Here is a 72,089-nt window from a genome sequence, read left to right on the forward strand (position 1 = left end):
AACATCAGCGAATATATTCTAGTTCTTTTGTTCTAGTTTCGATGAAACTGAGTGAGGATCTGCAAAATGATCAATAGTTTACAGACACCACTTTCGCGACTGTGCAACGCCTCTGAATACTGTATCACTATCAAAGCACTTTATTAAAATCTGAACTTATTAAAACTTAAAAACTTATTTCGAGAGAATGATTGAGGCGTTTCATCTCCAGCGTCCAGAACCGATATTGTTCCCTGTAGTCTGGTTGACGAGTCTCATAGTGAGAATGAAAGTTCTATGTTGCCCAAAAAGTTTAGTATTTACGCACCAACCATTCCACAACTGCTTGCCGGAAGCCGACGGCGGTACCTGAGGTCAAAACTTCCTCTTTGAGGCTCTCTTTAGCGTTATTGTATATCAAGAAACTGAAAAAAAAGAAACTGCAGTACAGGTTTAGACAATAAGTTGTGACCACACGTGTTTATTTGTATGGATAAAACGGACGCACGATGTAGATTTCAGTGACGAAGCTATGTCTGTGCAAAGAGGACGAAAGGAATACAAGACTCAGTCAAAAACATGATACTACAAATTGCTGGAGTCAGAGAAATACAAGTATATAGTCTTCGCTAGCAAGCCAGCATCAAATAAACATGCTCTCGACGTATCACTTACAGGTGTTTTGACACAGACAGACGCGAGCGGCTCTTCTCCTTCCGCACTGTTAGATACATCATAAATACGATGACTGCTTCTGTGTAGTTTGTCTCTATTCTCTTCGTTCGTGCCCCAGAAAGGTAACGTAAGGAAACGCCCACGTAAGGAAAGTGGAAAATGCATTCAAAAGTACCACTAGGTGAAAAAAGCGACCTTCTGGGGAAATGGACGTTCGCGGTTCCTAAGGCAAAGGAAGGAAAGTTACTAAAGGAAAGTGACATTTAAGAATTCGGAGGTGTGGAACCATAATTTTACTGAGGAGTCCGTTTCCCAGTGCAGTAGTATAGAAGTTATGTTAAACTACGACAAGGCGAAACTACGACATGGCCACCAGGGCAGCGCCACCATCGAGCCGACTTTTTTTCTCGATTTTTTCCCGTGCGCGGCAGGCGGCGCTCAGGTGGAGGGCTGCTGCGGTGGGCGGAGCGTGGCCAGAGGGTTGCGTGCGGGCTTACCCGCTCACATTTTTCAGCCTGGGCCGACTTCTTTCATAATTTTTCAATTTGTGTCGACTTCAATCGCAATGTTTTTCCCGCTACAACAGGTGTGCAGTAGGCAGTATACATGCAAAGGATAGCCATACACAAAAGTACAAGTGAAAATACAATTACTAAAGTCATTAGTGTCAGGAATTATGTTATGACTCTGCGTGAAGGGGAAAAACCCAGCCAAAAGCATGAAGCAGAAGAAACACAATACACGTAATAAAGAATATACTTATTACAGGTATGATGCAATAGCATTGAAGGGGTATCACACATCATACACAATCTTTTTTTTATTAATGGAAGTTTTCAATTAAGCAGAAGGGTAGCACATTTAATCGAACAAGATATTTTTAATCAATATGATTACAATTAAACTTAAAAGTTTTATTATAAAAAGTCTCACGTTATTATACGTGAGCACCATAGTGGAGTTTTAATTACAAAGTTCTGATAGGATGTATGTAACTTCAAGAACAATAGCTGGGCCGACTTCTCTAGCGATTTTCTTTTATTATTTTTTTTCAGCGGGCGGTGGGTGGCGCTCGGGTGCAGGGCTGCTGTGGTGGGCGGAGCGTGGCCTGAGGGCTGCGTGCGCGCTTACTCGCTCACATTTTTCACACTGGCCCGACTTCATGCACATTTTTTTTTCAGGTGACGCGTGAGTGGTTTACATGCAAGTAGGTGCGTGAGGGGGTGTCCAAGTGCCTACCAGCGAGCCGGAGAGCAGCGCGCGCCCTTATCGCTCTGCATTTTTCAATCTGGGCAGACTTCAATCGCTAATTTTTTTCCCGCTACAACAGGTGTGGAGCAGGTGGTTTACACACAAAGGATAGTAAAGCCAAATAGTGGCAGGAATTATGTTTTAACTCTGCGTGAAGGCGGAAAACCCAGCCAAAAAAGAAAAAGCCGAAGGAATGCAATACGCATAATAAAGAATGTGGGAAGCTAAGTTGAATATTCCAACACGACACAATTAATCAATTTCTTATGATGTGAATAGCACACACGCAAAGAACTAATCAGAAACACGATCAACACCTAATAGAGAACCACAGCAATGCACAATCCAAACAATAGGTATACAAAGGATAAATAACTGAAAAACAATCTATCAAAACGAGAGGCATGCATGGATGAATAGCAGACAAACACTCTAAACGGCGCATCTGCCAACGTGTAAACAACAGACACATGCACGAAAATAATATCGAAACAAACGAGTTTGCGTTTTGTTTCATTATGAGCTCAAATCTTCTAAAATTAAAGTATGCCCTTCCCAATTGTAGTGCCTAATATGCCGTGACATAATGAAGAGACTCATAGTTTTTCAGTATGGTTAATAAAAAACCTCGGGTACATTCTGTGAATTGGAGCTACGTTAATGTGTGCTTGGTTGGTTAAGTTTGCAAAAGGAATATTTACTTATAATAATTACATATCTTCCATTGTGTTTATGCATAGTGCTCATCTTCATTGTATAGTGGTTAAACATTTCTGGTGACAGTTGTGTGATTCGATTCTCCCAAAATCTTATTCGAACTGTGTGCCACATGTTATGATGATTAGAATTGTAGACTCCGCCTGCGCGTCATGCTTGTCCATCACTTGCATCGGGTCATTTGATAATAGATTCCTTTCAATATAGTATTGTCAACTGACCAATCGTCTGAGAAAATATATACACTGTGCAATTTAGTTCATAAAATAAGCTTTCGCAAATTAGTGATCCTCTTTGTAAACAAAGATTGATGTAACATAACTCTAAATTTCAATTAGCGATTCTTCTACAATTCTTCCCTTCGGGTGTCGGTGTTGTATAGAGTGTGGTCGTGTAAAATCACTTTGATTGCCAGCGCTGATTCCATGCCAAGATCCTTGTACATGGTGTGGAATAAACGTCTCCTTAGCAATCTTCAATTTAATCATAAGCTGTTTTCGTTGTGATGTGTAGAATACATTGGAATGATGACAAAGAATACATCTATTATATCAATTATACACTTGTTTATTTCCATAAATTATAATTCTATTCTAAACACTGAAGTTTTCGTATGTTGTCTTCATTGATGAATTCCGAAGACATCAAATAGTTTATTCTGATTATTTTGCGCTTGAATCCAGTGTTGATTAATGCAGGCGATATGTTGTCGCCGTGTTTGTATTGCTTCAATAACTTGCACTTCGTCGCGATGAACTTGCACAGTCTCTTATTGATGTTTCCTTTCTATGTACGAAGATTCTTGAATGGCGTACAAATGAGTATTAGATGAAAATCGTCCGATGGTCCATCGCAACTGATATGTTTGTTGAGTCTCAATAAGTGATGATACATCAGACCTTGCACGGCAATATTGAACTTCTGTTCATTCGACGTCATTGCAAGAACTGATCGAAGAAAATAAATTTGTAGAGGCTCTAGTGGAATATATCACGTGATAAGATTTTTATGTACTTGCCATTTCAACCGTTAGGTATAATTTCAACAAATCCTTAATGAATCGCGCGATATAGACTGCTTGTATATGATAATTTGATGTGATTGCTATATTGATTAATGAAACGCCCATTGCGATGATTACAATGACATTTGGTCTAGTGTATTTCAACCCTTCGTTAGCAAACCTCAAAAGCTCCACCATCAATCCCAGTGGTCCTTCCGATGTTGACGTGCAAATATTTTTATAACTATAGTAGATTCGGCATACAAGTTCTTGCACCTTGAATTCCAAAATTTGCACCATATCTCCGAATACGACCATGTCTAGGACGTATTGAAATGCTGTGATAAGAGAATTTTGGAAATCTTTTTCGAAGCAGCTTTTTATCACATCCTCCCACGACCTATGGTAACGAGTACAAAATCCGTCCATCTCTTCGGTGTATAGCAAATGTCTGTTCTGTTTTGCAGTGTGCCTCGACACTCAATTAAATCATATCGGTGCTCATTTAATTTATTAAAAATTTATTATGTTATCGTGTTTAGAATGTTATTAATATCCACCTGTCGCGAGAATTCTGAAAGTCAATTTACAAAATGATGTGATGAGTAAGAAAAAGGCGTGCTTTAAACGCGCTAGAACTCTCAATTCCCAGCTTGAGTTGTTGAAGTCAGTTTATGACTTTCACCACGACCATTGTAAGATCCCCCTTACTCCCTGCGGGCGTAACCTTGACGAAAGTGCATGGGAGCTCAGCTTCCCTTTCTCACTCGTTTTTTTTTGTTAGTGGGTTCTGAATGAAAATGATGTGTTCCTGTGATGTATCGCCCTGCTTGATCTGAAAGTGTTTGCCTAAATTAATTACTGCTTTGAGTTTGCTTCAGATGCTTGCTCGATTGATGTTAATAAAAATATTCTACTAGTTGGGAAAGTATTTTTAATTTGTGTGCGTTAATTTTCACTGTAGCAAACTTTTACATTAAATTGCGTTGTTTGAGTATTGTTTGCACCGATAATACTTCTCGTTTGCTTAGATAATGTTTCTCTAAAATGAGTTTGCACTGACATAAAAGTCTATTCTTAGGTTTTTTGTCTTTTTTGCGTGCTATTGTTTGTTGATAGAATTCTTATTGTGTTCTTGAGAATCGAATAATTCCAATGTATACTTGCGATAGTTGATCAAGAAAAAATTTCGCCTCTGTACACCGGTCCTAAGAATATTTCCTTTTGGAGGAAAGAATGTGAAAAAATGATAAGGCTTCCCCACCCCATAGATTGACAAAGGGATGTGCGGTTTCTTTGCTTTTAGGGTGTATAGAGGGAGAGAGTGACCCCACGGGGCTCAAGTAGCGTAGATAGATTGCTTGCTTGGCTGTATGGATACCTCTGTCAAGGTAATGTTTATAGTGCCTGAGTAGGACGAAAATTGTATATTGTTAGGTCGCAAGGATGATTTTATGATAGTTCAAAAGATAGATTACTTCCATTACAATTTATTGAATTTGTGATGTTTGATCGTTTGTTTTGATATTATTTTCCTGCATGTGTCTGTTGTTTACATGTTGGCAGATTCGCCGTTTAGAGTGTTTGTCTGCTAATCATCCGTGCATGTTTGTTTTGAAAGATTGTTTTTCAAATATTTATCCTTTGTATACCTTGCTTGTGCATTGTTTTGGTTCTCTATTAGCTGTTGATCGTGTTTCTCACTATTTCCTTGCGTGTGTGCTATTCACATCATTAGAGATTGATTGTGTAGTGTTGGAATATTCAACTTACTTCCCACATTCTTTATGTGTATTGCATTCCTTCTGCTTTCTTTTTTGGATGAATTTTTCTCTGAACTTAGCTTCTCATATTCTTTATTATGTGTATTGTTTCTTCCTTTTCAAGTTTTTGGCTGGGTTTTTCGCCTTCACGCAGAGATAAAACATAATTCCTGCCACTATTTGGCTTTACTATACTTGCATATAAGCCATCCACCGCATAGCTGTTGTAGTGGGAAAAAATTATGAAAGAAGTCGGCTCAGGGCGAAAATCTTGAATAAAGGCGGGCCAGGTGTGATATATCATCGGTATCATCGCCTGGCTGGGATGACGGTGTGCATATCCCTACTTACATGTAAACCACTCACGCGCCGCCTGAAGAAATTGTGAACGAAGTCGACCCGGGCGGAAAAATCGCCAAAGAAGTCGGCACAGGTGAAAAAATGCAGAACGATAAGGACACGCGCAGCTCCCCAGGTCGCTGGTAGGCATTCGGACACCCCCTCACCCGTCTACTTGCATGTAAACCAGTCACGCACCACAAAAAAAATGTGAATGAAGTCGGCACAGGGCGAAAAATCGCAAAAGAAGTCGGCCGATGTTGTCAGTGTGCATGCCCCTACTTGTATGTAAAGTGCCCACGCGGCACCTGCCGGCACTAGCCAAAGAAGTCGGCCCAGGGTGTTCAACCATAAGTGTAAGCACAGCTCTTCGGCCTGCTGGTCAGCACACGATCAGCCCCTCACCTGCGCGCCACCCACCGTGCGCTGGAAAAAATAAAAGAATCGCTAGAGAAGTCGGCACGGGCAGAAAAATCGCCAAAGAAGTCGGCCCAGGGTGCACAACGATAAGGGCGCACCGAGCCCGTCGGCCCGCTGGTAAGCATTTGGACAGTCCCTCACCTGCGCGTTGGAAAATAAGAATCGCTAGAGAAGTCGGCCCAGCTATTGCTCTTGAAGTTGCATAAACCCTATCAGAACTTCGTAATTAAAACTCCACTATGGTGCTCACGTATAATAATGTGATACTTTTTATAATAAAACTTGTAATTTTGTATTAAAAATATCTTCTTTGATTAAATGTGCTATTCCTTTTGCTTAACTGAAAACTTGCATGATTACCATTAATAAAAAATATTGTGTATGATGTGTGACACCCCTTCAATGCTATTGCATCATACCTCTAATACGTGTATTCTTTATTACGTGTATTGTGTTTCTTCTACTTCATGTTTTTGGCTGGGTTTTTCTCCACTAATGACTTTAATAAATATATTTTCACTTGTACTTTTGTGTATGGCTATCCTTTGCATGTAAATTGCATACTGCACACCTGTTGTACCGAGAAAAAATTGCGAATCAAGTCAGCCCAGGCTGAAAAATCACGAAAGAAGTCGGCCCAGGCTGAAAATAGTGAGAGGGTAAGCGCGCACACAGCACTCCCCCGCCGGTAAGCGCGCGGACAACCCCCCGCACACGCGCGGGAAAAAAATACGCGAGTGAAGTCGGCCCAGACGCTGTGGGGGTTCGAACCAGGCACCAAGGGTGCGTACTGGACACCACCGTATACTACTTAACCTTATGTTCATTACTTACGGTGTTCATTACTGTTCATTACTTTTTGGAACTCCCAACGCCTAGAGTTCCAGTGGGATGCATTATTAACGCCGACAAGTTCTCGGTATACATAGTACCCAGCATGTCAGCTTCAATCCTTTCTGTCGCTTTATCAATAGCAGCGAGATTGTGGCTTTTCCGGTTAGTCTGTATTTTACCCTATTGTCGCGACCTACACATAGTCTGAACCCCACCTCGTTGCCCCGTGTTTGGCTCCATCTTTAAAGCAAATGACATCTTTGTATGTCACCGTTCCTGGACTAAACGGGATTCTTTTACTCCCGCTGGATGACTTCTATGTTTTTCCACGGGATAATGTACCTGTGACGGTAGAGCAATACAACTTCCTATTTTTATCGTTTCTTTTTTATCCCATATAATGTATATTTTCCACTCTAGAATCGCGTACAACTCAATAGAAAGGATATTGGTCAAAACTGGCAGTGCTCTATTGAAAAATGTTGTATGGTCTGCATTTTATGAAGCGATATCCGGTGTATGAAGATCAACCTCCTCAGTATATGGGCAGTATAACCCGTGTCACAGGGCGAAAAGCTTGTTTTGTTGATTTTTCTAGTTTAACATTTTTGGGTGAGTTAATTTAGAAGAACACACTCTGGTTCGGTGGGTTATGACATGTTGGGGATGGTCAGATTTATGGCATCCATATGCTTGGTCAGACACGGAGAAGAACAGTCGCCGTTGAGAAACCCGACACTTCGACGCGACTGTGTTTGCGCACTCCGGGTTGTTCTTGGCACCCCACGGCGCAACTAGTGCTGTTGCTTTCGAGTTATTCGGACTGTGTACATTAACCAGATACCACGTGTTGTAGTCTATAAGTACTTTTTGTTGTTTTTTTTGCGTAAAAATGGCAGCTGTGTTTTGGGACAGAAGCATGATGACATTTTCTCAGAAGAGAGGGGATGCCCCGTGAAGTGATATATAAGGAGTAACTGAGGGAAAGTGGGGCAGTCGTCGCAAGGTTAGGCAAGGTTACTGGCACCTCCTGGTACAGAGTCGTTTGTGCTCCCCTGAACAGAGCGCATTTTAGCAGCCTTCCCGTTGGTTGTTCGGTGTTCATCAGGGTAGAAGGAATACTTTCGCCTATCTTATCGCCCCTCCGAATTATCCAAATATCCTTGATCTTGTGAGCCCGTGTGCCTCTTTCGGTTCCACCAGCTGAAGACAGACCAGCAATCAGCAGCTCAGCGAAACGACACCGTCACTGGCACAACCACTAGGAAAATCCCAAATTGGCTGCGTGAAATATATGGATGCTCATTGGTCTCCGAGAACAGCTGTCACTTTTACTTCGAGCTGATTGGGCGAGAGTCACTTGATTGAGGAGCGAGAAGCCGAGTCGCCGAACGGAGGAGGAACTTTGGAGACGAGAGACGTATCCAGCGCCTGCTCTTGACTACAAGTCTTCGTTCACTGCCACTTTCACCACTTACTGATATTAAATCAATGTCGGCAGTGTGTCGGCAGTGGATCGTCCATGTCTCGCGTCGATGTCAGTGTCATGCTAGCACCTCGTCCCATCCTTGAGTGATGGTCGATTTAGTCGTTTAGTGCCAGTGTTATTCCGGCGGATTCCGAAAATAGTGGACGGAATCCGGCTGGACATATCGAGGAGTCCTTTGATAGCACCGTGAAGGCCGTCGGAATGTGTACTTCCTAGCAGTACCGGAAGAGATATCTGGTCCATGTCAAGAAGGAACCAAACACTTGATATACAGGGTGTCCACGCTAAGTGTGAACAGATTTTTTAAAAATATATCAATCACTTTTTCCGAGATGAAATCAATTGCAATATAGCATATGCTGAAGGGCACTCCCTAGGGGGCATTGACAGACTTCTAAGGCAATATCTTAATTAACTTTCAATAATTAGCTTTTTAATTATAAAAGCTACGAAGTTGCTCCAATGAGAACATCTGATCTCTTCGGTCACCAGATACCAAAGCCGTTTTCAGAACAAAAATTCGTTCGATAAATCGTCCGCAGAAAATTCGTGAAGGAACGCCATTTTTTTCTTTATTTTATTCATTGCGCATCTCTGGAGACGCGTCTTTCCTTCGCCCCAAAAATGAAAGAGCACACTATCACCTCTTGCGTCCTGGAAAGAGATGAAAAGAAAACAGAAAATGCAGCCCCAGATAAGGGCAGTCGCGATAGAGTCACCCGATAGATTTGTGTTTTTGTTTTGTTTCCGCAAGTTAAAGCTAATCTTCGACGCATGAGGCGGCACTGTGCTCTTTTACTCTCTCACACTGGGGGTAAAGGAAAGCCGCTTCTTTGAAGATGCGCAATAAACCAAATAAAGAAAAAAATGGCGTTCCTTCACGATTTTTTTGCGGACGATCTACCGAACGGATTTTTGTTCTGAAAACGGTTTTGGTATCTGGTGACCGAAGAGATCAGATGTTCTCATTGGAGCAACTTCGTAGCTTTTATAATTAAAAAGTTAATTATTGAAAGTTAATTAAGATATTGCCTTAGAAATCTGTCAATGCCCCCCTAGGGTGTGCCCTTCAGCATACGCTATATTGCAATTGATTTCATCTCGGAAAAAGTGATTGATATATTTTTAAAAAATCTGTTCACACTTAGCGTGGACACCCTGTATATGAACACTGCCATATATTTGTTGATCTGCCAATATGTTTACCGACGAGTACGTTGTGTATACAAGAAGACTGTCAATGATGTGAATCACTTACTCTAGTCAGATCGCAATATTGTAAGCTGGTGTGACACATGGCATATGGAATATAACAATTGTAAGCACAGAATGACTCGAAAAAGTCAAATATTGCCAACGGTATGCTCTGGATAACCTTCCGTTAGCAGCTGCTAGCAGGCAAAGGTATTCGTTCATTTAATTGGGGTACAGAATCCGATACTGAATACGCCTAAACTGAGCCGTTGTCCAACAGAGACTGACTTACTACTTACTTTCACATAGTTATATAGTGACATAGTTACTTTCACGTGCGCCTTGTTCTCGTAAAATCGCGCATTTGGGTAATAAAACTGTGTTCCCGGCGATTTTAATCCAAGCGCCATCGAAATTAATCCACGTGCCATGCAAACTTTATGGGGCATGTATTAATTTAGCTGGATTAAAATCGCCAGGGAAACCTGTAGTTTGGATGATCATATATGCAGTGCTATAGAACGTTGGACACATATATATTGATCGGTAACTAAACATCGTATTTATTGTACTGGGTACTGAGCCATTGACCCCATGTTAACGATACAAATATTACATTTCATGCTACGGTGTTTCCGCAGGGCGAATAAACGAGAGACTGGTTATCAGAGCCATGCGGTGCTTGGTTGGTTCCCGGCAGATTAGCAGAGTTCAGGAGAAACCAAACACCTCGAGGACGCGTATGACGAAGTCTTCAGAAGGGGCCAGCGGGTAGTTGTCGAAAGTGTCGCAATGCTCCGTGCGACCATTCGTTAAGTCACTGTCGACATAAAGCCCAAGCCCATTCCTGTAATGAAATTTAATCATTCAGAAACGCACAGCCATTTTTGTGCATGTCCAGAAAAAGCACGCACTAAGCTTTTTTACACCCTTTTTCGTGTCAGTTAGGTGCGTCACATCAGACACCCTTTTGAGTGTAGCAGCCAGAGAGTCGAATCGAACCCGAACCCGAACCGGAAACAGTTATTAACCGTCATTTTTGGCCGAGCCGGAACTGAACCGAATCGAAAGAGTCGACGCCATCTTGGAGCTGAACCCGAACTAAACCGGTAAAAAAATACCGGTTTCCGGTTCAAATAACGGCTCACACGGAATTAAATGCGAAACTTTGGATGTTGTGCATGAACACAAAAATCATTTTTCATATTTTTTCTTCATTTATTAGCTTCGTAGACAGTCTTTCTTGCCGAAAAGGTCGTGCCCTGCAACAATGATTTGGATCTTCTTCAGTCACGAAATAGCAACAAATAGTAACTGAAAACTGCCAGGACTACTAATGTCTAAAACATACACATAAATACATATAAGAATTAAAGGTCAACAGGACATAAGGGACAGTTTTGGGTAGTAGTCACTATACACAGGGTGTCCTGGCGCTACATTTCAAGATCAGTCCGTTTGCAACAAAAACCTGTCAGTTTTTCTTTGACAGCGCTATGTCTTCGAGATCATCTCTGCCGTTATCGCAAGCATCCTGTATATAAATACCAATACGCGGACCAACCGACGTATATGTAGTCGGCTGTGCGACCCTTCGGTCTTTCAAATATTCTCCCCTTCGTTTTTTCTTTTGCTTCTTCTGTTCTCTTGCACGTAATGCATTGTGAAAGCAAATACCTGAGCTCAGCTCTAGCACGTATTCGTGTATACAACGCTGCAGCATAATTCCCAACGTGTGCGCGTGTGAACTTACATAAGCCCCTTATAAGCTAGCCACACTTAATGAAACGGAATGGCGGTAAGTTCACCTCCTCATCAACTATAATCTTGTGTAGAGTCGTTCTCTCCTGGCTTGTTGAAAGCAGGGGCGTGTTGAAAAAACGCAGTCATTCGGAACGGTGATTGCTCAGGAGGTGAAGTTACTGTCATTCCGTTTAAAGCATTAAGTTTGCCGCGTGCCTAGGGTACTAGAAAGTAAAGCACCGGCCACACTCATGCTGGTCAGAATGTAAAGAACATGCCAAGTTGGCTTTCTTTGTGGATTTAAAATAAAAGAAGCAAAAACGACCATACTCACACAGTATCTAAAACTCGCCAGTGGGTCTAAAATGAGTCGAACTCTCTGTTTGCACTTGCTTTGTGTTTGTTCCACAGACAGTTCACGCTAACGCCGAGCATGGCGGCGGTCAGTGCTGACACAATAACGTGCCCTTTACACATAAAGTCCCCGAGCTCACGATCGCACCATTCCAATCCAACTACATACCATGAAGCGTCGTTATTTGATTAACGTGTATTCGCGATCCTGACTGGTAACGAATAATTTCGATTACTTAAATGACTTAGGCCAAGGTAGCAGATATTCCTTGTGAGATACCGCTAACAACCCCGCGACCTGAGCTACGTGCGGTGAAAGTCAACCCAAACCAGTAATTCATGGGTATGCTCTTCTTGTAACCGCTACTAATCTTGTCTTTCATGTCGCACAAACTCTTTCAAAATCCTGAACGATCACTGACGCCTTCCTGCCCACTTCAAACACTGTAACACACACACACGGAAGCTTCTTCTAACTTGCCTGTTGTGCTTCATTCGCAACCGTCGTCCCTGAACCGGTTCGGGAACCGAACCGTTTGGAAAGAACTGGTTTGAACCATTATAATTGCCTCCTGGACCTGAACCGGATCGGAACCCTTATCGCGGAACCTAAACCCGAACCGGACCGTTAAACGTTTGGGTTCGACTCTCTGCTAGCAGCTACACCGAACATGGTATATTTCGAACAGGGTGTATTTCACAACACCTACACTTTTACACTTAAAAGGGTGTGAGTCATGGTACGCCCACATCACCTCTTAAAGGGTGTAACGTCTACCTAGCGGTTGTGCGGCTTGTTGGTCTACACTAGTAATACTGAACTGGTATAATTTTTGGTGTTTTCTTTTTTTGTTGTTGTTATTGCTATAGTGGTGACCATGCTCACTTGAGTGCGGCAAACAAGGGCAAGCTACTTCGAACCCCGCGGGTGTAAGTCGGCACCCTTGGGCAATGGCGTAACGTGTGCAGCTTTGTTTCTTGTGTTTGGAGTATGTCATGCATACCAGCCAAAGTAAATGGAACTCCAAACTGGTGTCATATTGGGCCTATATACGGTGTGATATACAGGTAAGGGTATACGCGCTATAAATTTAGAGACACACTTCAAACATCACATAAATGGATGACGAACCAAAGGCTCACTTAGAAAGGCGTAGCCTAAATAAGAGAAAGCAGGTACTATATGCATTGACTCCCTTGGAATCGTCTGGAAATTCGATAGCCCTGCTCGCATTCCAGTCAAAAGGAAGAGTGAGGTGTCAGTTTCATTTGATTATATAGACAAACACTGAAGTGAGGAATTGCTTGCTGTATCCACTCACCATCAAGATAACGTTTGTGTTTCTTGCTCGTTTTGGCATAAGGGAAAATTAAGACTCAGTGCAGACACCACTCATATTCCTCGACAATGTTAAATATTTTACAGTGAGGCAAACACCCTGAAACCCACGCTTATGCACCCATCTTAATGCACCCTTATTAGTCCCTTAACACACCAATGTCAATGTGAACGCAATTCACACACATCTACGAGAGGGTCAGCCTTGGAGGGTTGTAATCTGCGTGTGATTTCGGTGTATATTGCAAAATACACCCCTCTTACACTAGCATAAGTGTAAAAAATTAGGCGTGCAGGCGCGACAGCTGTGTTGCATGGCCTCTATGGGAAGCATTTCAGTTGCGTGGAATAAATGCGTAGCTAATTATAAGGGTCGTTTTCTTGGTTAAATTTGCCCTCACATCCTTTTTCAAACGTTTGAGCGTCCCGCTACAGCTTACTCGATCTTGTATTTAGTAACGGTCAAGAACGCCGTAAGACGTTAAGTGCAAGCGAACATGCACCGAGATTTTCTCCTCCGATTCTATTTGACGCTTGAGTTACAGAAGGCTCGTTAGCCAGAGTCATTATGTGGCAAAAGTTGGTAGATGACGCAAACCCTTCTCTCACTCCTTTCTGCCGTCCTCTCTCCATGTGTCCATATCTTACACCGCTTATAGCCACAGCCGCAGTTGCTCCGTCTCTCCGCATACGCAACCGACATTACAACGTGAGACTGTCGCACCCCTTGTGAGGCGTGGGCGGAACCATTTTAGCGCAGGCTTTTCCCAAAGTGAGCCTGAGGCGCCCTCTGGGAGGCGCCGCCGGACGAGATTGGTGCTTCAGACACTTTTCCGCTGACTCCAGAATCACCCCTCCCCCTGTTGTACCTCCACTTTGCCGCTATCGCTGTAAACCCCCCACGCCTGTCCGCGCCACACTGTAAGAAAATATTCCGTTTCAAAACTGGACCGAATGCTGCTATCCGTTGATGCCAGCCAAGTCCCCGTAGTCTTCCGTTACGGCTCTGATGGTAGACGGCGAATGTACAGGAATGCACCCGCAACTGAGAAAAACGGTGTTGAGTCTGTTGTGCACTGCCAACGGCTACCACTCAGTAAATAGTACATCATCACGGCTGAAGCGCCGTTTGGGCAAGGTACTGCTATATATCAGTAAGTATAGGAAACTGTACTCGTGATGTGCCTCTTGATTACGGCAGCAATTCACTAATTATAATGACGGGGCTCTGTGCAGTAATGAAACAATGATTCCACTTTAAAACAGGGATAAATGCTGTCGACCATGATGCTAGCTGGTTTCCTGTTGTTTTCCTTTACAGTCCTTATGATCAATGCGAGATGTCCTGAGATTTTGTTTCATTGTTAATTGTTCAATTCTCATGTTTTGTGTGTCCAGAGAGGATAGCTTTTCAATAATAACCCTTTATTTTGGAAATTACTGAAAAGACTACAAATAACTTGTGCATGACTTTGGTGGTGGAACATATGACCGCTATGTATCACATGAGCTGAAAAGAAAAGAAAGTATTACTGAGCCTCCTTAGTCATAATACTTCCACAACAAATTAAATTATTTGATGAATAAAGAAATGTAATATGCTCGTAGGAAGCATTTACAACTTACATGTTCCCACTTCTTGCTGTATTCATCTGCGGCCCTCATTGCCTCACGCATTTATGTATGTATCCCTCTTGATTTTTTTATGCCTGCTGGCTCCCTTCGTTCTCAATGATACCAACCAGGTGCCTAAAATCACAACCAATTAATAAAATTTCCTTATGAGTATTCAAAATAATTGCATTAAATATTCTTAGTTTCACATTTATACTTAGTTTCAGGACAATCACTCCATTTCTCTACCAACTATTCCAAATAAGTTTATGAAGAACACTACACGTCCACCACTGCAAGTGGCACAACAAATTTCTGAGCACATAGATAGGATTTTTTTTCATCCGTGAAACATGCTTATGAGCATAGTTCAGCATGGCAGAGACACCACCATATGTGAAGCATATGAATGTCTCTGAAAGGTTAGCAGTTGATATGGCCTCTGCTATACGTATGTGTTACATTGCCTGCTGTATTTACTGCAGTATGTATCGTACCAGCCGAGTAAATATGTAGTATAATATAAGGAGGGTTCTTGCAAGACAGGCCCGCAGATAATCTAAGCTAGAGCACCATCTAAACTTCCAAACCAGTTTTTTGTTACTCTACTACATCACGTGAGTTTCAAGATGCTATATTTTACCAGTATGTGATATGCTCTCCTACAACATTTCAATGCATATCACAACATTTTTTTTATACCTGCTGTACTCTATCCAGGTAAGCCATGCAAACAGCAAATATACCTGTGAATAAATATCAGGAGTGCCTCCCACCTTCAATGGATATACAGGGCCATGACGCTGCCATGTGTGCCACTTCCTGTCGTTGAGAGGGAAGCAGAACATTGTCTGCTTCCAATGCATCAAGTACTGTCTTGCTGAGGCTCTCCCAAGGGTAATAAATTTGTCAGAGGAGAGGCGTTTGTGGGATTAGTGAAGGTGCACTCACACATGTTGACTGATCTGAACAGGAAAGCAAAACAAAAAATGGCACTTAAAGCCCCAAGCAAGAGGGCAAAGTGGCATCTGGAGATGTATGCACTATACCTTGTTTCCATAGTCCATTTTTAACAATGAAAAATGGCATCGAGGCATTTCTCAGCACCAGCAACCATAGAGCGAAGTGATAACTCATCCATTAAATACACCTAGAAAGAAATAACTGGTGTGACAAAGATTTTTAGAACAACAATGCAATTGAAGCTCATACGAGCGTTATAAACGTTATAACAAAAGTGGCATACCTGTATGTTGCCCTCCTGACAAATTCCATGACCCACAGCAACTCTGATTAGCTCCTCAAGACATGTTACTGACACCTAGTTTTTCGTTTTGTGATCTCTACTCCTGATCTTCAGAAACGTGTAGTAAACAAGAAAGAAAGAGAAAAAGAAGCAGCATTGAGCAAGCTCTGAAAACCACACACATATAGCAACAACTGTAGCATGCACAGGGAAAGATATGTACCTCTCATATGGAACTTTCTGTGTCAGAAAACGAAGTTATTAAGCAAAACAGAAGTAGTGTATATATTTTGCAAAAATTTGGTTAAACAGACTATATATACCTCCATAATCATGGCTGAGCAGCGATATTCTGAGGGAGACAACAACAGAGTTTATTACTTCATAAGCTGAATATGGATGACTGTCCATTAACTCTGAGGATCGCACACAACAATATACACTTGTCTCTGAGATTCAAGATGGTATAGACTGAGGTCTGGTAGAAAGCTTGATGGTGTTATGCAAAAAAGAAAAAGAAAAATTGGCATCACCTCAAGGCCAGTTTCCACAAAGATGTGTACCGGTTTCCCGAAGCGCAGGTTGTACTGGTCTCTGGAGACCACAAGATAGTGTCCTGTTGTATGTTGAGTCCCAAGAATAGTGATTGTCGAAGCACACAAGAAGGGACTGTCAACTCACAGTGCACGATGCATCTGTGATGAGGTGATGTTTTCAGCGTGCAATATCTGCTTCTTCACTGTCCACACGGCTGGCTGCAAGAAGCCACAGAACAAAACTTTCAAGACAATACTTTTTGTGTTGAATGCGTTGGCGTTTCGTCAGGATGACTCATGGAGGAATTGGTTCTACAGTTCTTGGAAGCAGCATTACGTCCCTCTATGGTACAAGGAACACCACTTGCAAAATCTTCATGTGATAGCAGATGGTCGAAAAGAGCTCGACGAGAAGAAAATTTCTGCAGCAACAAAGTGCACCCGTATATCACCTACCAAGAGAGTGCAAAAAAGGGATCCATTTATAAACAGCCTTCAGCTGTGCGAGCATGAAACCGTTACTGGTGAAAATTTTGACGCCGCTAAGACTAGTGAAAGGTACATTTGTTTGGAAAGACTGTTAAATGTGACCTCTTTGATGAATTGCAAACTGTAGAGGATCGGAATTTTGCAAACAGGATGCCCTCCTATAGTGCAAATGCAACAGATTTCAATGGAAAGTATAACAGTCCATATCGGAATGATATCCACTTTGGAGATTGGGACACTTTCAGGTGAACATTCCACAACACAGGAATTCCGTTTACTCCAGCTCCAAGGGGGGGAAAATAGAGTCACAACATTTATCAATTTTTTGTGCGCGATCACAGCAAAACACAAATTATTTCAGTAGTCTCCCCCTGCACGATTGAACGTTAGGCAACTCTTTACGTTTCTACTCATGATCTACACACAGTGACACACACAGACACTGCTTTCCTGCTGTTGCACACCGTTGCTGAGACGCGTATGCAACGAAACAATTTTTGCAGCCATGCTTACAAGTGGTGCTCGTATTTGACTTGGTATAGTGGTGGAACAACGAAACAGGTTTTGAACTCACCTTTGCTTTGCGGGGGTACAGTCGGCCAAAGACCAAACACTAGATGCACTTCCAAACACTTCACGGAGCGTCTCATGCGTCTACGAGGAAAGAATTTCGCGGGCTTCCGGTTAGCGGCTCAGGTGACAATGCTGTATTGCTCCGCGCTGCGCACTCGCTGACGGCGAGACGCCGGCGTCCTTGAGTCTGCCACATTCATCCGAGCAAAAAGTTAGGCCCGAATATTGCGATATCACTGTTGGATCGTTTAAACACGGTAAATATGTGCTTCGCTGAAGACATGTATCGTCTTCCATATTTCTGCTAGTATAATCGTGACGTGGTCTGAACAAAATATTTCATTTTCAGCGATATTGCTCTACTCATTCCAAGAAAAGACGATGGGATAGCAACGGTTCATGTGCCGCTACGGAACTGGAGCAGCAATGAAAAAGAGAAGCTCTCGTTCCGTGGGTGGCGTTCCGTAAATTTACGGTCTTTTTTAACAGTGCAGGGAGGAGGCAAATAGAGTGACAGGAAGCGGAGAGGAGTGAAACTGAAAGCGGCGCGAGGGGGCGGCAGCTGCGTGCGGAACCGGGGAACCAAAAGGAAGCACATCGGAAGCGTTCGAGTGGAACAAAGCGAACACAAAAGTAGCTTTGAAGTGAAAGATGAGCAACGTGATGCCAGCCAGTTCAAAGCAATTAAGTGCTTGGCGTACCATATTTTCGGAACCGTTACTGCAAAGTCCTTCCAATCTGGTAAATACCCTGTAAACTCTCAAGCTCCCTGCTCTACCGGCGGCGCCATATGTAAACAAACGAGGGTGAGCAGTGTGACGCCACAGGGACACAAACGCCCTCAAAGTGCCTTTTTCTCATTACCTTGATTCCCTGGCGCTTTACCATTAGGTGGGCGAAATGAGCTACACAACTGTCGAAATGAAGAGGGTCAACTCGCAGGAACACGCTAGAAGGATATCATACTCCATTACTGAAGACTTGCCAACCGCGAGGCACAGAGGCAAGCTGCCCAGTGAGAAGTGGAAAAACAAGCTCTCTGCCGACGTCCCTCGAAATCACCATTCGGACCGCCACTTCAGGTAGGGTGTCAACAAGTGGCAACTAGGTATTAAGAGAGATCCGACTCCGACCTGACAACGTTTGGCGCTTGCTCGACGTGTCTACGTTCACTGCGCGCCGGCAAGGCTGTGGCGCTCGCAACGTGCCAAGACTATATCTATCCGCCTATGGCGACCGACCTGTCGGAGCTCGACTTGGTGAGCGAATGCAGTTTATGCAGATCAGACGCCTCGATCATGTCCTCATGCACGGTGGATGTGAATACGGCATTAAGGGGTCAGCTTTAATAACTTTTGAGGAGGGATAAAATGCAGGGTAGCGGTTTGTACATGATGAGAAGGAACTCTGAGACAAGGAAATGGCGTACGAAGAGATGTTCTCCTGTGTGCGACTGTTCCTAGTGAGGGAATTCCCTTCCAGCAATTAATAACTCTTCTACAAGCATTTCGCAAACACATATGCAGAACGTCACGGAAAGTGTTGCAACATTTAACGGCAATTCGGAACGGCAGCGTCACCAAAGGTCACTCGCAGCTGCTGCTGAAAACCGCGACACCTCCCGTGATCGTCTACATTTGTTTTGTTTTTTTTACCCAAACAGTTGATTTAAGCCCCTGCAATATGCTTCCTTCGTAAACTAAACTGGCGAGAGAAATACGACTGACCCGGCTCCGACCTGTATCCTGTTCTGATTGCCCGAGAGGAAAAGTTTGGATGTATGGGGCACGTCAGTGGCCGATGCTGCTCCAACCCATGGAAAGCAACGGGCTTCTGGGACAAAGGTGAACAAGAACGTCTCGCCCGTTCCGAAGTAGGTCTGTTTCCGTTCCTGCCATGCAGTTGAACAGTATGCACCGAAACGCTGTCAGGAGATACAGAGTAAGCATTATGTGTGTCATCATAACAAGTGAACAATTCTGTCAACCGCTGCTAAAATGTCACATTCTTTAACGTGGACTATTCCAAAACAAGCGTACACCTGTCACGTCACTGATGCACCAGTGTTTTTCCCATTCCGAGCGTATTTCACTTAACCCTTTCATGCACACCAGACACAATGCACCCTGAGAACACTAATTATCTCAACTAATTATTATTCTGAACGATATAATCATCTCTCTTGATGAGTTAAAAATATATTTACGTCAAGCTGTTCACATCACTCGCCTGCCAGCGATAGTCGTGACAATGCCCACTACTGCGAGGACAACGGCGATTGCATCCAGCAACAGCAACCACATAGACATCGCCACCGCCGCTGCATGTTCATATTGTCGGTACGCGTTCGCCCTTGAAATTAAACGTTTGCTCTTTAAATTAGGAGTGGTTGGCTTTGAGCATGTTTTGCGACGAAATTCCTTTTTGGGGGCGTGATCGCGTGCAGTTTTCCGTTGGACGCACCACTATCAATTTGGGGACTTGAGCAGAGCTTCTCTATTAGTTGATCAAAAAGTTCCAGAACTGATTTTATTGCTGATCGACAGAGGGCAGCAGGGGGTGCGGTGGCCTCATCTGGAAGACGTACGTGGCCCTAACCAATCAGTGTACCGCGTGGTGTCATCCGTTCTACTCTGGGATCTGAGTTTAGCAATTTTCTGGTCCCGGGCAGGACCCTGTCTGCGATTTCGTCAGGAACATCAAACATGAGCAGAGAGCAAACTTTGTGTCATACTGCCATATATACTGCACATATACTGTCAACGGGATACGCGTCGTCTACACTGTAGAAAACGAACTGGCCAGCCTAACTAATTTCATAAGCGATTACCTCAAAGGTTGCACCGTTGAGCATTCCAAACCATTTGTTGACTGTAAACAACACATTGTGTACTCCATCCCCCTAACTTGTGGAAAATCCTATGTGGGCCAAAGCAAACGCTGTGTCAACGAACGTTTACTTGAACATTCCAGCCCTGTCAAAAATAAGAGCCAGTCCTCAGAATTGGCCAAACACGTGATCTCCTGTCAAAGTTGTGTCCCCATTTTCCCGCGGACCAAGTGTCGTTACACTGTAAGGGATGATGCTAACCGGGTCATTCTTGAAGCCGCTGTAATAGGCTCGGACAATGCTTGCGCCAGCCAGCCTTCTGTCAGTCTCCCTGAGGCCCTTTGTAACATCCTCTCTCCCTCCTGACTTTTTTCCTCCTCCTCCTCCAATAAATGCTTCCATTGCTGGTTTTGAGCCTCGTCTTGTCTACTTCTTCGTGTGTTATCGTTCCCTCAAGCTCAAGGTATGCCTTCGTCGAACGTCGTAGACGCTGTAGAGAGGTATGACTCCTATCAGCTGAGCGAGGATGGTCTTCTGGTGAGATACATCCCCCAGGAAGACGACGAGAAGGTCAGTGACTACCTTTTCAGGATCGTTGTACCACGAAAGGTATTCCTCAGATATTTCCATAACTCTGCGTTAGCAAGTCACGGTAGCGGCAGAAAGACTTATTTTAAGTTATGATTATGATTATTGGAGTTTTATGATTATGGCGCACAAGCAACTCAGGCCAAGTGCGCCTATTTAAGTTATGTCGTATCGCGACGTGGTCAGGCACGAGATAAGATGTCTTGCGGTTTAATTGCAGCTGTCCAGTGCGTCAGAAGTCTAAACCTAGGGGCGGACAGCCACCAGGATTGCTGCAACCGATTGTCAGTCTCGAGCCTTGGCAGATAGTCGCATGTGACGTAATAAGGCCAACCCAAGAAGTCCCCGTGGAGAAAGGAGGTTACATTGACACCTCATTTTTGATAAGACTTTCTTTCACAAAGTGTCTCACAACTAGTTAGCCGTTGCGAAGAAGTTTCAAATCCACATCGTTTTCAAGAACAACTTCCGTCTTGACCGCCTCACGCCTTTTGCCAAACCTGAAGTTTTTTGCAAGAATCACCGGAATAAATTTGTCTCCTGTTCTTCAAACGTTGTTTACCAGATCCCCTTAGCTTGTGGTTTCTGTTATATTGGCCAGACAAAACGTTGCTTAACTGATCGTTTGAGAGGGCATTCATTGAAAGTAAAAAATAAAGCTTCAAACTCTGAAATTGCAAAACATTTGGAAGAATGCTCAGATTGCTTCCCTCTATAGGATGAAACAACTGTAAAGGCATCCGAAGACTTTTGAGAGAGACCCTTTTCATAACTTCTTGTGGGGAACTGTGTCAGCAAACATTCCGTAATCCTCGGTCCGGCCTTGAACAGACTGCTCGTTCCCCCGAATTGACCTCCTATTTTGTTCTCAACTGGTATTCTCTTCCCTTCTGTTTGTATATATTTCTTGTTTGTGAAGTAAAATTTTCAGCTGTGTTTGAGACTTCGTGTTGTGTCTGTCCCTTCGTGTTCCCTAGTCTCGGGGTTTTTACATTATGGATCATCTTCACCAGCTCGCTTGCTTCCTAGCCATTTTTTCATTATTTTGGCAATTGCCATTGCATTACGAGTGGGATTATGTGCTATACTGAGTAAAATGACCACGGGGAACCCATTTCCGCAAAGAAAACGTTAGGTTGCCTTGGGAAATTTCGGAGTTGAATTCAAGAAATTATCTTTCCGTCAATTGAAATGAACTAAAAATGTTAACATTATGTGGCAAAAGTTATTGGCAGAAAAAAAAATCTTGACCGCATGTCTCTCTGGGGCCTACGTTTCTTACTATTAATTTCTATCATGGTTGGTGGACCACCCTGTATATATACAGGGTGTCCACCGTAACTATAGAATTTTTTTTTTAAGTAGAAAACCACATTTTCCCAGTTTTAACCAACGACGATGTACTCTACGCGCTATAACTCCCTCAATTGTTGTTCTGAAAACGGTAACGTCACCAGTGACCCCAAGGCATTCGATGTTCTCATTGGATCAATTTTCTATCATTGATAATTAACGAAATTTAATTAATGCATCGTCACAGAAGCTTGCCTGAGCCATCTGAAGGTGGGCCTTTAGGCGTAGAGCACATTGCCATTGGTTAAAACTGGGGAAAGTGATTTTTCTGTCTTTAAAAATTAGTTACGGTAGACACCCTGCATATATAAGAACTACTATAGACAGGGTGTTTCACCTAAGGTGATACAAAATTCTAGCTGGCTACGTACTCGCCGGAGGATAATCGGACTTTGGGCATTTACCTTCTGGAAAGTTTTGCCGCCATTGAGGAAGGCTTTAGAGAATTTTTGATTGCGGGAATTAATTTTTTTCAATCGAACTTTGAAAATTGCCAAGCGAACCTCTTTTTTTTTACAGAAATATGAAGCCCTCCGCGGATAACCACAAACCTAACCAAAACTATGCACAGTATCGCAACGGAAATAGTCTAAAAAAATTACGCTTTAGCCCCGCCTGCCTGATTTTCGCAGAGAAGCGCGCGCGAAATCTGCGTCTAGACGAGAGAGTTTCCCCGCCTTCATTTGCCTTGGTTTCTTTGTGAGAAGACGGTTGTTTTGTTGGTTGTCGTCAGCATCAAGGTCAAACCGGGAAAAAGAAAGGTAAAACAAGAGGCGGGAACACTTCCTCCTTTCCACGCAAATACCTTGCGTTTTTCTTTGCGACAACTGAGCAGGCGGGGCTAAAGCCGAATTTTTACTAATGTTTCTGTTGACTAGTTGTGTTGCAATATTGTGCATAGTTTTGGTTGGGGCTGTGGTTATCCGTTAAGGGCTTCATATTTCCGTAAAAAAAAGTGAGGTTCGCTTTGCAATTTTCGAAGTTCAATTGAAAAAAATAAATTTCCCGCAACTAAAAATTCCAAAGCGTTCCTCAACGGTGGCAAAAGTTTCCAGAAGGTAATTGCCGGAAGTCCGACAATGCTCCAGCGAGTACGTAGCCAGTTAGAATTTTTTATCACCTTAGGTAATCACAACAGTATAGAAGGCTGACGAAAACGTTACGCGGCCAGTACTACATGGCACTAACAGTTACTGAGAGTATACATGCTCGAATTTACAGACAATATATTTATTCATTTCTTGCGCTGATACGTTCGTATCTCACCCCGCGCTTCTGAACGTTGAAGAACGGTACTCACTCGGAACTGTGCACAATGTATTCTTTATATTACCTCGCCTTCTGTGGTGAAGATGGTAAGAACGGTAGGTTCCCATGTTTCTACCAGAGCGTAGAAGTTGGTGAGGCTGCTGCCATGCTCATTTGTGGAGTAAATAAGCTGGGGCTGCAGTATTGAAATACGAGGAGGAAGCCAGGTCCATAGAAATACCATCTGTTTCAAACCAAATTATAACACAGTGAGAGTATAAGTAGTGGTATTTGCTATAACTATAGCGCCGTGCAACCAGGAGTTTACTAAACTCCACATGGTCCTCTCGTCTCAACATTAACAGAAAACTGTCTCTGGACTTGATACTCCCTTGCAGGATAGGAATACGCGTGCTATGCTTAGAGTAGGCTTTCTTTCTGCGATGAGTTTGACGAGAAACGGCAAGCGTGGTAGCTGACGTGCAGCCCCACAACTGTTTCAGTGAAGCCAACACGGAATGAGAGCGAAACAGTTTCTCGTCTCTCTTCCATCCATGCAGTGCAGAAAATTACAATGTTGTATCGTAAAGGCATTTTAATGCGAGCATCAGTGCACTTTCTACAGCTACTAAGGAAACCACGCTTACGTGTTCGGGCTCCAGAACATCGGATGTAAAGTCGGCCATGGGTAATATGCCCAACGATAACGTCCTGAGTTTGTTGTATCTCTCCTGTGTGTAAACAAAAACATCACGCATCAAGGTTCCTGTGATACAATCCCGAGTATTTCTCGATTATTCATTTGCGAGAAATGCGAGGAATCTTCCTGACATGAACACATCACTAAATACGTAACTTCACTTAAGCGAATCACGAGCAGAAACGGTGGAGCATAATAGAAGCACAATGTTGTACTTGCTGGAGATCCTACTTAGCCTCAGTGTACGTGCATTGACAGTCGCAACAATCGAGCACGTTTTATTGTGCATAATGCGTTAGATCAAGATCAGTTTTGTGCACATTCGAAGCAATCTGAGATACGACAGCTATGCGTACCTGTTTAGGCCCTTGCAGGAATCGCGTAGCAGGCCAACTTCTTTGTTCAGGGAGGCCAATAGTGGAAGAGGATCGTGACCTGCATGGTATACTCCGGCTGCGTACGAACGTCTCAGCTTTCATCAAGTGTTTGTTGAGTACCTTGGTGCTGAAGCCCTGCATGGTAAAAAGGCTCTCAGAAATGAAACTTCCCATCGTACAGACGTACCTGGATGCCATATGCTGCCTTCAATAGGTGTTCCACATCAGCGTGCATGTTGCGAGCGTATAACACAATTCTCTCCAACACAACGCCCGGATCTGCTAGTGCACGGGCTGGAACAAATACGCGTTTACTAAATGCACATTGTACGCCGACGGCTCTCTAAATGTAGCTGGCTATAGACGTTAATTGCTTTGCTTTGCACTAGGCAATAGCAAACACTTAAGGCCCGTTCCGACATACAGCGCTATTTTCCCCTCCTCTCCCGGGTGCGACTCGATGGAAAACAGCGCTTGGCGAAGTTGAGCTTCGGTGAACTTTCCCATCGCTGTCTCCCAGCGATGGGCAAGTTCACCGCTGTCTCCCAGCGAACTCTCCCAGCGGTAGGCTCCCTGAACCAATGAGAACGCGGCGCCGCGTTCACGTGACGGGGCTGCCTTTTTTTTGTTCGATCACGTGAGATCACCAAGTACAGCGCTGGGACAAGCGCTGCAAGTGCGAACACCACAGTGGAAATACAGCGCTGTTTTGCAGTGCTGTGGTGCAGCGCTGTGGAGCAAAGCGCTGTATGTCGGAATGGGCCTTTAACCTACATAGCACGAAAACATAACCTAAGACGGTTAACACGTCTGGAATGAGGCGCCAAGGGCGTTACTGCTTTCAAGACATTCGTGGAAGACATATACGCCGTGATTGACAGCAAGGATAACCGCCAGTTACGTGGTTATACCATAAACCGTATAAAGCACTTTGCCTGGACATTAGCCTTCACTAACAGTTCAGATGGCGTCGCATACAGTATATTCCACGGCCTGAGCACATTTCTGCAATATCTTATACAGCACCTACCTCTCCTCCGTCCTGGCATAAAACGTGTGAATATGCTATCTCTGTGAAATTCGTCTGCAGAATGAAACAAACACAGCTTAGTTTTTCACATTAACTTGAGTGACGTTAGGATGAGCCCGTCACATTCGCTTTATCTAGGATAGAGCGTTCGTGCCTTGGGCGCGGCCTACAAAAACCAAGTAGTTCACTGATTGCTTACTTGCGTGATCATGTATAAAGAGAGATAGAATGGCCATCGCCACCCTGTAGAATGCCCGGACTCCCTCAAGGAGGAAGCAGTCGACCGCACGAACCTTGAGCGAAACATCTGATCAGAGGCTTTAAAGCAGTACGGACCTTTCGCTTAGTTACCGAAGTAGCACGACATAAAGTCGTTGTCAAATCTCCACCTAGTGTATCGCTGCACAAGAACACGTACCGTTGCTTCTCTTTGTCCGTGTATTCTGCGTCATTTACAGGTTGGTACAAAAGTTTACGGAACACGCGCGCGACGTACAAGGTGCGACACCCTAGCGGCTGCCGGAACAGGGTGGGTTCACATCTTCGGAGGGATGGAAGGGTGTGCTGTTAGCGACACACTATTCTAGTTCTTGTGTTACTTGGGTCTTCCTGGGAAGAGGAAGCTACTGCTGTGTGCCGCCTACAGCGTACCCTTCCACCCCTCCAAAACAGTCAACTCACCCGCCTCCGTCAGCAGCTAGGGTGTCCCACCGAAAAAAGTAGGCCACTCGCGCGTTCCGTAAACTTTTGTCCCAACCTGTACCATGTGGTGCCAAGTATTTTTTTTTACTTGCTCACCGCCCAATTGGGCCAATTTTGCTTTGATTTCTGTATTAGATAGGGCAGCACGTGGATATTGGTCCAATGTTGGTTGAATAACAATGACGCTATAAAATATAAAATATGTTGGACTGCACAAATACCAGCCATCTTGCCGATGAAAAGATGGTTTTAACAAGGTATTGCGAGGTAACTTAGAAGGCTACAACATCGTTCCAACAGAATATTGCTGCTGCCCATCATATTGCTATGGAGATGGTGTGGCTTAAAACGGGTTTCTCACGCAGGGAATTGGTATACATAACGCGCGATCTCTGAATGCGCCTGCTGTGGGGGTGTTTACATGGAGGGGAATAGGGAATCTGCTCAGCACCACAAAATTCGTACCTCATCAAATCAGAGTAATAACTTCAATCACATTTTTAGTAACATGACGTATATTTACAATTAGGTTCTTAGAACAAATCACATATGCGATATGTATATCAAGTACCTGGTTGAAGTACCATTAATGCTTCGTATTAGACTGTTCGAGGCTGTTGTGCTTTTGCGTTCTGGTTTACTGCAAAGTCTAAATTGTTAATTTAATGTAAATTTATTTCTTAAAGGTTGATCGGTTGCTACAACTTATATACTATCAAGCAAAAGTCGGTACGGCTCTTTCATTATGAAGACATAGTAGATTGCATGGGATGCTAGAAATAGAGCACAGGCAAGTGCCAATTGCAAAGACACACGCAAACTAGATCAAATGTTCTCAACGGATACCCTGAACAGCTGCCCAGCCCTGCCTATCTTGAACACCGGGACTGAGGAGTATCGTTCATGTACAGAACGAGTGAGTTGCATTCGGATCAGATATTTTCTTCGTTTTGAAAAACGATAGGTAATACGCAATAAAGATTTATCGCATAATGCGTGTCTACGGTATATGTATGTGATGGACGATTCTATATTGCACTTACAAGATGATAGAAAGGAAGGCCACGGAAGATCCATAGTAGCCACGTGCGGAAGAGCTTCTCCAGTTCATCTTCTTTGCCAACTTTGGCCAAGAGACAACCGTATGTCTTGCGCTATGGAAGGGAACGTTGGATGAGTTACTGTTAGAGCGGATGCGTTGCAGCAATATCTCGTGAACAAGGGGAAGTGGGAGGCCGGAGCAAGTGAGGTTTCGTCGATAAATTCTAACAACTTTACATCGAGATGAATAGGGAATTTCATCACCAACAGGGGCAATACTCTTCCCGATGCTGGTGGTTATATGGGGAATAAATTATAAAACGTGGACACAGCACCCTTTTCCACAGTAAGGACACCATACACTGTCCTTACTATCTACACTGGTATTTTAGCAGGTACATAGGGGTGCCGCTTGTGCCATCAGTCCACAGGAGCGAGTTCATAATCGTTAAAATTTTGCTCCTGACGGAGAGCATGCCGTAATTTTCATGCACAGTCGAACAATCACAAATGTTTGTGCCGCCTATGACAGCTCCACAACGAATCGAACAAATGAACAGAACCCTTTTGCGAAGTGCGTACATCGTCTGTTCCTCCGTTATTACCGTATATGACCAGGAATGCGAGGGAATGAGAGATTGTCGATTTTTGTTTTCTTCTTTTTTTTTTTTTTTGACAGTCCGAACTAAGTCTTTAGCAGGCAAATTCGCCAAGTTACGCTAAACCCGAACATCAGCACGAAAGCGGTCGAGTCCCTAGGCTGACAAAATGATGCCTCGAAAACTACGGCCGCGCGACAATTTTATGTGCACAACTCCATGAGATATCAACCGAGAGTGACGCTTAAGGTGGCGATCCATCGAGAGCGACAACAACGATTAACTCTTTGTTGGACACTGGGCACCGGCATGCGGGCTCCGGATGCGCCATGCAATCATTTCCCCCTGAAATTGCTTCCTCCCTTCCATGAGGGTAACAGTAACATGAGACGCAGCTTGACTCTTCCATCTGTGAAACGTGTCATACACGGCCAGCGACTTGAATCCAAAAGGCAACTTTATTGTCGTCATCCACGGCTTAAATACTGCCGGCATCGTCTTCGTCGTTATCACACTATTACTCTGCTGACATCCCCCTTTCTTCAAACAAGAAACCAAGTGAGAATAAACGTATAAAATGACACTAATAGAAATCAGTCCGGGTAGCGTTTCGGTTGTTTCTTCGCCCTTGTGCTTCTGCGTGGGGGTGCTGGCACTTCTCCAGCCGATGAGTCTTCCGCCTCCACATGATCCATGGGTGCTTGCATTCTGAGATGCTCCCTGGTCCTCGTCCTGGTAACTCCATCTTGGGTGGAAACGTCATATGATCTTGGGCTGGTTGCATGTCCTACGACGATGGCTGGAGACCACGTTTTCTTATTCGTGTCGTAGATGGTCACTCTTGACCCCTTTTCCACTTCAGGGAGCGGCCGTGTTCCTCGGTCGTAGAATTTCTTTTGCTGTTGACGTATCTCGCTGAGTCTTTCTCTCACGGTGTCCGGTGGAACCACAACAGGCTTGTAGTGCTCCGTAGCGCAGGGTACCAAGGTTCGGGTTTGGCGACTCATCAGCCGTTGTGCCGGAGACTTCAAGACACTGTCGCGTGGACTGTTACGCCACTCCAAGAGTGCGTAATAAAACTCCTCAGCCGTCGATGTCCTACGAAGAAGCTTCTTGGCCTCTTGCACGGCACGCTCCGCCATGCCGTTACTTCTCGGATGGTAGGGGCTAGCTGTAATATGACGAATCTGGAGGTGTTCCAAGAACTGCTTGAACTCATAGCTGCTGAACGGAGGACCATTGTCGCTCACCAAAGTTACCGGCAGCCCATGGGTGGCGAATACTTTCATGCAGAAGTTGTTGATTTGGCGGGCGTTTGTAGTTTGTAGTTCCTGAACCTCGAAGTAGAATGAATAAAAATCCACCATGACTATGTACATCTTGTGGCCGTGTGCGAACAGGTCCAGCCCAACACGCTCCCATGGCAACCTCGGGATCTCATGAGACAACATTGGCATTTTCTTGTTCCTCGGCTTGTTTGCTTGACACTCGGCGCAGTTGTCGCAGACCTTGTCGATGGCATCGTTCAACTTTGGCCAAAACACGGTGCATCTTGCTCTTCTTTTCATCTTTTCCTTACCGACGTGCGCGGCGTGCAGGTGCTTGAGAACAGACTTCCTCATCGAAAACGGAATGACGACCCTGTCCGAGCGCAGAACAATGCCATCTTCCATGTGGATATCTTCTCTGTGAGGCCAAAATTCCACTGCCAGGCTGGGAACCTGCCCTCGATGTACAGGCCAACCAGAGTCTGTGTACTTGGAAAGAAGCTGCAGCTGTTCATCTGTTTTTGTAGCTTCCCTTATGAGTTGCAGTCTCCTTTCTGCAATGGGAAGTTCCTGTAGGGTGTTTACTTGAAGCATCTCGTCCGTTTCGTCCATGACTTCTGTTGTTGGAAATCTTGACAGGCCGTCTGGCAGAAGCTGTTCTTTGCCAGGTCTGTACCTTACGTCCAATGAGTAGGCTTGCAAACAAAGTCTCATGCGCTGTAGGCGTTGAGGACACTCATGCAGAGATTTTGCGAAGATGGCCTGCAGCGGCTTATGATCAGTTTCTACCACGACTGTGTGTTGTCCGAATATGTAGTGGTGAAATTTCTTGCAGCCATGTACAATCGCAAGCATTTCTTTTTCGATTTGTGCATATTTTTCTTGTGCCCCTGTGAAGGATCTTGATGAATAGGCTAGGGGTTTTCCTTCTTGCATCACAACGGCCCCCATGCCGTACTGGCTGGCGTCTACAGATAGAGTGATTTGCTTTCCAGGCTGGTAGTAAGCCAGAACTGGCGTCTTGGTGAGAGCTTCCTTTAAATGCTCGAAGGCAGTTTGGTGTACTTCAGTCCATACCCATGCATTGCCTTTTTTAAGGAGCTCTCGGAGCTCTGATGTGTGGTGAGAAAGTCTCGGAATGAAGCTTGAAACGTAGGTAATCATTCCTAAAAACGTTCGGAGCTCATGTACGTTCTTTGGCGGTGCGATGGCCCTGATGTCTTCAACCCGGTTTGGGTCGACTTTCAACCCTTCCGTCGTGAGTATGTGTCCGAGGTATTTAACTTCAGTTCTTGAAAACTGACATTTCTTCAGATTTAACTTCAGGTTGACTTCTCTGCATCTTTGGAGCAGACGTTGCAAGTTTTGGTCGTGGTCTTCCTTGTCGGTACCCCACACCAGGATATCATCCATCACGACTTGAACATGAGGGAGGCCTTCCAGTACATCATTCATGGCCTTCTGGAAGACTTCAGGCGCGGTACAAATCCCGAAAGGCATTCGTGTGAAACGGTACCGCCCATATGGTGTGCTCATGGTGCATATTCTCGAGCTGTCCTCATCGAGAGGAATCTGCCAGAATCCCGACGATGCGTCCAGCGTGGAGAAAATTTTTGCTCCCGCCAGCTTGGATGCCACCTCCTCCAGAGTTTTCATGGGATAGTGCTCCCGCCGTAGGGCTTTGTTAAGGTCGACCGGATCCATGCAGATCCTCAGCTTTCCTGGTTTGGAGACGACCACCATGTAGCTGGACCAGTCGGTGGGCTCGTTGACCCTCTCAATGACTCCATCAGCCTCCATCCTTTGGAGTTCAGCTTTCACTTTATCCCTGAGTGCTAGCGGAACCTTTCGTGCCGGCCGTACTATGCCTTGTGATCCGGGTCGCAACTTCATCCGATACCTGACTCCCCTGAGTTTTCCCAGACCAATAAAGACATCTTCAAACATTTTGGCCGGGTCAAACTGAGCAGCGTTATTCTGTGTCTGTGCGCCGAGGGATCCGACTCGGTTGAGAAGACCAAGCCTTTCGCAAAGGCTTCCACTAAGCGTTGTCTGTACGTCTTCATCCACAACGAAGAAATCTTCGAGAACCCTTTTGCGCGGTGTCGACACTTCAAGGACAACCTTTCCAACAGCTCGCTTACTGAACCCGAAGAAAGTCTTCAGTGTTGCACGGCTCTTCATGACGTGCTTCGTCGTGATCATCTTCACCAGCCTCAAAGGGATCACTGAGCAATTTGCTCCTGTGTCCATCTTGCAGCGTAACTTGTCCTGCTCGATGCTTATCTCCGTCGTCCAACGGTCATCTGCTTGGACACTGCCAACCGACACGTGACAGAGCAGGTAGTCTTCGTCGCTCTCACTCTGAGATGTCTCTACGCGAACCTCGTTCAGCTTCTTCCCTTTCCTGGGATTCCTCTTCTGTGGCTTCCGGGTCCTCCGTGGCGGTCCGCGGCAGACCTTGGCGAAGTGGTTTCGAAGTCCGCACTTGCTGCATTGTTTTCCGAGTGCTGGGCAGTTCCCTGAGCGATGCTCCTTGTAGCCACAATTCCCGCAGGATGTGCAAGTTGCTAAACCGTTTACTTCTGCCCCGTCAGGCACCTTCTCTTTGCGTATTTCCATAAAGCGCTCTTTTGACATCTCCTGGGTTCGACAGCACTCGAGGACCTTCGTGAAGCTTGGATTATCGCTTATGAGTTTTCTTTGTAGTTGTTGGTCTTTGACTCCCAGTATTATACGGCTTTTCAGCATCCTTTGTTCGAAGTCGCCGAACTCACAGTTCCGAGCCAGCGTCCTGAGTTCTGTGAGCCAGTCGTCGAACCTCTCGCCTTCCTTCTGGTCCCGTTTTCCAAAGACAAATTCATGGTAGGTCAGGTTGACTGTTGGCTTCATGTAGGCCTCAAACTTCGTTCGAACGACCTCAACGTTCTGCTTGTCGGCCTCATTTTCGAATACGAACGTATCAAAGATCCGCCGCCCTACGTCACCGATGCATACCAAAAATGTTGCTGCCTGTACCTTGCTAGGTTGTTGGTTGAGGTGGGTTGCAACGGCGAAGAGATCATACTCTGCTCTCCAAGTCTTCCATGCTTGCCACATGTCACCGGAAATATCCAACGGCTTGGGCGGTGGAAGTAGACTCGTCATGACAGGAGCCACCGGCGCGGTGGACGTAGGAGTGGAGCTCGGTTCTTCAACCCGCGATGAACCTGATGCGTTCTCCATGACGTATATGTTCGAAAGGCGCTGCCACCATGTGAAACGTGTCATACACGGCCAGCGACTTGAATCCAAAAGGCAACTTTATTGTCGTCATCCACGGCTTAAATACTGCCGGCATCGTCTTCGTCGTTATCACACTATTACTCTGCTGACACCATCAAAAGGTGAGGGCATTTTAGGAAGTCTTTTCTTTTCGGAGTTTTCGGTGACTGTTGCATCGTTGCATGTCCCATTTCATAAACCTTCGCGAAACGTCAGGTAAATTTTTGCTTCCTCTACTGCGGTTATGACGCACAAAAAAAGCTTCCACGGGTATAATAGAACGTTCGTGCATTTGAAGCGTCAGAACCCGTATACCTCGCTAGGGAGGGTGTGTTTCGCATGGCTGAAGCGTTAGGCTGAGTTAATTGGCCGATGTACGCACATCGAATGCAACTGGCAGTCGTAGTATTTCTCGCCGGTCCATTTATGTGAAAACGAGGGCTAACGACCACGGTTGACGCGTTTTTCAGTCAGACGATCAGAATGGTCCCAACAATATCCGAAAATTAGGTGAAAGAATGAGTGCACGGTTCCATGCCTAAAGCAGACGCAAGAACAAAGGAAGGCCGCTCGGGTAAAAGAAAAGTGAAAATGTCGGCGGTAGTGATGATGGAACAGCTTGCCGTAGTCAGCCACGCTGACGCGGGTAACGTGCAATAATGCGTCCATGACCCACATCACAAGAAATTATACACTAATCTGTCTTGAAATGAAACCCACGGAAAACACAGGAACAGGAACGCCACCACACCACATCCAATGAGAATGAGCAATTTTTGCGCGATGACTGTCGTGCCTGAGGCTAGTAATGCCCTTTATCAAATCGTAGGAGATGTGCAGCCTGCGCATAACGGGGTACCAAGTTCCTTGTGCAAAGCATCTGTGCAGTATGTGCCTCTCTCCGTAGTGTGTTGGGAAGCCTGTTTACAGGCAGTCAAAAGGTGCCTGATGTCAAAAGGTGCCTGAAATTCCTCAGTTCCTCAGCTGCCATCATGAGACAAATTAGGTAATGAGGCGTGTCACTGATTGAAACGCGGGTGAGGTCATGTTGCTTTACAGGTCCTTACATTGAGTTTGTGGTGAGTCCCTTACGCCGTACGTCTGTTTGTTTTGCAGTTTAATGGTGCAAATTGGCCGTTGGACGTTCGAACGCTGCAAAAGGCATGCTTTCAACGAAATTGTGCACAGAAACGTCATGGTATCAATGTGTCAGGACTTGCAGTGTTCCTGTAGGTACTGTGACTTTCCCGGTTTGCATTTCTTTTTGTTGTGTATGGTGGTCGATACTGGACACTTCAATACCCAAGCCTGCTTTGGATTCGAATTTGGACGTATGTACAATATGTGTACCTGTTTCGTGTCTCTATGACTAATAAATGTGTGTAACAGTACACATTCGTTGTTCTGTGGGGCAAAACTGACGTGTTGCACTTTTCTCGTTCGGGATTTCGTATTTCACTCCTCATTTGGTATATCATGTGGGGTCGAGAACTCCATCGAAAGAACATACCTACTATAGCCCAGAAAGAGTACATGCTTACTCCTTCTATAGGTGGTAAAAAACTCCGCTGGAGGGGTTCGCTATCGGACAAGCCGTTTACTCCTCATCTGGAGTTAATATCTGCATTTTGTGTAGCTGGGTGATTCCATCTCAACTAAGGCAGGGTGGTCCGACAACCATCACCGATTTCCGTAAATATATATTGGACCGGAACACGTATACACAAAGGAGCGCAAAAAATGTTTTGGCTCTATGTGCTGTGGTCCGTCAGAAAAAAAAAAATATTTATTGCTCCTGTGTGAATGCATATTGCAGTACAACATATATTCTTTCAAAGGAAACGGTGATGGATGGTGATGTCCGCCCACCCTGCCTGGGTTGAGATGGAATCACCGAGCTATACTTTTGTGAGCGCAGCGCGAGCTGTGCATGGGCGTAAAGATGGCGGAAATTCGTAGGAGACGACGCTTCAGAAACAGACGCTTTGAAGACGAGGGTTGTCTTCACCCTATGAAGATGGAGCTAGTATTGAGGCACCCTACACGGACTTCCGTTAGAGGGTATAGTGGTATGGGTCCTTCGCACCGCCGATATGCGACAGGTAGACGATGCGCTGGAGATTCCAGAAAAGTATGTCGCAAGCACTGCATAACTAAGTCTAGTCTGTAAGCATGCTCCGTAAACTATGCAGGTATCTGTCTCTTCTCCGTAAGCATACTGTGAAAACTATTCATCCAGAGAATAAATTTTGCCCAGAACAGACTTCTTCGTGCATAATGTCCGTCCAGTAGCGAGCCACTCACCCTTCAATTCCGTGCTTCTTTGGATGGTAACTACATTCAGTACAACTCTTATATGAACTTGTTGTTGAATTAACCTAACAAGGCGCTGCCCGGCTTAAGGAGTGCAGGCCACTACCGTCATTACACGTTGATTTACACGTTAATGTTAAGAATACGTTAATGTTATAGGTTAATAGTGAGTTTTAGTGCACTGTACGGCTATCGGCCTTGCGTACGTAAGGGATAACGTTGGTGGTTCTGGGAACGCGCTAACCGTAAACAGAGCTTTGCACAATACGAACAACAGCACGCCATCCCTCACGTACGCAAATGCGATAGCGTAGGTGCATTAAAACTCACTAATTACGATTAGCGCTGTACGTTACCCTATGATTTAGGTTAATGATGGATTGATTGATTATGTGTTTAATGGCACAAAGGCAACAAAGGCTAATGAAGGTTAATGAAGTTAGCCACGTTTTAGCAAAAACGATTCCTAGTTCCTTAGGCTTATCTAATCCTGGAACTTGATTGTTCTTGTCCAAAAAAATGGTGCGAGCTCCAGCAGTTCTTTGACGCTGAAATGTCGTAAGTTATAGCTGAATAGGAGTTATACATACGCAGAGTCGCTTAGTGAGCTGCATAAGGGCGTAGGCGGACGTGTCGTACATCAACTGGGTCTGGCTCAGGTGACGCACTGTCGTGCCTTCGATGAGAGCGCACAGGCAGTCGTACGTCTGTCACAGAAAACAACACGTGAAACATGTAATCGAATCATCATGATTCGTGGAAGGAGAGCAGCTTAGTAGGAAGAGAATGGGGAAGAATTTCCTTTCCTTCGTTGGGGGTTTTAGCTGTGCTTGAACCCCGTTGACATACTAATAAATGTTACAGGGAAGGTTTTTACACTAACTAGAGGTTAGCGGTCCTGCAGGGCGGAGGAGAAAAAACACAATCGGGTGCCGGCACTTTCCGCATGTAGCACCTTATACAAGAGTATAATCAGGAACTTTTCGGAGCATGCCGAACAGGTACGGAGCATGTATTCGACGGGTACTCAAAACATTTTTCGGCAAATGCCGAAAAGGCGGAACCCTAGTTATACTCTACGCATCAACACTGAAGATATATCACAAAAGGACACTTCGTGTGCGTTCTATTTCTCGAATTTAGAAATACCGTACTTCCCGGTGTAAAACCCGCACCCCTAAAAATGGGCTGAATTTTAAAAAAAAGCTCCATGTATAACGCGCACCACAATGTTCCTACAAGCTTCTGTACTGCCACCACTATACACAATGAACGAAGGTTGTGTATAATATATATGCATACGCTTTATTTGAAACATATTTAGTTTTGTGTCCCTTCTCAATCACACCAGCCTTCTGAAATAAATTCAGTATTATTGACTGCTAAATAGCATCCTTAAGCAGCGTCATTAATTTTTATGAAGTCCAGCGCCCTTTCGCCTGCTTTGTCAACTGACCCTAAGAGATTTGTGAAAAACTCAGAGAACACCCTGGAAGAGGCTAGAATTTGTACGATACCGACCAGGAAAGGGACTCTATAGGAAAATATTTTCATGTATAACACGTACCGTTAGATAACGCGCAGGACCTCTTCAGAGCACTTTTTTTACTGTATGACGCGCGCGTTATACACCGGAAAATACGATACGATGAGCAATCTGGCAAGCACGTGTCCTCGGTGTCCGTGTGGTCAACAATCAGATGAACTGCTCATGATCATAGTTGTCTCAAGGACGTAAAGCCACAAATTATTATTCTTATTATTGTCGATAGTCACCATAGCATTGATCACGACATAGCATAAAAAGGCATAAAATAAGGGTATGTTTGGGTAGAAGGCTGAGCCCAACATCACTAGCGTGGACAGCGCTTTAGAAAAGATGTTTACGTTTAGCTTGTAAAGCTGGCTAATGTCATTACCGCAGGCGCAACAACGAAGACAGCGAAAAATGAGCGTGTCCACTGCATCTAGTAACATCATTATCCGTGTATTAACAAAAGGCAGCACTAATACACTCTCAAACAGTGACGCGGGGGTGTCCCACATGGAAGCAACGGCTTAGGTGCAGAGCTGATCTTGAACTATGTCCATCAGAGAACTGATGTTCTGAGGTTGGAACAGCATAGGACAAATACATACAAAGCCTGGTTGTTTCAGCCTCAGAACATCAGTTCTGTCATGTTCAACAGTTGCCACTTGTGTCGTCGTATGTTTGTGTGTATGAGTGAGAAAAATGTAAGAGTGAAAGGGGAGATGAGGGAGAGAGAGTGGTTGATTTTTCCCATCAGATGACGCATCCTTGGAAGTCGCTGCAAAGGTGTGACAATGAAAAAATGGCTAGGAGGGAGGTGTGTTAGCTTAGCTCAATTGGTAGAGCCCTTGCCCGGTAATCCAGAAGCTGTGGATTCGAGTCCTACAGCTGGCTAACCTTTTCAGTGACTTCCATCATTCATCGTCTATGTCCATAAGGCGCATAAGGGATTAGGTATTCCAAATACCATCAAGAATCCTCGAATCCACGGATCCTATGCAGGGATTCGTGAATCCGAATCCCAGTGTCCAAAACGGCAAATCGAATCTTTCGAATCCACCGACCACGTTTGTTCGTTCGTTTCAAATTAGCGCATCCGGAGTCCGCCGAAAACCTCGTTGACCGACGGCCGTTTTCTGGTTTCTTTGTTTACATTGCTCTGGACCGAAAGAGTTCAGGCAGGAACTCTTACTCTTAAGTAATATGGTTTTGCTTTTGATTGTTGCTTTAGCTTTATGGAAATAATTCAGACTAGAGTATCTTTTTTAAGTCTTTTTGAAAGAAACGATTCGAAAGATTCGAGATTCCTAAGATTCGTGGATTCGTAGAACCTTCCTTGGATTCGGATTCGCAAAATTCTGGAATCGTCCCATGTCTAATACATAGCTAATATATATATATAGCTAATATAATATAGCTAATATATAGTCAGAGATGGAATCATTGTTCTATTACTAAACAGGCCCTTAACAGAACCATGTGAACGCATAAGCGTAAAATTCAACAGTCTACGACAATTTGTCTGTGCTCCTTGTCTCGCGTTTATTTTGCAGTCAACGATCCGATGAGCATAGATTGAACTCTAGTCTCAGATCTGGAGCCGGCGTCATTTTGAAAAGAGACTGTTGTACCCGACAACGAGAATGTGAGGACTACTTATCGTCACCTCCGATGTTGATGCGTATAGCTATCGATGACTTAGTAGCGAGTTTTAGTACATCGTAGGAACACTGCGAAAAAGATACGATAAAGGAAGTTATCGAATCCAAAACCCCAAACACCCGCTTCGCAGAAACAGGGCGATTGGCTTATGTTTTCGGAACTGTTATCGTCAAAAGCTTCTAATCTACTGAAACTGTCTGTTGATTGCTTGCTAACGATACTACATTGAAAATGTTCTACTCACCCGGTCTTCGGTGACGTAGTGCAGGAAAAGAGTGGCTAGCGGGTGTAGGAGTGGGCAGTATGTGATGAATGGGTGGCTACTGGAGATCACGTAGACAAGTCGTTCGACGCGGCGTTGCCCCTCGGCATTCAGTAGATAGTCCTCGCAGAAGATGGGATCCGCGAAGGCCGGGATGTTAGACGGCCAACCCAAGCTACCCAAGGTGTCGCTCACAAGCGATGCGTAGTCCATATCTCCTGGACGTGGCCGGGCATGGTACATACTCAGACTGGTCCACAGTTCACCACGTCTAGGATAGTCTATTGACCAGTGCTGCGTCCGGACTATCTGTTTCGCCTGGAGAAAGAGCGCATATGTACCTTGTTTTGTTTATCGCATTAGCACCAGGAAAAAGCGGCAAATGAAATCAAAGTTACTGTGACATCAAATCAACGACAGCGACAGAGCTGTTTATGTGCCCGTGGAGTCTCCTTCCAAGTGAAGCCAAATGCACATCGATAGACCCTCTTCGTCAAAGTCCATGTGCTTTAGGATGGCGGTGGTTCCGTTTAGAGTCCCGTCGGAGATATCGAGCTTGCAAGTGATCAATGAGAAAGGAGGTAACAGCTGCCGCTGTAAAATATCTCGTCATATTTATTATATCGTTCCTCGTTTCTTCGCTCCACCTCGTTGATTTTGGGCGATGAGAGACACGGAACAGCATCTCACTGAGCACTCATCACCGAGCTGGGCAATTGAGCACTTAACAGTTGTCGCTGTAAAATAGGGTCGTGAAGTGTCCCATTGCCATCTTTAACTACTGCATGCAGTATCGTAGCAGCAATGATATATATGTGGTCATACTGTGCGGTTACCCTTATGAAAATGATTTTCTAGTTTCTATACAGGACCTATAGAGAATCAATCTATCGTGTCTAGTATTAATCTTGTGCATAGGAAATAGAGAGAAGCCATATAGGGTTTTTAACTGGTAAACTCTACACACACTCTATTACAGGATTCAGGAACTACAATGTATAAACTTTCTATACAGTCTGTATTGAGCTTATACTAGGCATGGAAATTCCTGCAACAATACTCCAAAAACCGGGAGACGACATAACTAGACAAAAAAGTTGAGAACTCCGACTTAACAAAATAACGGACATTTTTGTTCACGGACATGTGGTACTTGATGAAAGATGGAAGTCGCTCAAAACGTTAGCCAGCTGTAGGACTCGAACCCACATCTTCTGGGTTGCCGGTCCCGGGCTCTACCAATTCAGCTAAGCTTACATACCTCCCCAGAGACTTGCAAGGGTGCGTCATCTGAAGGGGCAAACCAACCACTCTCTCACTCCTCCCCTTTTAACCCATACATTTTTCTCACTCATACACACATTCGTACGACGGGATCGACGCAAGCGGCATCAGTGTAAGAAGAGACATCCAGATGATGTGGGTTCGAGTCCTCCTAGACGAGTGGGTTCGAGTTAATTTCTGAGGCACTTGAGGCTTTGTATGTAGCCTCAGAACATCAATTGTCTCTTGTTCAACTGATGCCGCTTGCGTCGGTCCCATCGCATGAATGTGTGTATGAGTGAGCAAAAATGTAAGAGTGAAAGGAGGACGAGTGAGAGAATGGTTGGTTTGTCCCTTCAGATGACGCACCCTTTGAAGTCGCTGGAGAGGTGTGTCACCTTAGCTGAATTGGTAGAGCCATGGAAGGTACCAGAAGATGTGGATTCGAGTCCTACAGCTGGCTAACCTTTTCAGTGCCTTCCATCTTTCATCATTAATTTCTGAGGCACTTGAGGCTTTGTGTCTATTTGTTCTTTCTATGTGTTCCAGCCTCAGAACATCAATTGTCTCTTCTTCAACTGATGCCGCATCCGTCGGTCCCGTCGCATGATTGTGTGTATGATGAGCAAAAATGCAAGAGTGAAAGGGGGATGAGTGAGAGAGTGGTTGGTTTGGCCCTTCAGATGACGCACCCTTGGAAGTCGCTGGAGAGGTGTGTTAGCTTAGCTGAATTGGTAGAGCCCTGGGAGGTACCAGAAGATGTGGGTTCGAGTCCTACAGCTGGCTAACCCTTTCAGTGACTTCCATCTTTCATCATTAATTTCTGAGCCACTTGAGGCTTTGTATGTATTTGTCCTTTCTATGTGTTTCAGCCTCAAAACATCAATTGTCTCTTGTTCAACTGATGCCGCATCCGTCGGTCCCGTCGCATGATTGTGTGTATGATGAGCAAAAATGCAAGAGTGAAAGGGGGATGAGTGAGAGAGTGGTTGGTTTGGCCCTTCAGATGACGCACCCTTGGAAGTCGCTGGAGAGGTGTGTTAGCTTAGCTGAACTGGTAGAGCCCTGGAATGTACCAGAAGATGTGGGTTCGAGTCCTACAGCTCGCTAACCTTTTCAGTGACATCCATCTTCCATCATTAATTTCTGAGGCACTTGAGGCCTTGTATGTATTTGTCCTTTCTATGTGTTCGAGCCTCAGAACATCAATTGTCTCTTCCTCAACTGATGCCGCTTGCGTCGGTCCCGTCGCATGATTGTGTGTATGAGTGAGAAAAATGTAAGAGTGAAAGGAGGACGAGTGAGAGAATGGTTGGTTTGTCCCTTCAGATGACGCACCCTTTGAAGTCGCTGGAGAGGTGTGTCACCTTAGCTGAATTGGTAGAGCCATGGAAGGTACCAGAAGATGTGGATTCGAGTCCTACAGCTGGCTAACCTTTTCAGTGCCTTCCATCTTTCATCATTAATTTATGAGGCACTTGAGGCTTTGTATGTATTTGTCCTTTCTATGTGTTCCACCCTCAGAACATAAATTGTCTCTTGTTCAACTGATGCCGCTTGCGTCGGTCCCGTCGCATGATTGTGTGTATGAGTGAGAAAAATGTAAGAGTGAAAGGGGGATGAGTGAGAGAGTGGTTGGTTTGTCCCTTCACATGACGCACCCTTGGAAGTCGCTGGAGAGGTGTGTTAGCTTAGCTGAAGTGGTAGAGCCCTGGAAGGTACCAGAAGATGTGGGTTCGAGTTCTACTGCTGGCTAACCTATTCAGTGACTTCCATCTTTCATCATTAATTTCTGAGGCACTTGAGGCTTTGTATGTATTTGTCCTTTCTATGTGTTTCAGCCTCAAAACATCAATTGTCTCTTGTTCAACTGATGCCGCTTGCGTCGATCCCGTCGCATGATTGTGTGTATGAGTGAGAAAAATGTAAGAGTGAAAGGGGGATGAGTGAGAGACTGGTTGGTTTGTCCCTTCAGATGACGCACCCTTGGAAGTCGCTGGAGAGGTGTGTTAGCTTAGCTGAATTGGCAGAGCCCTGGAATGTACCAGAAGATGAGGGTTCGTGTCCTACAGCTAACTAACCTTTTCAGTGACTTCCATCATACAGCAACATAGAAAGGACATACAAGGCCTAAAATTGCCTAAGAAATTAACGATGAAAGATGAAAGTCACTGAAAAGGTTAGCCAGCTGTAGGACTCGAACCCACATCTTCTGGATTATCGGTCCAAGGCTCTACCAATTGAGTCGGACTCCGGATTGTGAAGAACGTCAAGTACCAACTCACCGTCGGCCTCGATTGGCGTCGCGGAGCTCCGTACGACTATATGGAATGTTACGTTAATGATGACACTCGAATAGATACCGACATACCCCTATACAACGGAAGCTACACTTGCGCCGCCTGCTTCTCTCGCCGCGGATTCGGACTCCCCGTGGCCTACTGTATCACGACGAGTACAACGGGACAACCATTCTGATAGGGATCTACACGCTGCCACAGTCAACTTTGGTGGACCCCAGAAATTGGTTCAATCTGATGACAGCACTCAGACAAATGACAGACCACTTCCAACGCTTCCGTCTAAGGGATATGTCGCAGTGAAGATACAATGCCTCCAGAACTGCACAAACGCAACAGAGTTCCTAAACCTCAAGGACGTATTACTGGCAAATACGGGCGTCTTTACTCAACCTGGCAAAGAACTTGGCCTTCGTCCGCACGTTCAGCACGCCACTGATCTCATCGACGATAAACCAATACACATGCAGCCATACTCGGCTTCCGAAGTAAACAGAATATCTATCAAGGTCGAAACTGCGGATTTGGCTTCGCAAAGGTTTCAGAGCATCAGTATCGCCATATGCCTCACCTGTCTTGGTTGTTGACCAACCGTATCACACATCCACGCCAAAAAGGCTCGGTTACAGATACCACAACGCGAAGACAGTAAAGCATGCCACGCACCGACACTATACTCCAGAAAATAGCTGGGTCTCACGACTTTACCAAGCTCGACATCAAGAAGGCTTTCCTTAATATTCGACTCGAGGAATCCGACAAGCCTAAAGCCGCATTTGTCACTGAAAATGGACATTATACAAGCACAACTCTATGGTTTACGGCGTATGTAATGCTGCAGCGACCATGTAAAGTGTCATGAACGATGGGTTACAGCACCTCACCGACACATGGCACGTCCAAATCTACATCGACGACATCTGAGTCTTCGCAAACGACATGGATCAACGAACTTCTTAACGAAACGCGCGGGCACTGTGCGAACTTGCATTACGAATCGACATTGCCAAGTGTTCTTTTTGCTAGCCAATCAATTCAGTTTTTGGTTCTCATCGTTTCGCAGGAAGGGATTTCTATCGACCCGGAACGTACCAATGCAATTGCAGACTATCCTCGACCGCGCAGCAAGACCGAAGTACGCTCATTTCTTGGACTGACTTGGTACCATAGGAAGTACATCAACGGCTATTAAAAAACGCCCACCTTCTCACCGATCTGACCAAGAAAGACGCACCGTTCGTCTGCACCACCGATTGCGACACTGCGATGAGCAGGTTTAAAGGGTGTCTCACACAGGCACCACTACTCGCAACCTTCAGTCATGACCTACGTACCGAAGCTATATCGACGCCTCACAAAAAAGGTTTTGGAGCTGTTTAGTCCAGCGAAAGGGGCAACAATACTCATATTGTGGAATATGCGAGCAAGGAAGTTCCGGTGTCCGATGAGAACACTCGACGGAGCTTGAAGCAGTCGCCTTGGATTGGGCTATAACTGAGAAGTTTCATTGCTACCTCCATGCACTCGCACATTTTGACATTTACACCGACAACCGCATGGGCAGTCATGCACATTATGACAAAGAACACATCACACAGACGTATCACCCAAGTTATGCTCGAATACAATTTCCCCATACGTCACGCACTCGGTAAGCAAAACGCAATCGCTGACACCTTATCCAGGTTACTGGAAGGGGTTCACTCTCCGAATTAAAAACAATTAAAAAAAAACCAGTGCTGGGTAGGACAAGGACAGAGGATAAAACTGCAACCAAGTGAAGTTTATTTTTCGAGCAAACCAGTGACACCCCTCTCACCCCGCAAAAACCGACCAAAAGAGAGCTATACACTAGAAACAAGTTCTTCCAAATCTGCTTGCCTATCTGTTGTGTCGTGTGTTGATAAATTCTATTTTCTTGGTGAAATCAATGCCATGCTAACACAATTATCCCCTTCCTCTCGAATGTACCTAGCCTCCTGATAAAGAAGCTTCCCTCTTCCATGCCCGTGAAAAAGAATTTGCGTTCCGCGATAATCTGGGGGCTGTTTTTTGCAACTATCGCAATCTTTTTCGTGGTCTTTTAAAGTTGAATATTGGGAGCTCGGCCTGGCATGCTCCTGCAACCTGACGTTGACGCATCTCTGCGTTTGCCCAATGTAAAATTTCTTGCAACCTCAAGGAATTTTGTACACGACATTCCGTTTGCAACCGGTGAACCTAGTTTTGTGTTTTATTGTACATTCCGGTTCTAATGGATTATTGACTTTCCTCGGAAGTGATTTCCTCAGTGCGCTCCCTTTCCTGAAAACCACGTTGACCCCATACTTTCTCCCTAGCTTTTTCAACCTGTGTGACGCAGTATGCACATATGGGATCACAGCGAAATTCTTCTCTAATTCTGTTTATTTGGTTTTTCTCTGAACGACCTCCACCATGACACGATTACATGAATCGTAAAGTATAATATCGGGATACCCTGACTTCTCAACCCTGAATATCTGCTGACGGACGCTCTTCATGACCTCATGACAACAGGAGTTGTCTAACGCCCTTCTTATAGCATTTTTTATGATGCTGTTTTTTTACTGCTTTTGAATGGCAAGACTCATTCGACAAAACAGGCTTTTCTGTTCTTTGCTGGTATCTCCAACAGAAATGGGAATCGACCTTCTAATGTACAAATCCAAGAACTGTAGTTCCGTCCCGTTATTCCACTCAACCGTGAAACACATGGGTGCTCCGATTTGTGTTATTGTGTCAATGACCTCTTGCAAATCTACGTTCCCCTGGACACAGAAAAATTCTATTTAATTCAATATGAACTAACCCGCCCAAACGCTTGCTCTGCTACATGTGCTTTCTAGTTTATCGGGCATCTCTTTTTATATATTTCCCAATCCCCGGGAATTTTCGACGCATGCTTCTGGTGTAGCACTCCTCTACAATTTGTTACACACCTCTATGGATTTGGAATGGAAAGGAAGGGTGTTCTCCTTTCATCTTCGAAAGAAAACGTTCCCCCCGGATCTTCAGACCCCCATGGGATTCTTCATGCCTTCGGGTTCGCATCAACGAAGGATTCTTCGCATCTGTCGGGCAGAAGCCTATCATCAATCAAGACTGTTTTTCGGCGCCGCATCCAACATCGCACAGGTTGTTTACGGGGTAGGACACAAGTCATCGGTACAGTTTCAAGTACTCGCCTGACAACTTTCTCTCAACTTGCAAAAGAGGTGGGACAATTTCATCCGAAACATACCAAAGAAGAGGCGTAAACAAACCGTGCGCAACTCGGCCGTTGTGCTGGATAACGCCCAGCTCACTGACAGCACCATGGCGGTTATCAACAAGGGACCAACAAGGGAAAAGCAGACGGATAATCTGGATTTGTCAGGCATGGCATATGAACTGGCTCAAAAGGTTCCAGAAAGTGCCAGGAAGAATCTTGTGGATACCGCTGTTGACCTGTTGAAGGGTTGTCAGGTGTCTTCTCGACAGCAACATTTTACAAAACTTGCCGTAAATGAACTCAAATCTAGCAACCTCTCACTGTTAACGGCAGATAAATCCGGAACATTTGTTGTTCTGGATAAGAGTAATTACGATAGGAAGCAGGAAGAAGCATTGCAAAAGAATTTTGTAAAAGTAAAAGGCAGACCAGGTCGTACGTTAAACTCAGCAGCGAAGAAATTGTTTGAGGGCTTAGGGTTAGAAAATATTGTCACTAAGATTAAGAATTCTACTGAGGATTACCTAAGAGCTTTTTACGCCATAAAGGTACACAAGGAAGGAGCCCCGCTAAGAGCCATAATAACGGGAAAAGGGACTTGGCAGAATGATCTCAGCAAGTTTTTGCAGGAGAAGTTAGAATTGTTGGAAATTAATGACCCATTTGAACTTAAGAATTCCACGGCTGTCGTTGATTTTTTTAAAATGTTTGGAAAAGTGGGAGGGAATCAATATTTTTTCTTTGGACATCGTTGACATGTATTACAGCCTTGACAATCAAGCCATTCTTAGATGTGTGCAAGAGTCGATAGAGGCGCACAGAGTAATAAGGTTTCAGAACGGGGCAGGGCTCGGTATGGAGCAGTTCATAAAACTCCTGGAGCTTTACTTGACGCCCACCATGATGGAGGTAAAAGGTCAGGTGTACAGACAAAAAACAGGAGTATGTATCGGGTCAAGGATTGCACCAATCTTGAGCTCACTTGTCCTCGCAGAGATTGATAGAAATATTGTTACCGCCAACGTTTAAAAAGAAATTTAGGGATCTTGAAGGGCTTTCGTTATATAGACGATTATTTTTTCTGTGTCCAGGGGAACGTAGATTTGCAAGAGGTCATTGACACAATAAGACAAATCGGAGCACCCACGTGTTTCACGGTTGAGTGGAATAACGGGACGGAAGTTCTTGGATTTGGACATTAGAAGGTCGGATTCCCATTTCTGTTGGAGATACCAGCAAAGAACGGAAAACCCTGTTTTTCCGTATGAGTCTTGCCATTCAAAAACAGTAGAAAACAGCATCATAAAAAATGCTACAAGAAGGGCGTTAGACAACTCCTGTTGTCATGAGGTCATGAAGAGCGTCCGTCAGCAGATATTCAGGTTTGAGAAGTCAGGGTATCCCGATATTATGCTTTACGATTCATGTAATCGTGTCATGGCGGAGGTCGTTCAAAGAAACAGAATTAGATAAGAATTTCGTGGTGATCCCATATGTGCATACTGCATCACACAGGTTGAAAAAGCTAGGGAGAAAGTATGGGGTCAACGTGGTTTTGAGGAAAGGGGGCGCACTGGCATCACTTCCGAGGAAAGTCAATAATCCAGAAGAACCGGGATGTAAAATAAAACACAAAACTAGGTTCACCGGTTGCAAACGGAATGTCGTGTACAAAATTCCTTGAGGTTGCAAGAAATTTTACATTGGGCAAACGCAGAGATGCGTCAACGTCAGGTTGCAGGAGCATGCCATGCTGAGCTCCCAATATTCAACTTTAAAAGACCACGTAAACGCCCCCAGATTATCGCGGAACGCAAATTCTTTTTCACGGGCATGGAAGAGGGAAGCTTCTTTATCAGGAGGCTAGGTACATTCGAGAGGAAGGGGATAATTGTGTTAGCATGGCATCCATTGATTTCACCAAGAAAATAGAAGAATTTATCAACGCACGACACAACAGATAGGCAGGCAGATTTGCGCGATTGTATAGCGCTCTCTTTTGGTCGGTTTTTGCGGGGTGAGAGGGCTGTCACTGGTTTCCTCGAAAAATAAACTTCACTTGGTTGAAGCTCAGTGCCGGTCCTTGTCGTTTTATCCTCTGTCCTTGTCCTACTCAACACTCTGGGTTTTTAATTGTTTTTAATTCAATATGAACCAACCAGCCCAAACGCTTGCTCTGCTACATGTTCACTCTCTGCTGGTACTTCGCGCAGAGGACACTCGTCTAAACCAAGCATAAAGAAGCGATCCCGAGTTGAAGCTTATTATAGACGACATCGAAAATCCTACTCGTCCCGTGAATACGGATACGCAGTATGGACACGTCAACGGCACCTTTATGTCAACATCAACGCAAGGCCAGACCAATGTACCACGAGCTCTCAAGCGCGCTGTTCTCACATGCTACTACGACAAGCATGGTCACAGCGATGCTAGACGGATATTGTCTAAAATTCGCAGAAGGTACACGCTTAATTAGGTTGCTGTTGGTTAGGCCACGTTAAAAATGCTGTAACATATAATTTAAAAGTTTCAGTACTTTTGTGACAACCAGTCACACCAGAGGGTACACGTCGGTAATATAAATGACAGGCCGACTGCCAGATGGTGTAACTTGTAAAGCTTTGAAAGAACTCTTTCCTACCTACTCTCACTTGGCCTTGGTTTTCGCCCTCTCGTTCTTCATCATTCGTCCCTCGACATGCCACCATGGCTGGGCGGCCTCACTCACTAATGAGGGTGAGTGAGGCCAGGCTACGCTGAATGTTCCTCATGAGGACAGTCGTGAGGCACTGTCACTCATGAGGCCCACCGTGAGGACCTTCATGAGGCCAGTCGTCGTGAGGCCATCAATTCGTGAGGGTACAAGGTATTCCGTGAGAAGCCTCACAGATGAGGCAGTGAGGCCCTTTGTGAGGAACCTCACTGATGAGGCCGTGAGGCCCTTTGTGAGGAACCTCACGGTTGAGGCCGTGAGGTCCTTTGTGAGGAACCTCACGGATGAGGTCATGGGTCCATTCGTTCCTTTCACTGCTGTCTCCTCGTCGCTTTCCAGATCCGAAATAAAAAGGGTCGCGAAAGATGCAATTCGGAGAGCATTGCGGCAGATGGCGAACACTTCGAACACTTTTACCCATACCTGGTGCATGGTGATATTTTGCTTTCACGCCTTTCGTTTTGATTTCAACTTTCGTTTCTTTTTTTTTAAGTGAAAGTTAAAGGGAACGTATCTTGTTCTGCATTGAAAGTGTTGCTAATTATAACCTAATAAAAGTACACAGGAAGTTTGTTGAATGTGAAGAAATCTGTAGCATGTTGAAACAAACGAATTGAAAAAAGAAGAGAGCTGACAGGCGTTCGTGCATACAACTCTCTCTCTCTATCTATCTATCTCTCTCTCACACACATACACAGGTTCATGACAATAAGGTGGTGCAGAAAAACCGCGAGACCGCTATCAGCGGTCATGGTGAAAACTGCCGCGTACGCATCCAAAAGCAAACAAACACACTGAGCAAAACACGAATAAAGGAAAAAGAGCGCGACGTGGACAAAGCTGATACCTGGCAGCGGAACTGCTCTGTGTGTTGGGTTTGTAACCCTTTCCCCCTCGTATGGTGTGTCAATGTAACCTCCTTTTTCGCAGCTTTGCGCTCAAACGGTCAAAAAAGAGGCGGTGCCCAGGGCTCTCATTTCCACGGATTTTTGGCGAATTTATTTCGGAAATTGCCATTGCTTTACGAGTGGGGTTATGTGCTATACCGAGTAAACTGATGACGGGGAACCCATTTCCGCAAATAATACGTTAGATTGCCTTGGGAAATTTCGGAGTTTAATTCAAGAAATTAGGTTTCCGTCAATTTAAATGAAATAAAAATATTACAAATATGTGAGAAAAGCTATTGGCAGAAAAAAATGTCTTGACCGCATATCCCTCCGAGGCCTACGTTTTTTACAATGAATTTCTATCATGGTTGATGGACCACCCTGTATGAATGCCACCATGAAAGACCTTGGGGGCATGAGACTTTTTCATGAGGGACCTTACAGATAAGTCATGACTCTCTTAGGCGGTCACGTTATGTTGTTGCATGAGGTACAACCCCGAGAATAGGGAACACGATTTTGTTGACGTTAAGTCGTGTTTTGATCGCCACACTACCTCTTGTGGATTCGTTTTTCTGCCTGTTTACTTGAATAGCAGCGTCGTTTGAAGAGGCCCTGTACTGCGTTTTCGAAAGCGCCGTGGAGATGCTTTCCCCCGCTAATTTCAAATGATTGCAACTGGACGCACGCGTGCTGTGTCGTGCCAAAGGTGCCATGTGCGGAATTTTTGAATTTTCTTTTTAAACAAATGTTACCGCTGCTGCGGATGTAACGAGGCTTTCTTTCTATTTTGACGGCTCTTGTTCTTAACAGCATAAAGCTAAATATAAAGCAGCCTCTACCAGGCACCCCAAAGTCTGTGCGACAGCAATAATGAAGGAAGCACTAAGGAAGGAAATAACAAAGCAGAATAAACAAATATCAATCAAAAAGATCTATGATGAAAAACCCGAGACTGGGGAAGAGACGAAAAACAGGAGTTGAAATTGAGAGTTTGTGTGCGTCGTCTGTTTTTCGTCTTTTCCCCAGTCTCAGGTTTCTCAGTCTTTCTTTGTCTCCTCAAAACGAAGCCAGGAAAACTGGAATCCGCGTGACTGTAGAGGGCCTTTGAAATGTAAAAAAGGGAAGAAAAAACAACAACAAAAAGGCACGACCTGATTGCAGGTGCGATTAGTACCATCCACCGTGGTACCATCGTTGTGACCAAACACTTCAGCTGTGAGCGTATCCTCCGATTATGGCAGCAGCGTCATACGGTTCTGAGAATCGAGTACAGGATATTTTCAAGCACCCGATCATTGCGGCTGTACCTTTGTTCAATAGTCCGTGAAAAACGGATAGGAAGATGTAGTTTTTATGTAAACAATTTCATTGACGCATGAAGAGACAATAGCAGCGCGCACATGCGCGCAACGAACACGGCCGCCCAACGAACATGTCCCTCATGCCGTGTAAAAGCAACGCTTAACACCGCGTTAGTCGCAGAAGGAAGAACAGGCAGTGCTCGATGCTCGAAAAAAAAAAAAGAAAGAAGAAAAGGAACAGTAAACAAAGTAACGTTCGGAAGGCAGCGAAAGGAAATAGCAAGAGAGCAAATGACAAGTCAAAAGGGAAAAACAGAACTCTCTTTTAATACCGTACCTTGGGAAATATATGGACACACATTACGGAACACCTCGAACAGTCATTAGCGACAACGCTACGCGACAAAGTATTTCACCGACCGCCATATCGCACGACAGCCAGCAGTGCCTTACGCTTCGGAGACAAATGGAGTTGTCGAACGGGTCACCGGTAGACTTTTGCACGTGCTTCGCAAAAACATTAGCGGAGACATTGACCGCTGTGGTGCGTACCTGAAATGTTCCACTTTCCAGGTGAACATCACCGACCACGCCGCATTAGAAACATCTCCATTACTTTTACTCCGTTACTTTTCAATTACTGCCCCCGGCGATATATCGATAACGAACTGAACATAGACTGTGATGCTTTCGTCATAACAGCGACCATCATTTCAAACCGGAAATGAAGTGCTCTTCTCCAACGAAATCAGCGATCAGCGATTATGGGTTTAATGGCACAATGGCGGAATCAGAGGTGGGAAATTAGGGAGCCCTTTTCACGGACCTTATACATAGAAAGACCGCTACTGAATGGGAGTACCGAAAGCAAGACAGCGACGGCTATGCAGATGAAACACTATAGCGAACCCTCTTTTGGAACATGACTTTGACCTCACTGAGCTGTTTCAACAGCATGACCACAATCAGCCTTCACCGGAACAACCAAGCTTAACAAGTGACACACCCTGTGCAACTCCATTGCAAGACGTTTGCCATCACAATCCCAAACGAACGCGCCGACCGCCTAGACGGTTACTGGATTACGTGACCGACGAGAATTTCGATAACTACGAAGGACGCAATTTCCTCGACCGGGGCCGTGCTAGCGAGGAGGATGAGGACGAGAGTATGGCGGGCTCGGGCCACGGGCACGAATCGCGGGATATTCGACATTCACTCGCTGGTCTTCTGACTGTACGGACGTATTTTCTTGTTCCATTAAAGTTCTCCGATTAATCTGACAGGCGCCAAAAATGTAGTGAGAACAAATGCCGTTGACCACGTGATTCTAGGTGGCGTAGTTCTCTACAATTATAATTCAATGACACGATTTCTGAGACGCCCTGTATGTGTGTGCCTTGTATTCGCGTCCACTTTAAAACAACTGTTCGCACAGCCATAATACTGAAACTTCGACGAACAAACTGTCGTGCAATGCAATTAGAGATTTAACATGTGCTTCGCTGCATGTTTTCCTACATTCAATGCGATATATTTACGTGCATGGGATCGCGTACTACAAAATATATGAGATGCCGGAAACCTGAAGGCTGCTGATGTCCGTAGACATCTATGCAACAGACATTCTATCCCAGTGACAAGCATTGCAGAGTACTAAGAAACTATAACAATAAATATGTAAGGAGCTATATCTAGGGAGCTTTGCACAGGGCCTTCAGTGGTGAGTCGCACACCCTGACGGGACGAATCACGTGCTACGTGGCCTTGTGACGCCATCCACTCAAACGCTGCCTGCCTCCGCACTGCTGACGATGACCCAATAAGGCCGAAACAGCTGTCCAGTACTGGCATAGCGACGTTTGAGAACTTTCAAACATATTTCAAACATATCACAATAAACAGACACGTGAATACAGAAGGTAAAAGTAATAGGACATACTTCTTTGTCCTTGCCAGCGCGAAGCAGCTTCATGACGTCGTCGAACGTTTTGTCTACGGTAGTTGGAGGGCGTGGGAGAGGATGGGGTAACTTGGCAGCGTCCACGTAGTCCGCCACAAAACAGCTAGGTAATGACATTTTCACTTCTCTTTTGTTGAGTGCGAGACGATGGCTGCAGCAGTAAAATCAGAGTTACGGTGTGCCATGAAAATAATACTTGATTTCTGATGTCGTCGACATTGTCTGTCCCGCGCAGTAGGCTTACCGGCGCTTTAAAAAGCTGTCATCGTGCAAACGCGATGCTTCCTATGAGGTCTCATCATTACAGTGATTTAACCTTTGTTCTATGCAACTGAGAGATATTCAAGCAGAATATCAAAATTAGACTCAAGTTACAAAAATCCTTTCGAAGTGAAGGGGACACGGTTGTCTGCCTCAGTCTCATTTGTTACGCTCCAGACACAGCTGGGCAGGAGGGAAGCATATATATTGGAAAATGTTTGAAATACGCATGTTGAGAGCACCGCACATCTTCTGGTCGTTTAACCCTGCGCTCTACAAGGTTTGAAATGCAATAGCAGATAGCAGCTAAGGAGAAGTCCTGCGATCAGATAATGTGGCTAGAAGAGAACACGGAGAGACCACTTACTTCGGAGACGACCTGCTTTGGGCAGCCAGCTTCCTGTGCGTCTTGATAGCGTTAGGAGGAATGATGGAACGATAGGTGCACGCACAGTTTTGCAACAACTTCTTCATCTGCATCTGGATCTCCACAAAGGAAGATAAGCTAAACTCGTCTAGAGGCTATGGTCGATGAGGATAATGAGTACAGAAAGAGGTTAAAAAGAGGTGCAGAGATGTATACTGCGGTGTTTGTGAGAAAGTGCAGACGTTACGCGGACTATGTTACCTAGAAGCGGTGAGAGCAATGAACAAATGACGCGATGCAAGATGCCATAGACCGACTCCATCTGCCACCTTCCCTCGTGAACCGCCCCAAATGACCGCAATGGAGTTAGTGAAAAGGAACTCTTATCTTGGGCAATGTTATGACACAGCAGCATTGACGGAGGCACTTCCGCTCCCCAAGCCCCGGACGGAAGTCCTATAGGTGAACGGGCGGGGCCTGTAGCTCTCGGCCAGGCGGCGTTGCGATCAGCGGACGACAGCGCCGCATGCGGAAGCAAATAGAAACAATGGTCCGCACTCAAGAGTGTTTCGGTTTCGCTCTGGCGCAAGCAAGCAATGTATCGCATCCCGCGTGGGTTTGAAAAGCTGGAGGCCATTGACGATTTTTTTCCGAGAATCAGATCTTTCGAAGGGCCAGTTACTAGTCAAACGTGTTTTCGGCATTGGCGAAGCATCAGACGGTAACGAAATCATCCTTCAAGCGAAGTTGATTTCGGAATAAGTGAGGGACAGCGTGGTTTATAACGCTCGGTTCAACGTGAGACGGCGTGATCTTAAGTAATATATGTAAACTGTACATCAAAATGATATACCTGATCAGAAAAGCATTGAATGCACATTTTACCTGCATTGAAAATTGATTTAACTCGATTTCGGTATCTCTCCATCAGAGGTGTCCAAGTACCCGTGAACAGTTTGGGTTGCGTCGTGTACCTGTAAAGCGGGAATTGCGGGAAGATGTAAGCACGCGGCAGCAGTCTGCTGCTACCTGAACAAGGAAGAAAAGCGACATGTACGGGGCAGCCACAAAGGAGGGGCATGCCAAGTTCAAAGCTGCAGCGTGACATGACAAAGGGTATCGTCGGGGTAAAAGGGTATTTTTAGAGTTGATAAGGGTACAGTCATCTCTGCTGCATCATTGATCATTTGCCAATGACCTTTCCCTACTGAATGCTGCTGCTGCTGTACTCTACTGCATCGTTGATCGTTGGCTATTCTGTTAATGGCAATTATTCAGCATTTTATATGTTTCATGTACCAGTATTGGTAATAAACAGCTTGCATCTAATATATTTCTCCTTGTTTGGGTAATGTTTACCTGTACAGGTATATGAACCACATGCCTCCCCGCTGCAAAAAGAAAATCGCCAGGTGATATCATTCACATGTACCCAGGCATACTTTGTCCACTCGCTGAGGTCCTTGAGTCTGAACAGATGGAGGCCTTACAGTGGGACTGTTAAGAGGTTCTGAATTGCATTTTCGACAATGTAGTAGCGGGAGAGCAAACGGAGAGGCTATAAGGTCATGAGATAGACGGTGTTCCGTTATGGCATTGCAACAGAAATATCAGGAGGCTTTATCGCGGGTCTCCGGGAGAACATCCCCAAGAACGCACTGTCATCCCATTGATATACTAGGAACATCATGCACATCCGCATACACGCCGATATACCCGCAGCCCAATGCGTACGCATGTTTCAGTTATGACACATGATCGTCACAGCACAAAATGATTTATTGATGTGGGGAACAATGTCCGTTAAGGTTCAATCACACATGCGTTTCAAAAAGCGGCGCCGCCGAGAGGAGCCTGTCACACATAGCCGAGCCGCCATCCTGAAAACGCGCTTCGTTGTTGTTGCTACGTCACGATCGTACCGACACCAGTCCTCCTCAGGTAACCGAGGATGCGGCTGTAGAGTATGTACCACTGCGCCAATCTACAACGTTGCAAGGTCATTGGCCCAGTCTGTGTGCGCGCTCCATTGGTCGACAACGTTTTGAAATCGCATTTTGTACGCGCGCATGTGTGTGCAGCGTCCCGGCGGCCGTTTCAGCAGTTTCAGCATAGTTTGTGATTTCAGTTTGTGATTCTACGCGTGTTGTGCTGTTCCTGGACACGACTGTTATCCCACGAACAGTCTATCAACTCCGGAACTGGAATGGTTCGCGAGTTGGAGCGGTTGGAGAGTGAAGTGCAAGCGCAGGCCCTGTCGGATTTCGAGAGCTGTGTTCGTTTTGCTTCAAGTTCGAACTTAGTTACAGTGCGTCAGCAACGTAGTGGAGTTTGTATTCACAGTGCACCCATGTATCAGATCTTTGAATCAGTGCTTTATGTCAAATAAATATTTTTTTAGCCAAAAGAAGCTTCTGTTATTTTGAATATCGGGTAACTGCGGTAGGAGTGAAATCCGGTAGAAGTCGATCGTAGCCAGAACAGGTCGAAAGGTCAGCAAAAGTTAAGGCTCCTGATTGGCCGACTGGCATTGCATAATTTTTACAACGTTGTACTCTCATTGGTCGTGTGCTCACTGTTGTGTGAATTATCTCAAACTATGGGCTCTATGGGAAGCTCTTGGAGCCTGCCGACACTTCCAGCTCCCTTCCTCAAAATTTACATTGTGAAGCATGTAATCCATTTTATAATTATCGTGAAGCATTTCTGCTGGAATCACCAATCGTTGGAACGGCAGACGTGACACAATAGCAGAGAAAGAACGGCAGAAGGAGCGAGACACATGTTTACCTACCGACGACCAACACACGGTCACACACAAGTCGTATTTATTTTCGTCGATTCCGTGGCTTGCGCAAATTCCCAGCTCATCTTTGATACCTCAAACACCAAACAACTATTGGTGACAAGGAATTTGCTCATGCGGTAGCACCAAACACACACACAAGCACAAATGACAAAAAATCCCAGCGCAGTATCGGGAGCCCCGCCGTTGCACGCCGGTGCCAAAAGGAAGCCACCTCCACCCCTCCGAGAGCTCCGATTGGCTGGATGAAAAGCTTTCACGTTTCTGCCCTCCGAAGCTGCAGCACGGAGCGGTTCTCGAAAAGCGACTGGAAACGCTCCGCGGCTCGTGTTTCGCGGCGCCGCGAACGCGAAACGCGTTAAAAAACGCATGTGTGAATCCAGCTTTAGTGAGCCACTTTGCCAACGCGCCCGAAGCTGGCGACTGCTGACATGGTTGCCAGCTTACTGATGCGAAGGGTACCAGTCGTGGTGTCGAAAGATAGCTAAAGTTAACCATGTTGCAAACAACAACATTATTTTGAGATAGTGGTAGAGCTCAATTGGTAGAGCCCTGGACCGGAAATCCAGAAGATGTTCGAGTCCTACAGCTGGCTAACCTTTTCAGTGACTTCCATCTTTCATCCGTCAATTTCTTAGGCAATTTGAGGCTTTTTTGTATTTGTCCTTTCTATGTTGTTCCAATCTCAGAAAATCAGTTCTCTCATGCACCTTACAGCAGTCAACATGGCCACTTACACAAAACCGTTACCAGATCTTGAAGATCCGATTGTACGCCCATCCTTCTTGACGGATGCAACTGTATCAGCAGAAGTACCGTCGACACTGTTCTTCTTCGTAGTAATGACTGAAAACGATTCGTTGTCGTCTTCACACGACTATTTCAACAAATAACCGACGACACAGCTGACGGCATGACATCCGCTCCGTGTCCTGAGCCGTCGATGAGGACTGTTCCGCTGCGTGGTTGTTTGATACGAGTTCGAGGGCGGCGCTAGTGTTGAGCGCGTTTGGTGCAACGCGTGGAAACTAGAACCGAGCTCTACTAGCTCCGCGAACTCGATTCATCGTTGAGCGTCGTTGCTGCTACCGGGGGTTAGAGTAACCAAATCCCAGACCAAGAGGGATTGCACTCCTCTCCGTCCCCTGTATCACCATCGTATTTCTCTCCCCTCCATCTTTCATCCTTCCCTTCCCTTTTGTGCACCGAGCCGCCAACCTAGACCAGGCTAACCGCACTTTTTCCCAAACATTATACCCTCCCCACCCCCAAACACTCAGTTGTCTAGCGACGTATACGCCCAATTATTATTATTACCACCCTCAAACTACGCAATTCGTGATTGTTTCACTCATTTTCGCTCGCCGTGCGGTTGAAGCTTGCGGTATGTCCTCGGCAACTCGCTCGGAAATAGCAAACTACCACCATTCTATTGTTTCTGGGGACTGGACAAGGTCTCACGGGCGGGTGGTTAGGCTTGTCACTTGATATTGTGCAGGCTGCACCTGTCTGGAGTTCTTCTGCCTCTTCGTCTAACATTTAAAGAATACTCCTTGCACGATTCCCTACTAAACCGACGCAAGAGTCATCAACGATTTGCTCCACAACAGCTAGACTGAAGTAGCAATGTTCCGTTTTAGCAGTAAAACATGATGTCAAAATTACAGCTTTCCATTTATTTTATATGCCGATTCCGTACAACAAAATGGAGAAAGACGAGAACGACTTGAACAAAATCTGCCTCTTCAGAAACAGCATGCGCCACCGCGCGGCTAATCCACAAAATGAAGTGGTAGCATTCTCTCTCAATGCAAGCGGAGAAGCGATGTCCACTTACGAAAGGAGGTACACACTTGCAACAATGATGTCAGCGAGCTTCCAAATAACAGTTTTGTGCGACTCTTTAAAGCCACTTTTTATGCCTCCCACCAAACTGCATAAACCTTACGTTGCCATTCAGATGTGAAGCAATGACGTAGACGGTGCCCGACGATTTTTACGGTGCTGCTAGGATATATAGTACGATATACTGTTTATCAGCGTCGGGGGACGAGAAATGTAGTTCGACCTTCTGCAGTTGTGCATGATTGTAGTTGTGACCGGCAGTTTTCAATCCCGGGAAAAAACGGACGTAGCAGCAGGCAAACAAAGGAGCGTACGTTCCGAGTCAGTAGGCGACAAAATGTCATTTTGTCTACTTTAACGTGATATCATCTGAGATATCATAATATGCATGTACCGTCGGGGGAAAAAAAGTGAAAAAGACCGTACTGCGTTTGTGTTGCTCAATTGATGCAGGTGAGTAAGGTAGCACAGAAGTTGAACAAGATTTGTTGAAAAAACTGTTTCATGCATAAAACTTAATGTGGGTCATGTTCCCAGACTTAAATGGTTTCTGACCATTTAAGAGTCTGGACAGACTCTTCCGCAGTGGCTACCGATAGAATACACAAAAGCAACTTCACATACGAAAATGCATGCCTCAACACCTCGCAGTTTTTGTGAACTCGAATTTTGGACATCGCTGTTCATGCCGACGCTGGCACACCTAGCGTCAAACCAAGAAAACGTACGCATATATAGAGAACTCATCTGGTCATCCCATTGGGATGACGTCAATCGCCCATGCAATCAGCGCGCAGAATGCCGTCAGGTGATCGTGCACTACAACAACAACTTTCAGCAAGAACCAACATTTTTACGCCGATATACTGTTGTCACAATGTGTGGAAATAAAAGGTATGTATATACTTCGAAATCTGCGACCTGTCTTATAACTGCGATAATCCAATTAGCGACTTCCGTGGAAAGAGGAACTGGCTACGAGGCTACGAACTACGACGACCTTCGGAATCCCGTGCGCTGTTTCACAGCGTTAGTGTAGCGTGTGTATTTCCAAGTTTTCTTAAAGGGTCTCTGACCAGAAGCTGGAGAGCCTTTTCCGCAGTGGCTACCGATAGAATACACAAAAGCAACTTCATCTACGAAAATTCATGCCTCAACACCTCGTAGTTTTCGTAAACTCGAATTTTGAACATCGCGGTTCACACCGACGCTGGCACACCTAGCGTCAAACCAAGAAAACATACGCATATATAGAAAACTCATCTGGTCATCCCACCGGGATGACGTCAATCGCCCATGCAATCAGCGTGCAGAATGCCGTCACGTGATCGAGCACTACAACAACAACTTTCAGCAAGAACCAACATTTTTACGCCGATATACTGTTGTCACAATGTCTGGAAATAAAAATTATGTATATATTTCGAAATCTACTACCTGTTTTATAACTGCGGTAATCCAATTAGCGACTTCCGTGGAAAGAGGAGCTACGAGGCTACGAGCTACGACGACTTTCGGGATCCAGCGCGCTATTTCACTGCGTTAGCGTAGTGTGTGTATTTCCAAGTTTTCTTTAGTTATATCTTTTGGAACAACGACCAATTCATCGAGGTACAGCCCTTACTTCATTTGACATGCCTCGGTTGTGTCGTCAAAGCGAGATTATTCGGCGGGCATTCAGTTCCGTACGATACTGCGCGTTCAACCGCAGCGGCAGGTATGGTTGGCAGCGGATTTTGCAAATCGTATTTGAAGAATGCAGACTATGAGACGGACCCCTCAGTTTGAGTACAAAGAACCTCCGCCTACAGCAGTCCGCAGTGCTTTCCTTGAATCTATCTTCCAAGACTGTTGCATCTGGACGTGACGAGGTTAGTGTCTTCTGTATAATTTATACAGTGATTACTCTCCTTGTGAGAATTACGTTGTGGCATGCAGATGTTAGGAGACCATTTACGCAACAAAGCAAAATACGGATTAAAGAAAATTGAAGCTTACGCACTAAATCAAAAGATTACTCTACAATTGCGAGTGTTGTTGAATGCAGCCATGCCAATTGCAACATTCATGCAGTATAGCAGTATGCAGCCATGCAGTATGCAACATTCACAGTACGTAAAATGAAGCTGTGTATTCCGCATCTAGTTGTAACATTATATTTGTCACAGCAGTGTGCACCAATGTAGTTCATGACTTCCTTGGACAAGATGTGGAACCAAATGTTGGAAGTACAAGGCAGGGACCAGGTACAAGTTTTCTTCTATTTGTTTTCCTTATAATATGCAGCATACTGCACATAGTAAAGAAGGGTTCTGGATTCTAAACCAACGCAGTTGAAATCCTTAGTTTACCCCAAGCTGTACTATTGTTGTCTAATCTGGGGAAACACCACAGAGGGCAACTACGATAAAATTGCAGTGCACAAAAAAAGAAAGAAAGAAAGCCTGGTATACGACAAGTCGACAACCATGTCTACAGGTTGTCTACAGGTGCAATGTGCTGGATCCTCGTTGCAAAGAGGCCCACCAGGGGTGCCACTACAATCCATCCATCCAGCCCCTCAGTTCCTTCAACACATGCAAAATACAGTAGACAAAGCGTTCACTTGGAAATCAGATATTTACACAAAATTGCTTTGCAAATTCAGGATCTTTTAGCGCCATCCCAAACACTTGCCATTACGGTATGAAATCTATCACTGTACCACCTTACAAGGTTCCACTGCTACGGACAGACTACAGAAATCAGCAGAAACTGTTCCTCTTCCGAACAAATTTTTTCAGCTGATTGGAAATGGCCTTCCTGTGTCCAGTTTCAAAACAGAGTTACACAAACTTGTTGAAGTGTTATTAGAGACAGTCCACTTTGTTATGTATTTTTTTTTTGTGTGTGTGTGTGAAAATGTGGACAGCTCGGTGCAATTGTGTATTTTATTTATGTGGTTGTGATTTGCTGTATGCTCGTAGTGGTAATATCTCAGTTATCGCATTTATATGGCTTTTTTTTAACAATGTTAGGGTGATGACTTCATGGAAGTGGAAGGAACAGGAGAGGAAGACATCTGGCAATGGTCATGACAGTTGTCCGTCAGGTACGAGACCAATTTCTTTTATAAATGTGGCATATAGAGTGAAGTTGTTACTAACAAAAAGTTTTTTGTTCCCTTTAAAGGAATCTACAGGTGGTGAGCATGCGCAAGGAATTGACATATCTCAATACAACTCAGACCTGCCTGTTGCACATGAGGTGTGTGACTCTACTTACGCACACAAGCTTCTGCAGGTTCGATGCATATATGTTTTGAAACATGAAAGACAGAGTGCTAAAAATATATCTGAGGTGAAAAATTGAGCAGTTCATTGCAGTAATTCTATCGATTTATTTTCAGCATTTTGGGAAAAATATAGTGATGGCAAGATTACCTGTGTTGTACTGCCAGACCATCTGCTATTGGAGTTCCATGTCCCAGTTATTGTATATAATAGCTGTTTGAGGTTATTACATATTTATTATGCAAGTTTTGTGCCTGTGAGTTCCTGTAAATGTGCTCTGCGGTGATCATACTGGACAGAGAGCTATGCCTGTATGATAACAGTGACTAATGTTCTCCTGCCCATAAACCTATTCCTAGGTTACATCCGCACCCTTGGAAGTCACTGGAGAGGCGTGTCCGCTTAACTCAATTGGTAAGGGCCCTGGATCGGTAATACAGAAGATGTGGGTTCAAGTCCTACTACTGGCTAACCTTTCCAGTGACTGCCTTCTTTCATCATTCATTTCTTAGGCACTTGATGCTTTGTATGTATTTGCCTTTTCTATGTGTTCCAGTCTCAGAACATCAACTGCCATGTTCAAAAGAACTGGAATATGCCTCTGCAATCTGGAACCCACCCCAACATCTCTTAATCGACAAAGTAGAATTTGTACGGAACCGCACGGTTTGTTGCTCGTGGTTATCATCCTTTTTCCAGCGTCTCAGCCGTTAAAGCCAAACTCTTTCTTACTCCTTTGATTACCAGATGAAAGGTATCAGGCCTGGCATTCTTTCATAAGTTATATTACAGTCGCACTCCTCCCCACCCCACTTACTGTCAGTCCCCTCACAAGTTACTTCCAAGACTTGATGACTCGCACAAAGTACTTGCCCCACCTACACAAACAAAAAAATTCCTCTAGTCTCCGCACCAGCTGATGGTGTCAAACTGGAATGACGTTCCTGCCCACATAGCATCAGAACAAAATGTATCGTCATTTATTTCCAAGTGCTATGATCGTTTTCAGATCGAATGAATTTCTTTGTGGTGAGTGAACGAATTTGGTGTACATCATTTTGGTATTTGTCTTTTTTGGATAAAAAACCTCCCGCATTTATGTAAATCCCTTCACAAGGGTCTTTAAGTAAACAAATGAAATGAAGAACTTCGTGATACTTTCATAATTCACAATAATTGGAGCATTTTTAATGCATATTTTAAAACAGTGGCTGCTAAAAATGTGTCAGACATTGTTACAAAGGCTGCCGTCTGTACCAGGTGAATCATGATTTTTCCCAGAAGCCCAATAATGTATAACGCTGCATCACATATGCTATTTTGGAACAATCTCTGCAGACATATTATGAAGATATTATCTGAGTGCCACAATAAACTATATGAACCACATTTCATGTTACATCATCTTTGACTAAAACATGCCTATTTGAGTATTTGAGCAGCCCAAGATACAAAGCTTGGTTCCTCAAGGTCTACATCCTACTCGAACTGGGTGTGCACTTTGCACACAAAAGGAAGATTGAGAATGAAAAAATGGCTAGGAAGCAAGCGAACTGGGGTTTTACATCATGCATGGAAGATTGAGGTTTTCGATAGTCAACTTGTGTAGTGAGCACTTCTGGAGGACTGAGAGCAGGAACCGAGGTCACACACAGGGTAACCTGCATAACAGTCTGATTTACTTCCACATAACGATCATTAAAATACTTGAGGTGCCTAAACAATACTATTTGGGTGCTATCAGGTCATTATTATAGTTGCATCGTTAGTCTACAGGTGAAATTGCAAGGGCACCCCCTGTAGGGGGTACTTCCACCTAGTATCTTGGGTATTTAAAGCATGTAGTAGTTACTATGGGAAAGGCTTTTCGTATCCTGTTCACCGCGCAGACTGGTATAACGATTCTCTTGTTTTTTTCAAGTTTGTGCAACATCCATCCCACGAACTGTTGGTATGTAGTGTACGTATCTATTTCCTGTATGAGACACGCAAGCTTTGAACAAAACTAAAGCTAGTAGGGCGCAGAGTATTAATTCAGCTGCACTCTTCTTGAATAAGTGACGAACAATAACGAAACGTTCAGAAAAACTATTTTGAATTGAAACCAACCAGCATGATTGTGCATGAGACACGTACGCTTCTTACTTGTGAATATGAGCGCTAGGTTCGTGCTGCCCTCGAAGTTCTAAATATGCTACTTTAAGAGCAGCTCCTTGCAACATAAGCACTCGACTTCTTTCGGCATTATTATGCAATGAACCACTCCGGCCCCTTTACACGGCGCCGTCAAACATGAAATTTACACAAACTGTTCATGTGCTTCATCGTGATGGATGCTGAAAGCTCATCTAACAGTCTGTCGTTGGAACTTCCTCTTCATGCTGAAGTCGATTCGCGGCTCAACATTTCAAAAGCAAGGCCTCCAAACTCTGCTGCACGTAGCATGTGCCTCTCAGCTGCTGAAAGGTAGCTGAAAAGCTGACTTCTCGACTCCGCTGTGCTTCCGCGTCCATATTGAAAAAGCACCCAGCAATACGGAAGTTGCGGAAACCTCCCGAACTTCCGGTGTGGACTTTCCACCAATAAACGTCGCGGGCGTTTGACGTCATACACATGGGAAAACCACTGCATAATAGCTAGAGTTTTGCGCTGATCGCACGAGTTGAGGGCAGAAATCGAAACCGCTTTTCGGCTCCTTGTTTGGAATAATTGGCGGCTCCGCAGAGACGAAACGTTTCAGTTGTAACTTGGAGGCACCATGTAGGTTCGTTATCCATACAAACAAAGACATTGACCAGGTTCTGGTCAGAGACCCTTTAATGTATATCTTTTGGGACAACGACCAATTTATCGAGGTACACAGACTTCATTTGACATGTCTCGGTTGTGTCGTCAAAGCGAAATTTCTCGGCGGGCATTCAGTTCCCTACGATACTGCGCGTTCAACCGCAGCGGCACGTATGGTTGGCAGCAGATTTTGCCAATCGTGTTTGAAGAATGCAGACTATGAGACGGACCCCTCATTTTGTGTACAAAGGATCTCCGCCTACAGCAGTCCGCAGTGCTTTCCTTGAATCTATCTTCCAAGACTGTTGCATGTGGACGCGACGAGGTTAGTGTCTTCTGTATAATTTATGCAGTGTTTACTCTCCTTGTGAGAATTACGTTGTGGCATACAGATGTTAGGAGAGCATTTACGCAAAAAAAGAAAAATAAGGATTAAGGAAAATTGAAGTTTACGCACTAAATCAAAAGATATACTATACATTCCGAGTGCTGTTCAGAATGCAGCCATGCCAGTGCAGTAGGGTCATTCTATGCCAAATCACCCAGAGGTCGTGCTCCCCCCCCCCCATCAGTTTTGCTTCCAAAAATTATCATGGACTCCTTATTGCAAATAAAGACATTTTCCCGAGTTTTACTGGTCAATGTTGAACTGTTGTCGATTTAGGCGGGGTCAAAGTTCGTCAGAATCGCGAAAATCATTCTACGAAAAAAGTTACCTACTGAGCAAGGTTTTGAGTCTAGGTGGACTTTAGTGATATAGAATGAAAGAGCGTAGCCCTAACATTCTGCCAATATCAAGTTCTTCCCTCGTGTTTCATTTTCGGCCAGCGAAACAGGGCTGCTTTCTGGCGCTATTTCTTACAACTTTACGCCTTGTTAAGGGCACCTTTCGCACAAGCTGGAAGGGACAAATAAATTCAGCGTGTTCTGTACCTTCCGTACTTCAAAATCACATGTTTTGAAGCCCGGTCACACAATACTTTTTGCCCCATTTAATCCCAAATGCCGTACTTTTGGTAAAGTTGGCCGTTTTCAACGCCATTTTTGAAAATGAAGCGGTCGGCTGAGAACAACCCAAATAGACGGAGATGACAGATCAATATCTATACTAAAGCATATAAAAAAATTGAGAAGGTACTTTTTGATAAGGGCGAGAAAATAATTTTTATATCCGATCCACTCTACACATAGCTACGCTGAACGGCGCATGGGTGGGTCGCGAAGCTTGGTTCTGATAACGTTTTTCCGTGTGGTGAAGTTTTCCTATCCCTTATGGAGGACCTGAACAGACATTATATTCAGCTAAGTCGCATCTATGCTACTATGATGATCACCCAAGCAGGCTGGAATTATAAAAACAGTTTATTTGCAATTCAGACTGTCTACATATTTTATTTTCGCGATTGTAACAGTGACAGCAACAAGATGCCCACGTAAATGAATGCACAACGGTTTCATTATTATTACATATTTTCTTTTGAAACGTTAAAAAGCAAAGGCGACCATTGGTAGGGTATCTCATTAGAAGTGACCACTACAATTTCCTCTCTACGGTGAAAAGGTAGGTCTTGAACGCTGCTCCGACTGGAGTCTCCGTGCGTGCCACGCACTTTCATACCGCAGTCCTTCATGTTGCACGCGCGCATTTGCTGACGTTCCTACTTCGGCCATTGTTCAACACAACGACTTCAGCAAGAAACTTGGAGCAATAACAACCTTTTTGGTTACACTGCATGCATCACATGTGAGAAAGACGATCATAAACTAATCAGCTGAGCCGCGGATGAGCTCTCCTAAACCGATTTCAAGGCGATGTGTTAAAGGTTACGTGGATGTAGAGCGCGTTTTTGGACGCTACAATGCAGCAAAAGCTATCCGCTCACAACGTGATCTGCGTTGCTATTAATCATAAGAAAAGCGCATTTGAAGGGATAGTATGGTTTGCTCATAATGTTCCTTGTGAGTGTGAAAGCACCGCTGTCGTTTCTCATGACTACCACTTTAAAACGCCGCGAATGAAAGACTGAGAAACACCTACTAACAATACTTACCAATGCACTGATGACAATAAAAACTACACATTTTATTAACAAAAGGGCTGGCAAAAAAGAGGAAATGCTCATATCCGGCCACAGGACGCGACTTCTGAAACCTAGGCACGCGATCTGTTCGCGCGCCTGACAGCACAGGAAGCCGTCTCGTGCGGCCCTCGCGTAACCATGCGGGACATAAAAAATATTTTCTCGCCCTTATCAAAAAATACCTTCTCAATTTTTTATATGCTTTAGTATAGATATTTATCTGTCATCTCCATCTATTTGGATTGTTCTCGGCCGACCGCTTCCTTTTCAAAAACGACGTTGAAAACGGCCAACTTTACCAAACGTACGGCATTTGGGATTAAACGGGGCAAAAATATTGTGTGGTCGGCCTTCAAAACATGTGATTTTGAAGTATGGAAGGTACAGAACACGCTGAATTTATTTGTCCCTTCCAACTTGTGCGAAAAATGCCCTTAGCAAGGCGCAAAGTTGTAAGAAATAGCGCCAAAAAGCAGCTCTGTTTCGCTGGCCAGAAATGAAACAAGAAGGAAGAACTTGACATTGGTAGAATGCTAAGGCCAAGCTCTTTCATTCTATGTCACTAAAGTCCATCTAAACTCAAAACCCTGCTCAGTATGTAACTTTTTTCGTAGCTTTGATTTCGCGATTCTGACGAACTTTGGCCCCGCCTAGATCGACAACAGTTCAACATTGTCCAGTGAAACTCGGGAAAATGTATTTATTTGCAATAAGGAGTCCATGATAATTTTTAGAAGCCAAATGAGGGGGGTCGAGCACGACCTTTGGGTGATTTGGCCTGGAATGACCCAGTAAGTAACATCCACAGTACGTAAAATGAAGCTGTGTATTCCGCATCTAGGTGTAACATTTTAATTGTCACAGCAATGTGCACCAATGTAGTTCATGACTTCCTTGGACAAGATGTGGAATCAAATGTTGGAAATACAAAGGCAGGGATCAGGCACAAGTTTTCTTCTATTTGTTTTCCTTATAATATGCAGGACACCGCCCATAGTAAAGAAGGGCTCTAGATTCTAAACCAACGCAGTTGAAATCCTTAGTTTACCTCAAGCTGTGCTATTGTTGTCTAATCTGGGGGAACGCCACAGAGGGGAACTACGAGAAAATTGCACTGCACAAAAAAAAAAAAAAGAAAGAAAGCCTGGTGTAAGACAACCATGTCTACAGGTGCAATGTGCTGGACCCTCGTTGCAAAGAGGCCCACCAGGAGTGCCACTACAACCCATCCATCCATCCATCCAGCCCCTCAGCTCCTTCAAGACATGAAAAATAAGTAGACGAAGTGTTCACCTGGAATTCAGACACTTACACAAAATTGCCTTGCAAATTCAGGATCTTTTAGCGCCATCCCAAACACTGGCCATTACGTTATGAAATCCATCACTGTACCACCTTACAAGGTTCCACTGCCACCGACCAACTACGGAAATCAGCAGAAACCGTTCCTTTTCTGAACAATTTTTTTCAGCTGATTGGAAATGGCCTTCCTGTGTCCAGTTTCAAAACCGAGTTACACAAACTTGTTGAAGTCTTATTAGAGACAGGCCACTCTGTTATGTATTTGTGTGTGAAAATGTGCACAGCTCGGTGCAATTGTGTATTTTATTTATGTGATTGTGATTTGCTGTATGCTCGTAGTGGTAATATCTCAGTTATCACACACTGTATTGGTGTTAGGCACCTCATCAGGCTGACGCCTTTCGTGCCTGGTAGCCTTATTTAATTTTCTATGAAATGAGATCCTCATAAAATTACATATCGCTTTTTTTTTAAAACAATTTTAGGGTGATGACTTCATGAAAGTGGAAGAAACAGGAGAGGAAGAGATCTGGCAATGGTCATGACAGTTGTCCGTCTGGTACGGGACCAATTTCTTTTATAAATGTGGTATGTAGCATGAAGTTGTTACTAACAAAAACTTTTTTCTTCCCTTTAAAGGAATCTACAGGTGGTGAGCACACGTAAGGACTTGACTTATCTCAACACAACTTATCCTGCCTGTTGCACATGAGATGTGTGGCTCTACTTACACACACAAGCTTCTGCAGGTTCGATGCATGTATATTTTAAAACATGAATGAGAGAGTGCTAAAAATATATCTGAGGTGAAAAATTGAGCAGTTCATTACAGTAGTTCTATCGATTTATTTTCAGCATTTTGGGAAATATATAGTGATGGCAAGATTACCTGTGTTGTACTGCCAGACCATCTGCTATTAGAGTTCCATGTCCTAGTTATTATATCTAATAGCTGTTTGAGGCTATTACATATTTATTATGCAAGTTTTGTGCCTGTGAGTTCCTGCAAATGTGCTCTGCGGTGATCATACTGAACAGAGAGCTATGCCTGTATAATAACAGTAACTAATGTTCTCCTTCCCATAAACCTATTCCTAGGGTACATCCGCACCCTTGGAAGTCACTGGAGAGGCTTGTTAGCTTAGCTGAATTGGTAAGAGCCCTGGATCGGTAATAGAGAGGATGTGGGTTCAAGCCCTACTACTGGCTAACCTTTCCAGTGACTGCCTTCTTTCATCATTCATTTCTTAGGCACTTGATGCTTTGTATGTAATTGTCCTTTCTATGTGTTCCAGTCTCAGACCATCAACTGCCATGTTCAAAAGAACTGGAATATGCCCCTGCAATCTGGAACCCATCCCAACATCTCTTAATCGACAAAGTAGAATTTGTACAGAACACGGTTTGTTGCTCGTGATTATCATCCTTTTTCCAGCGTCTCAGCCATTAAAGCCCAACTGTTTGATTACCAGATGAAAGGTATCAAGCCCGGCATTCTTTCATAAGTTATATTACGGTCACCCTCCCACCCCACTTACTGTCAATCCCCTCACAAGTTACTTCCAAGACTTGATGACCCGCACAAAGTACTTGCTCCACCTACACAAACAAAAAAAAAATTTCTCTACTCTCCGCTCCAGCTGATGGTGTCAAACTGGAATGACCTTCCTACCCACATAGCATCAGAACAAAATATATCGTCATTGATTTCCAAGCGCTATGATCATTTTCAGGCCGAATGAACTTCTTTGAGGTGAGTGAACGAATTTTGTGTATTTTTGTGTACATCATTTTGTTATGTCTTTGTTGGATACAAACCTCCCCCCTTTATGTAAATCCCTTCACAAGGGTTTTTAAAGTAAACAAAAGAAGTGAAGAACTTTGTGATACTTAGGAGCATTTTTAATGTATATTTTAAAACAGTGGCTGCTAAAAATGTGTCAGACACCATTACAAAGGTTGCCGTCTGTATCAGGTGGATCGGATTTTTCCCGGAAGCCCAGTAATGTATGAAGCTGCATCACATATGCTATTTTGGAACAGTCTCTGCAGACATATTATGAAGATATTATCTGAGTGCCACAACTATATGAACCACATTTCATGTTACATCATCTTTCACTACAACATGCCTATTTGAGCAGCCCAAGATACAAAGCTTGGTTCCTCAACGTCTACATCCTACGCGAACTGGGTGCGCACTTTGAACAGAAAAGGCTGAGGTTTTCGATAGTCAACTAGTGTAGTGAGCACTTCTGGAGGACTGAGAGCAGGAACCGGAGGTCACATACAGGGTAACCTGCGTAATAGTCTGATTGACTTCCACATAACTATCATTAAAATACTTGAAGGGAGTAGCCTCAAGACAGGAGCCGCCGATATTTCGAACAGAGCGTGTTCTTCTTCTGGGCACTGTCCTTATCATTGGCATGGTATTTAAAGGGTTAGGTGTGACGTGTTAAAGCTCAGCTCCGCCGATTTTCGACTGCGACAGAATGGAGCCATGCTTGGGCTGTGCGTTCGTTTCCGCTCAGGGAGCATACATGTGAAAAATTTTCACCCATTTGTTTGTAGTTTTTAGGAAAACAATTTTTTTAAATTTCCCTGGCACGGCGGTCCTGTGGTCGGCAAACCCTGACCAATCCCGGCTTCGTCCTGGCTTAGCAGCGCTCGTGGCTTGGCTAACGCCAAATCGTCGATGCGATGGCGGAGATCTATGGGCGAAGGTGAATGTTTTGGGTGTGTTCCGTGATAATTGCTGTCGTTAATAGCCTCAAAGATAGTTTTGCCGGTCTTCTTTAACAAGCCTTACAGGATGGCCTCGTTGTGCAACGACGGCCGTCGTGAGCGGACATTCTGTGCCCGCACTGTGCTTCATGCTACCAACAAGACCTAACACCTAACGTGTGACGCACTCGTACGCATTCTCAATAGCTTTGGCAGCGCACTATGCGCGGACTTGCTGCGCGTGCAGAAAGCACCACCAAAGCTATTGAGAACGAGAACGAGTACGTGCTCGAAGACGTACGTGCTCGAAGAAGTATTTCTTATAAGAAACGTGATAAAACGGTGCGGTGGTCCCCGATAGCTCGTGACAGCTATTTCAGCACGATACAGCGGCCATGACGGAGTGTAAACACAAACTGGTTGCCAGGCAGAGCTGGCTAGGTGTGGCTATCCAATCCGCGCAGTTCCAAGTATGACGTCACAAGTGGAACCGCCGCCCGGTAGTTTTTCTCAAATTTCTCACGAAGGAGTATGGAAATTTGGAAAGCAATGTGCGTTTATGAATGAAGTTGGGACCACGGTTCTGAATATCAAACGTCTTCATACTTTCGGAACAGCAGCGGAGCTGCACTTTAAAGTTTCATGCGAATTGTGGGTCAACAGCCCGGGTCCGTATGAGCTTCTAAGGCCGGAGTGAATGACACCTTTGTTAGAGAGTTACAGAGACCGGTTACAGAAATGGGAGGTTCACGTACACGGGGACGAAACGGGACAACAGGCAGGAATTGGCAAGCATTCCGAAAGGTATGGAGGTTAGTGGTTACGTGGGGAAAAATTCCAGAGCGAGCAAAGCATTTTTTTAAAGATATATATTCTACGTCGGAAAGGGAAAGAAAAAAAGAGAAACACTGTCAAGGAGCCCGCGATGAGGGAATCACACACGTAACATGAAAAACGGTTAGGAGCAATTTGAACAAGAACTTTCGTGCAAGACACTGCACTTCTTCAGGTTACAGAACTAAGTGTGACACAAGTATATATAACCCAAGAGAACAGATACAATAAAACAGGTTTCCAGAACCAAGTAAACAGAAAACAACCAGACAGTAATACAATGCATCACGTGAGCAACCGTCACATAAGAATCAGGAAAGAGAAAGTGTACGGGTAAATGAGACATTCGGAGAATTGGGGTTCAAACGACTTGGTGATGAAAAACGGGGGCACAGGTGGATGTCTAGCCGCGTACGTAGAGAACACAGCTTTTGTTGAACTGCGTGGGAAGGTCCGAGTGACCTTATGGGCTGAAGGGAAAATGGAGCTCAGAATGCTAAGAACAGAAGGTGAATGAAGTAGCTTAGCTGGATGATGGGTTGAACAACTGCAGAGGACCGCCATGAACGTTTAGTCCCCGTGGTTTTAAAGAAGAAAACTTAGAAATGAAGAAGGACTCGCGATTTTTGCGTTTGCAATCGGTGGTGTAGCCAGATTCCAGAATTGCAACAGACAGGTGTGTATCCATGTCGTACTAGGGAAGATTAAAATGTATAGCAACGGGAGTGGGGCGATTATTGACAATGTTGGATTTATGACCGTAAAACCTCTGACGCATGGTATTGGAAGTTTCACCAATGTACTGAACATTCCATTTCATACATGTTATTAGATAACAAATGTTAACCTTCTACTACATGATCTTTTTTTTGTTTTTATTGAAAAAATATATTTGGTGCAGCATGGCCACACTAAAACGACCACAACGTTTTTTTTTTAAAAAACGATTTTTTTAATTTGTTTAAAATCAGATTGTGCCTTAGTGGCACATTATGCTTCAACGGACATTGTTCTTGAGATGAAAAATGTTTATTACAGATACATACATGGATATTGACTTCAGCTTCCATTGAGTGAAAAAAATCGCGTTATATTGTAGTCACGTGAGCTGTGCTGAGACTTTCTTGTCGTTGCTACACAAAGCATTGTCTACTTACGCACAGTGAAAGGTCAGAAAACAGTTTCTGTCTTTGTTGAGGCACAGAGTGACACGACATTTTCGACATTCTACAAACGATTTTCCTGTACAGTTAGGCAGCTTACACCGTGCCCTTTTCTCTCGCCAGGTAGCAATATGGTCCACCTTGTCCAGACGAACATCTTGCGTGGGCACCCGTGCAGTAGGATCACGCTGCTTTTTTTCTGCGAGCTCGTTCTCAATTGTATTACTGGGGCAGCCACGTTTTCTGTTTTCGACAGGCTTCACACTTCTGCACAGTCCCTCCGCCACGGACATTTTGAAGTCAACAAGTGGCATTGTGTCTCCTTCATGCGCCTCCATACCAGCCATGAGTTTACTAGTGCAAGGTCAATCACATGGAAAAATATTTTCAGATACCATTTCTTGGACCCTGATATGTATTCTGTACAGGCCCAACATGGAATCGAGAAGATCGACTCCCCCCATATAGCTGTTATAAACCTTCACTGATTGGGGGCAAGGGATAGTGACATGCTTCTTCTCTTTCCTGTCATAGTAGTATGTATATGTTGAGAAACTACGGCCATGTTAAACGCCGGCTCCCCCGCTAGGGCAGCGCCACCCTTCGCGCCGACTTTTTTCGCGTATTTTTCCTCGCGCCAGGCGGGCGGC

The 72,089-nt window shown here is 44.6% G+C and overlaps 1 protein-coding gene and 1 long non-coding RNA gene across 6 annotated transcripts; both read right to left on the minus strand.

Moving 5' to 3' along the window:
- Positions 1 to 10,201: 10,201 nt before the first annotated feature.
- LOC135373193 (GTPase-activating protein skywalker-like) lies at positions 10,202 to 53,101 on the minus strand. Of its 3 annotated transcripts, XM_064606435.1 has the most exons (13): positions 52,623 to 53,097; positions 51,974 to 52,145; positions 38,309 to 38,644; positions 35,462 to 35,578; positions 27,430 to 27,540; positions 25,884 to 25,977; positions 25,685 to 25,738; positions 24,842 to 24,948; positions 24,634 to 24,789; positions 24,225 to 24,308; positions 23,663 to 23,821; positions 19,286 to 19,482; positions 10,202 to 10,511 (listed from the first exon to the last, which is right to left on the minus strand). In XM_064606435.1, exons 1-13 carry the CDS (start codon positions 52,733 to 52,735, stop codon positions 10,376 to 10,378), a joined length of 1,836 nt encoding a protein of 611 aa, XP_064462505.1. In that variant the 5' UTR covers positions 52,736 to 53,097; the 3' UTR covers positions 10,202 to 10,375. The 3 variants fall into 3 exon arrangements, with proteins under 3 accessions (XP_064462505.1, XP_064462507.1, XP_064462506.1); XM_064606437.1 differs by lacking the exon at positions 51,974 to 52,145 and having other exon boundaries at positions 52,623 to 52,688; XM_064606436.1 differs by lacking the exon at positions 19,286 to 19,482 and having other exon boundaries at positions 10,404 to 10,511; positions 52,623 to 53,101.
- LOC135373194 (uncharacterized) lies at positions 14,519 to 18,404 on the minus strand. Of its 3 annotated transcripts, none has more exons than XR_010416332.1 (6): positions 17,560 to 18,404; positions 15,961 to 16,715; positions 15,764 to 15,864; positions 15,461 to 15,679; positions 14,727 to 14,849; positions 14,519 to 14,610 (listed from the first exon to the last, which is right to left on the minus strand). It is a non-coding gene; the product is annotated as an uncharacterized LOC135373194 (long non-coding RNA). The 3 variants fall into 3 exon arrangements; XR_010416333.1 differs by having other exon boundaries at positions 15,764 to 15,878; XR_010416334.1 differs by lacking the exon at positions 17,560 to 18,404 and having other exon boundaries at positions 15,961 to 16,576; positions 16,642 to 17,187.
- Positions 53,102 to 72,089: the final 18,988 nt, after the last annotated feature.

This window comes from Ornithodoros turicata, unplaced genomic scaffold (genome assembly GCF_037126465.1).
Source record: "Ornithodoros turicata isolate Travis unplaced genomic scaffold, ASM3712646v1 Chromosome22, whole genome shotgun sequence".
Classification (NCBI taxonomy): domain Eukaryota; kingdom Metazoa; phylum Arthropoda; class Arachnida; order Ixodida; family Argasidae; genus Ornithodoros; species Ornithodoros turicata.

Coding starts and splice junctions, on each gene's coding strand:
- LOC135373193 (XM_064606435.1), bottom strand. CDS start 52,735: ATGCAGATGAAGAAGTTGTTGCAAAACTGTGCGTGCACCTATCGTTCC. Junction 27,541..35,461: donor AGCTCACTAAGCGACTCTGC/GTATGTATAACT, acceptor TCCCTTCCATAG/CGCAAGACATACGGTTGTCT. Junction 10,512..19,285: donor AGGATACAGGTCGGAGCCGG/GTCAGTCGTATT, acceptor ATTTCATTACAG/GAATGGGCTTGGGCTTTATG.